This window comes from Hyaena hyaena, unplaced genomic scaffold, assembly GCF_003009895.1.
Source record: "Hyaena hyaena isolate Hyena2069 unplaced genomic scaffold, ASM300989v1 scaffold_194, whole genome shotgun sequence".
Taxonomy (NCBI): Eukaryota; Metazoa; Chordata; class Mammalia; order Carnivora; family Hyaenidae; genus Hyaena; species Hyaena hyaena.
In genome coordinates, this window is record NW_024080826.1 from 2190376 (window position 1) to 2251323 (window position 60948).

Genomic DNA, 60948 nt, shown 5'->3' on the forward strand with positions numbered 1-60948 from the left:
TGGTGGAATCTTAGGATTTTCTCTGTATAATATCATGTCATCTGCAAATAGTGACAGTTTAACTTCTTCATGAATATGGATGCCTCTTATTTCTTTTTCTTGTCTCATTGCTGTGGCTGATTTCCAGTACTATGTTGAGTAAAAGTAGTGAGAGTAGACATCCTTGTCTTGTTCCTGACCTTAGATGAAGAACTCTGTTTTTCTCCACGGAGTATGATGTTAGCTGTGGGTTTTTCATACAGCCTTTACCTGTTGAGGTATGTTTGCGCTAGCCCTATTTTGTTGAAGACTTTTATCATGAATGGATGATGAATTTTGTCAAGTGCTTTTTCTGCATGTATTGAGATGATCATATGATTTTTGTCCTTTGTTTTGTTGATGTGATGGATCATGCTGATTGATTCGTGAATGTTGAACCACTCTTGCAACTCAGGGATAAATCCCACCTGATTGTGGTGAATGATCTTCTTGATGTATTGTTGTATATGATTTGCTAGTATTTTTTGGAGATTTTTGTATCTACGTTCACAGATATTGGCTTATAGTTCTGGGGGGTGGGATTTGTGGTGTCTTATTTGTTTTGTTATCAGGGTAATTCTGGCCTCATAGAATAAATTTGGAATCTTTCCTTCCTCTTACGTTTTTTGGAATAGTTTGAGGAGAATAGTTATTCACTCTTCTGTAAATGTTTGGTAGAATTTAACTGTGAAGCCATCTGGTCCTGCACTTTTGTTTGTTGGTAGTTTTTTTATTGTCAATTCAACTTCGTTGCTTATAATTGGTCTGTTCAGATCTTCTATTTCTTCCCAATTCAGTTTTGGAAAATCACGTGTCTCTAGGAATTTATCTCTTTTCCTCCAGGCTGTCCAGTTTGTTGGCATATAATTTTTCATAATATTCTCTTGTAATCCTTTGCATCTCTGTGATGTTGGTTGTTATTTTTCCTCTCTTGTTTCTGATTTTACATATTTGGGTCCTTTCTCTTTTTCTTGATAAGTCTGGCTAAGGGTTGTCTGTGTATCTTCTCAAAGAACCAGCTCCTGGTTTCCTTGATTTTCTCTATTGTTGTTTTAGTCTTTATGTCATTTATTTCTCCTCTGAACTTTATTATTTACTTTCTTCTACTCACCTTGGGCTTTATTTGTTCTTTTTCTAGCTCTTTTAGTGTAAGATTAGGTTGTTTATTTAAAATTTTTCTTGCATTTTAAGGTAGGCCTATATTGCTTTAAACTTCCCTCCTAGGAATGAACACTTTTGTTGCATCTCAAAGATTTGGACCATTGTGTTATCAGCTCTGATTGATTCTTTTTAATATTTTCTATCTCTTTATTTGAAGATCTCCAACCTGGTGAGTATCTTTATGATCATTACTTTAAATTCCTTATCAGGCATATTGCTCATCTCGGTTTCATTTAGTTCTTTTTCTGTTTTTTTTTTTCTTTTTCTCTCTTTTGGAGGATATTCCTCTGTCCCCCCGTTTTCCTTGACTGTTTGTGCTTGTTTCTATGGATAGAGTGACACGGCTGCTTCTCCTGAGGCTAAAGGTATCTCCTGTGTGGAGTCCCTGTGTAGACCGTGTGCACTTGCTGACTCTGCTGGCTGGAAGTGTGGACATATGTGCTTGCTACTCTTTTTTTTTTTAATAGTTTATTGTCAAGTTGGTTTCCATAAAATACCCAGTGCTCATCCCCACAAGTGCCCTCCTCCATGCCCATCACCTCCCTTCCTCTCCCCCCCACCCCCATCAGTCCTCAGTTTGTTCTCGGCATTCAAGAGTCTCTCATGGTTTGCCTCCTTCCCTCTTCCCCACTATTTCCCCCCTTCTTCTCCCCCATGGTCCTCTGTTAAGTTCCTCCTAACCTCCTATACGTGCAAACATATAGTATCTGTCCTTCTCAGCCTGACTTATTTCACTCAGCATAACACCCTCAAGTTCCATCGATGTTGCTACACATGGCCAGATTTCATTCTTTCTCATTGCCATGTAATATTCCATCGTATAGATAAACCACATCTTCTTGATCCATTCATCCGTTGATGGACACTTAGGCTCTTTCCATGCTTTGGCTATTGTTGAGAGTGCTGCTATGAACACTGGGGTACATGTGCCCCTAAGCATCAGCACTCCTGTGTCCCTTGGGTAATGTGCTTGCTACTCCTAAACTATAGCTTTTACAGAGAGAACAAAGGGGGAAAATAATAAGAAAAGAAAAAGGAAAAGAAAAAATAATTAGAGACTCCATCTGGAGGAAAAAGAAGAAAAGAAAGGATGGAAGGTGGGGTGGGAACGTAAAGCACATCCTTCTCCAACCCCTGACCTAGACAGCATTCCTACAGCTTCTCTGTCACTTGGCAGAGTTGAAGTGTTGTCTCATTTATGCACCAGCTGCTCTCTTGACCTGCAGCTTTCTTTCTGTGCACACGACAGAGGGACCTGTCCCCGGCCCCTCAGTAGTGTCCCCACTGCTGTTGGCACTGTTGGGTGGGGGTTCCTTTTGATGGAGATATCTTCATCTCTCTTGCCATTCTCTCTGTTTCTGGTTGTCTGCTGGCTGTTCAGTGGGCCCTCTGTTCCTCTTCAGGAGGCACTATTCTATGAACAGATGTTACTTAGGGGGGCTCCATGAAGGAGGGGAGTTCAGAGTCTTCCTACATCACCATCCTGGACCGGAAATCTCCTCTGCAATGACTTCAGAAGACATCGTGGATCAGCCATAGAGTGGGCATCCGATGCCCAGGGTAACAGAAACGGCAGAGGTGATGAATGCCCACTGAACACTGAGCCTTGTCCTGGGTCCTGACATGGTGCCTGGGAACCAGACCTTTGTGGTCCAGAGAGCTGGGCCATCCTCAAAGTGCGCCTGGTGGAAGTAAGTACAAACTGGTATAGAGTCTCCAGAGGATAATGAAACACCTGTCAGAAAGGGTCACATCACTGTCCCAGCAGCTGGTCTTGAAAGAGCACACTCTGTCTCTCACCAGGGCTGGGGAGGGGGTAGCGAGCTCGGTGAGCTCTCTCATGTGAGCCAGCAGGGCCTTGATCTCATGACGTTGGGGACATGACAGTGGACAAATAAATGAAAGAGATAACTGGATGTAAACACTTGGATATCAAATCCTTACATTGTACAACTTAAATGTACACGGTGTTATATGTCAATTATATCTCAATACAGCTGGGAAAAAGATCTTTTTAAATTAAAGATAACTAGAGACGGTGGCAAGATCTGTCTAGAAGACAAAGAGGCTGTGCCTTGGAGAACAGGAGGGGTAGGTACTCCATGGAGGAAAGTCTCTGCGGGCAAAGCTCACCGGCGCTAGAACTGCAGGCAGGAGCCGGGCCCTCAGGGGTCTGGGGCTCAGGGGAGACTGACATCGCGTCTGAGGGACAAGAATCAGGCCCGTGGCCAGAGCACAGGAGAGAGAAGCAGGAACCACACTTGAGCGAGGGGGTGGGGGGTGGGTTTACTGTGAGCGCGTGGAGAGCCGCAAACAGGGGAGTGGTCGCTTCCAAGTGCTTGACCCCACTGACCCCCACTGCTGAGGTGAGTCAGCCCCAACCATGGAGACCCATTTTGTCATCCTTTTAGTTTTATAACTTTATTTTTTTACCATGAACACATTTTCATTAATTAAAAACTTAAATAAATAGAAGCTATAAAACAAAAACATCACAGCCCAAATTGCCCCTGAGGATTTTTGGTTGTCAGGAAACAGAGGCAGATGGAGTCTGAGTGGGGCTGAGGCTGCCAGGTGCCCACAGAGGGAGATGCTGTCACCAGGTGGCCAGGAGTCCAAGGGCCACAGCCCGGCTGCCCGCGGGCCCCCTGGCCCCCATCCCGAGGCCTGTGTCCCCAGGCCCTGCGGGGGAGGCGGCTGTGGGAAAGGCCAGGGAGCGCTGGGCTTTGAAAGGCTCCGGGGGTCGCTCCCTGCACTGCTGATGTCGTTTGCGTGGGCTTCCGTAACCTCTCCTTTGAGCTCGGATATGTCAAGAGGGAAGCATTCAGGCAAACAGTCCCTTGTGGCCGTCACCGGGGAAACCCTCGTCCCCAGCACGGGGGGCAGGGCGGGGGGGGGGGGGGGAGCTGCCTGCACAGGAATGCTGCACGCCCACGTGTCCCGCAGACACAGCCCTGCTCCACCAGCTCTGTCATGCGATTTGGAAGGATTTGGTGGCATTTGCCTCCCTGTCCTCAAAGACTGTGCAGCTGGGGTGACACACATGTCTGTAGGAACCACGCATCTGGGGTGTTTTAGAGCCTCTGAGAGCGGACTTTGGATTGTCCTCAGCCAGCCAGGTGGCAGGTCCTTCCCCCAACAAAGACCCACGAAATCCCCCAAGTTTATTCTGGCCGCTTTGCAGGGCCCGCGCCTCACCTGTCAGGAGGCAGCTGTGGTGGCCTCGCTGCAGAGGGACGGTGAGGGGCAACAGCCAAGCTGCAGGGGAGGACGTGCGGGGTGAGACCCTCATGCCTGGCAGGCGGTCCCCAGGGGCCGGGGCCGGGCCGGGTCCTGCACGGGCCTTGGGGATGACTTGTTCCTGATATGCCTGCAAAGTGACCTTGAATAACTCACATTTCTGCACTGATTTCTGTGATAAAATCAGAAATCTTTTCCCACAGAAAAACAGTGTTAGCCGCGACCTGTAATAAAACATCATACTGTGAAATGAGTTAGGTTAAAATGAAAATTACAACTCTCCCAGGAAACCGACTAAAAATAAATCACAAAGCACATAGTCTGTATTAACGGGTCGGGCACGTCAGAAGTCTTGTTTGCTCGGGCAGAGCCCGCAGGACGATACACAATAGTCTCTATTTTGATGTGTTAAACTTTTAGCTACTTGTCTTGTGAATGTGGTCTTTTCAGTGTTTCCCAAGCATATATTAAGTCCGTTGTTTGCCACCCTCTAAGTTTTTTCATGCTGGTGGTCTCTTTTTTTTATTATTAGGATAATTATTTTGCTTTTTTTCCCCCTAAGTGTAGGTATTTGCACAGAATCAAGGGTTAAAATCTGAGTCAAAGGGGCGTTTAAGAGAATTTTGTTTTCTTTCACCTTTAGAAGGAATTCCTGGGGCGCCTGAATGGCTCAGTGGGTTGAGCGTCTGACTTCGGCTCAGGTCATGATCTCAAGGTTCATGGGTTCAAGCCCTGCATCAGGCTCTGTGATGACAATGTAGAGCATGCTTGGGATTCTCTCTCTCAAAAATAATAAACATTTAAAAAAATTTTTTTAAAGAAAGAAGAAGGATTTCCCTTAGCAACACTCCCAGCTGACAGACAGCACCGACCCCAGCTGCACGTGGTCTAAACTACACACGTGTTTGAGGCAACTCACTGGCTGCATCAGGGAGGAAGAGCCAGCCCGAGGCCTCATGCTAAGTGGAGCAGGTGACTGTGTCGGGGTCTCCCTTGGTGGTCTCTTGGACCACAAGGCACCGGAGAGCCCCAAGTCACTTGTCCGGAATCAGCAGGCTGCCCGCGTGAGGCACAGAGAGGACACGGCTCAAAATGAACATTCTTTCTGTGTGCACACTCCTGAACTGCGATCTGACCTTGCCCGTCCCCCCAAGCCGCCCTCGCCCCATTCAGCAGGCTGGGACCCATCCCTGCAGCTCCAGGGATGGTAGAGGGGCAGAGCGCATGGGGACATGGCTCATCCCACCGGGGAAAGAAATGGCTGGTGTTGGTGGACAGACTGGAGGCCGCGCAAGATGCCGTCCCCGACACACCGACACCCTTGGCCCTGGCTCTGCCAAGTTCCAGGAAGAAAGCAAGGCCGTCTTCTCACTAGGCTGTCTCGGCTGTGCCAGGAAATGAAAATGGCACATTATTCAGACCAAGGCGGGGTTTGGAGACAGAAGTCCAAACGAGCCTTCTGTCCTGTGGAGCCAGGACTTTCCCGGCCCGTGCAGGGCGTGGCTGACTCCACCATCTCTGCCTCCTCCAGCGAGTGTGGTGAGGCCCCTGTGTCCAGCTGTTCGGGCCCCTCTCTGCTCTGTGATGGCGGAACTGGCTGTGGGCATGCAGCCAGCTTCTCCCCGTCACAGGCAACTCTGGGCACTGATGACACCTTGCTCTCCAGAAATAGACCCTCAGCCAGGGGTCAGTCTCGTGTTGGGTGAAGAGAACCGTCGTTACTGGGCCCACCCACCTGCCAAGGTCCAGAGGCTGGAGGCACACGAGGGGGAGGGTGTGTGTGTGCTGTGTGGGAGAACACCAGCCCACCTTCCCTGCTGAGTGGAAGCCCCAGCGGGGAGCCCAGGTCTGTGCTGTAACCAGCCCTCCAGGGTTCTCCCAGGTGTGAGGTTTGAGAACCGTGCCCCCGTGAGATGTCTTCTAGCTGGTGGTCCACCTGCTGCGGACACAGGTAACTGTCACAAGTCAAGTCAGAGTTGACAGCCTCACTGTTTCTGTCAGGTGAGCCCCGAAGGTTTTGCGGAGGCTCCCACATCGGGCATTCTGGAACTTTCTCTGCTCCCCAGGAACACCAGCAACCTCGCCACCACCTGAGCCCTCCCAGGGTGTGCTGGTCTATATGCTCCCTACACATTTATCACATATTTTCACTTCCTGGACTTCTTTCAGGAAAGCTTGTTTCTGATTCTTTACACACGTCAACAGAATAGTTGGCCAAGTGTTGCTGAAAAAGATTCACCAAGTGATCTTAAAAAAAAAGAAAAAAACCTGGTTCTTTAAGCCAAATTTTAAAATAAGGACCCACCAAAAAAGTGCTATGAGACAGGCACAGGTAAAGGAATTGGGGAGATGGGGAAAGATGGACGGAGCAGGTGCGCAGGATGAAGTTCAAGGGCCTCGAGCGCCCATGGTCACTGACGTGGGCACAGATTTCAAGCTGGGTACTGACCAGGGAAAACCAACAAACCAACTCTAAACCTGTCCATCTGTTACAGGAAGCACAGCTTTGCCAAGAGCCACCGCCAGCCGAGTGTCAACCCCAATCTGCGGGTCCCTACCTCCACACTATTGCCCCTGGACACTTGGAGCATGTGACTTTTCTTTTTGGTATACTGCCTTTTCACCCTAAAATGTAATCGATACATGAAAAGAAGTGCCGTCATAACACTGTAGTTTCAACCGAAGACACAACACATCCGGCAGTTTCGTCCCCACCTGCTTTGGTTGCCGGGCAAAGAACGTAACGCAGAACGAGCTGGCCAGGGAGCCATGCTGGATGAACCCAAAAGCTCTGCCTCGTGTGAGCGCCAGGGAAGGGGACCAGAGACAAAGCTCCTGGCTGCCCTCCTGTGTTGGGTGCTTTGGGCCGTGCCTTTTAAGGGCTCTGGTGTAAACCCTTTACTTTGCCTGTAACTGTTTTTCTGTACAGAACCTTATTTTTTAGGAACAGTTTGAGTGAAAAGTAACCATGAGACAAAACCTTGGAAGATCACTGAAGAATCTCCCTGACAAGGAGGGCATCCAGCCGACTCTCCTGCACCTCCGCCACCCCCCCACCTCAGATCCTTGTGTGGTCCTTTGCCCGGACAATAAAGCTCCATTAGACGCTATTTTATGTACAGATGCCATTTACTTGCTTCAATTGATTATTTATTACTCATACAAACTTGTTTCCGTTGTCTAACTGATACATTTTTCTATCTGAGGAACTTGATCACTTGGCTCAGGATAGAGTGTCGCATATATTTACCACTAAAATTAATGGAAATATTTCTCCCCGAACGGCTTTCTCTCAGTGAATGGGTTTTCAGGAGTGACTTGTGCGGTTATGGAAGAGCCAGGTGTAAAGCGACTGTTCTCACGTGCCCACTCTCCACGTGAGCCTTCACCAGCACCCTCCCTCTCGATGGGTGCCCAGCAGTCAGTCTCAGAGGACCCCCATTCTACCCTTCCCCTTCTGCTGACCGATGGGTTCAGGGTAGCCAATAACACACTTCCCGGGTGCCATGGCCGCCCCACCCAGGATCCCATAGAGATGCCCACCTGCCTTCCTCACTTGACCTGATTTTCCTCCAGCCAAGCTCACCTGGCTTTCACCAACAAGTGTGGCGCTCTGGAACCTGCCAGTGTAATAAACCCCCAAAGGCCCCAGCTAAGGGGCTTAACACCATTCACACAACAATTGGCGTGCCTTTCTGCTCTGGATTTTTCTATGATTTTGCCTTTACCTAAAAACAGACCTTGGACAGCCAGAGGCCCAGCAAGGCAGTAAAAGGCATCCACATGCTATTTTTATTATTTCAAACAGCGCAAAAGGAATCAGATCTTTGCCATCAATATTACACCCCCGTTTTGAAATCCTATCAGCCTTGAGTAGCAAAATTAATATTGTCAAGGCTGCTGCTCCAAGACCCAGAGTCTAGTCACAAAAATGAAGAACCCGTTACCAGCTAACAAATCATATGGCGCACAATCATGTAAAAGAGAATAATTAAAAGGACCCATTGCTGGCAGGCTGGGTGATATCCACAGGCAGCTCAGTGGGAGCGGGTTCTTGGGATCTGGGTCCCCTGCTTCACAGAGAAGGCAGAACCCTGGCTCAAGGAAATGCATCTGCAGGACAGTGTGTTGGTTTGGACAGTGTATCAGTCAGCGAGAGCTGTCATAACAAGCACCACACACAGGGTGCCTGACATCAGAGACTGCTCTGTCCCAGTCCTGGAGGCGGGAAGTCTAGGATGCAGGCACAGGCAAGGCCGGTGTCCCCTGAGGACTCCTTCCTGCCGTGTAGATGCCGTCTTCCCCCTGCATCCTCACGTGGTCATCCCTCCCTGCGTGTCTATGTTCTGGTCTCTTTATAAAGACACCGGTCGTGTGGGATTAGGGCCCACACACAGGACCACACTTACTCTTAATCCCCTCTGCAAAGACCTTATCTCGGACACAGCCACTCTTGTTTGCCCATCTTCCTGCGAAGAGTGGGTGAGGCCCTTGCACCTGCTGGGATGGGGCACCCCAGGCCCCTGGCGCCCTGTGCACCCACGGGACCTCAGCAACGCTGGTCCCCACCATGGCCTTTGTCCCCAGGCAGCTCCCAGATCCCCCAGACGCCTGTGGTGACGCCAGCTTTGCCTTTATCATGACCCTCCTTGATGCCTTCCTGCAGCGCTGTGGCTCGTGATGACGACGTGTGAACAAGGGCTCGTAAATCAGCAGCCGAGCAAACACACAGCCCTCATTCAGCTGTCCTCCTCCGGCAGCAGCGCGAAGAGAGGCCCCTGTCACCAGGCGCCGATGCACGTGATGCCCAGAGCCGGTGAGGAATGCCCTGAAGTTCGCAGGTGCAGCGAGCCACCCACCACACACGGCCCCCTCTGACAGGGTGCCAGCCCTCCCCCAGGGCGGCGGCCTCAGCGAGGCCTCCAAGTACACACTTCAGAAGCTGACCCCCCAGCACCACAGCCGACCCAGCCCCTGGGGATAAGGCCCTGGCCTCAGTTTCCTCAACTGTGAGGTGGAGATCGCTTCCCCTCCCTCTTCCTGCCTGGTTTCTGGTGGAAATGGGGTGGGATGAGCATCTGGCCTGTTCCTGGGGCTCACAGCTCACTGCGGGCAGGCCCCCGCAGGCACCACGTGAGCCCGGCCCCTGCATTCTCACCTCTCCCACCAAGTGAAGGAAAGTCTGGACAAGTGTAGAAAACCTGCCTTTCCCTGAAAGCAATGCCCAGCTGTGCTGACAGAGACAGAAAGCTGTGGTATTTGACCCTCGGCACTCAGGGCCTTGAAAGCTACCCTGGGTGCCGACTCCAGTCTTTTTCTGCGTCTTTTATGGACACTTGCCCACTACGGGCATGATTTCTCTTGTCTAATGAAAGCCTGTTTCTTTCCAAGGAAACCTTCCTCCCGTATTTCATCACTCCAGCCCACGATCTGAAGCCCTGGGTTTACCCATTAAGAGCAGAACAGTGGTAAAGGGGCGGGCGCGAGCCCAGGGTGTCTGCTGATGGTGTGCGTGGGAGTCCGTGCTGGCGGCGGGGCGGGCGGGATGGAAGGGGACAGGCCTGCTGCTGGGGCGGGGGGAGCGTGGCCAGCAGGCGGGCGTACTTTCCCCTGGAGCAGGTCCATAAATGTAATGTCATTTCATAAAGTCTGGGATTTGCTCTAAAATCGTACAGAAAGAAGGGAAGAGATGAACCACGTGTGGTAGAACCTTGCTAATTTCTGAGTCTAGACTGTGGGTATCTTGGTTGGGTTCCCCAAAGCTGACTCCAGTACAAGGATCCAGGAGGGAGCCCAGGGCAGGGGTGGCAGGCAGGAAGTGAGGAGCCAAATACGGGGATGGAGTCCCTGGGTGGCACCTGGGGCCATCCGAGAGACAGGTGCATCCCCTGAGGGCCCTAAGCTGGAGACCTGGCTCCCAGCTCCTGGCCCTGGGGGACTGGCCTGCCTCGGATTCAGCCCCTCCCATCAGGCAGGGCCACTGGCATCTGCAGGAGCTCCGGCCTCTGCGACCGAGGGGCTGCACGGCCTGTGGCCTCTCTGCTGCAGCGGGAACTCCCAGCCCCTCATATACCCTCTCTACTTGTGTATGTGACTGAGGCATCCCCACATAGACAGACAGGCGGACGGACCAGTGGAGCGAGAGCTGCAGGCATCCTTCACGTCCTCTGACAGACAGACAGACAGACAGGCAGACAGACAGGCGGATGGACCAGTGGAGTGAGAGCTGCAGGCGTCCTTCACATCCTCAGACAGACAGACAGACAGGCGGACAGACAGGAGGATGGACCAGTGGAGTGAGAGCTGCAGGCGTCATTTCACATTTTTGCAGGAAATCTGGCAGCAAAGGAGGAGGCAGAGCTCTGAACTCACACCCCCTCCCCCGCCCGCGTGCCCAGGTGGCCCCCTCAGTCAGGTCTGTTCTCACCTGCTGGCCTCCCTTTCCCGTCTGCCGTTGACTTTTATTTATTTTTTTTAAATGTTTTATTTATTTCTAGGAGAGAGAGAGAGAGAGCCAGCGTGAGCAGGGGAGGGTCAGAGAGAGAGGGAGTCACAGACTGAAACAGGCTCCAGGCTCTGAGCTGGCAGTCAGCACAGAGCCCGACGCGGGGCTCGAACCCACGAACCGCGAGATCATGACCCGAGCGAAAGTCGGACGCTTAACCAACTACGCCACCCGGGCGCCCCTGACTTTTAAACAGAAGCTACACACATGACGCCACCCACATCCCGGGAGCTGGAATGACAAGCCGTGATGGGTCTCAATCCAGTAAAAGTGCCAGTGACAAACGTCCTTGATCAAGGCTGTAAAACGATGCGGGGACCTCGAGGTGCGTAGAGCCATCGACCTTGCCCGGATGGGGGACACACTAGTTGAGGACGCAGGAGTGTGCGAGGGAGGCCCCAGGGCGACGGCGCAAGGACGCGGCACGTCGGAGCACGCGTCCCGGAGACGGTCTCATCCAGCCCCCGCCCGCCTGGGGAAGCACAGGCTGGCTGCAGGGGACGCCCGGCCGGGGTCGCCTCTGGCCCCCCTCCCCCGGAGCGGGCTCTGGTGCGGTGACGGGTGTGGGACACACAGCCAGCCACCGAGGGGGACGCCGCTGCGGTGGCTCCTTGTGTCCACTCGTCTCATCCTGACCTGACAGGCCTCCCACCCAGGCGTCGTGGGAGGGGGCCTGGCGGGGGCAGCAGCTCCAGGTGGGGGCAGGCCCGCTGATGCCCCCCCGGCCCAGCTGTGCCATGCCCTCCTCCCACCCGCGCCGGGTGTTTTGGGGTGCCCTGAGAAGCCAGCCGAGCGGATCTGGGAGACTCGGAGGATTAGCTGGGGGCGCCTGCAGAGACTGCGGCCCTGCCTTCCCAGCTGCACAGCCCAGCACGGCCTCCCTGCCCGCCAGTCGGTCGGCCAGGCCCTGCGATGGCTCTTTTTCAGTGGGGACCAGACTGGGGTGCTGGACATGTGGCCCAACAGGATTGCAGGTGTGTCTGGGAGGTGCTTCCGCAGGAGATCAGTGTTTGAATCTGTAGACTATGTGGGGCTGACTGTCCTCAGTGTGGGTGGGCCTCAGCCGATCAGCTGAGGGTCTGAATGGGACACAAGGTGGACTGAAGGAGATCGTGCTCTCTGCCTTTGAGCTGGGACGTGCCCACCTCCTGCCTTCTAACTGGGACTCGGATGGGAGGCATGCCACCCGCCCGCGTGGGTCTCCAGCTTGCTGACCGCAGGTCTTGGACTTCTCAGCCTCCGTGACCGTGGAGGCCAGTTCCTGACAACTCCTCTCTTGTAATCGGTCACCCCAGTGGGTCCGGAGGGCAGCATGTCAAACCACAGAGGATCACTCGCCAGCCTTACGATATAGCAGAACCTGCCTTGTTTTGTTTTGTGCTTCCTTCATTCCAGGCACTCCCTCTCTGGAATGGGAATGGCCATCCTCGGCCGTCTCCTGCAACTTGCCTGGTGCCACTGGTCCACAGCTGGAGGGGACTTTGCTTCGGGATGAGCCACACCTCAAGTATACCCTGCACCTGACTTACACAGGGTTTCAGAGTCAGAGCTGAGAGCTGGTGCTGGAATGAATTCAGACTCTGGGGGCGGGTGGTATGGAACGAAGTATGTTGCAGGAGAGGATTACAAACATTTGGGGGGCAGAATACTATACAATGAATCATGTCCTCTCAAAATCCATATGTTAGGATGATGGTATTTGGAGGGGGGGTTAGGGAGGTAACTGGGTTTAGATGAGGTAATGGGGGTGGGGCCCATGATGGGATTACTGTCTTTACAAGAAGAGACCAGGGAATTCTCTCTCTCTCCCTGCTGTGCAGGAATGCAGTGGGGGAGGGGCTAGCAGCAAGCCAGGAACCAGACTCGGGGACACCGGATCTGGGGCTGCCAGCCTCCAGAACTGAGAGAAATAAGCTCATGCTGTTTAAAGCACGCAGTCTGGGATGTGGGTTAGGGCCACCTGAGCTGGCTGAGAGGGTCATTTACACCCTCACAAAGTCCCTCGGTCCCTTCAGGGTAGCCATTGCTAGTCAGAAGGACCCCAGATGCCCCATCCTCACTCAGGCCGCCATGACAGCATCATCGCAGCGGCCTCACCAGCAGACATGTTTTCCCTGCAGTTCTGGGTGGAAAGTCAAGATCAAGATGGGGCCCACTCCCTGTCTGGTGCGAACCCACCTCCCCATACGCGGAGGCCGTCTTCCCTCTGGGTCTCACACAATGGAAGGCTCCAGAGCCTCTGATGAGAAAGCTAACCCCGTCTTGGGTCTGCACCCCCCAGACCTCTTCACCTCCCAAGGCCTCACCTCCTAACCCCATCATGCTGAGGGTCAGTCAGACTTCAACCCGTGAATCTTAGGGGAACGCAAGCCTCCAGTCCACTTCGTCCCCACGTGACCTTGCCCGCCACGCGGGACCAGCACCGGCGCCCCCAGCTTGCTTGCTGGCTTACGATATTGCGACTCCGGGGGAGGAAGGCCCTGTTCCCGCTGAGTCTGTGTCTGCCTGGTGCCCACCTGGTGGACTGAGTCACCTGACCAATTGCTGGACTCGGGGGAGGACTTGAAATTGGAATGAAGAGTCTAGTGAACCTCCTCTTACAAAATCCGTTTAAAATACACAAATCATCCCTCATTGGGTAACTTTTGTAAAAGCCCAGCTTGGCACAGCCTGCTTTTCTGGGAGCAGGGGGCTTTGGTCCTCTGCAGGCAGAGGACCTAGAGTTGTTAGCAAGTCCTCCGTGCAAGCATTCGCTCAGCCTGAAGCTCTGCTTCGGGGACCGTTGACCATCGAGCCTCGGTCTTCCTGAGTGACGGTCACGTTTATTTAAGTTAAAGCCTTGGCTCAGTCACAGTTGTCAATAACGGCAGAGTGACAGATACGGGAGAAGCTATGCATCAACATCTGAAGACCGCCATCACTGTTCACCCCAACCCCGGGAGTCACTTCACGAGAAGCTGGGATCTTAAAAAATCAGAATGGGGGAGTGTCTACAATAAGTATGACAGGAAAAGGTTCAATATTTTTCTTACATGAATATCACATATTAATCCATAAGAAAAAATCTATTGCCATAATTGGATAAACATCCCTGGGTAGTCAGTCCAGCCCAAACATCCCTGTATAGCCCACTGCTGACACACAGAAGTGGATGAAAGACCCAGGAATCTCAGGACCAATGACCTTGTTAGTCCCTATCATCCTCACTGCACCCATGGTCCGCACTGGCCATGATCCCATTGATCCCACTGGCTCCGTGATTCTATTGCCCCCTCATGATCTCAATGGTCCCCAAGATCCCATTGGCTCCCTTGTCCTACTGGCTCATGATTCTATTGCACCCCATGACCTCAATGGCCCCCATGATCACGTTGGCCCCATGGTCCTGCTGGCCCCCTTACTCATCTTCCTCTCATCCAACTGTAGACCTGGTCTCTTGCCCTTTAAGGATGCCACTTCTGCTGGGTACCTGGAATTTGTGTCTCTCTGACTCCAGATTCCCCACTGGAGTCAAGAATCCCACCTAGGCTTCATGAAGACACTGCTTAAACAGAATTTCAGAATGTGACTGGACTAGCTCTCCAGGATGCCCCAACAAAGCTGGGGTGGATTCAGGGGTTTGTATGCACATGATCAAGAGACAGTGTTACCATGAAAAGGGGCTCATCATCATTAGTCATCAGGGAAGTATCAACTAAAGCCCAAAAGGGCTATTGCTACACACTCACCAGAATGGCTAAACATGAGAGACTGACCATTTGAATGTGGGTGAGGATACAGCACAGTCAGAATGCCCAGCACTGCTGGTGGAACTGTAAATCTACCCTGAGAAAGTTCTGGCAGCTTCACAGAAAACTCAACATAAACCTACCAGATGACACAGAATGTTCAATCCTAGATATTAACAAGAGATGAAAATCCTATACTCACAGAAAGACCCATCCAGGAACATTCACAGCAGCTTTATTTGTAATGGCCAAAGACAACCTGGCCGTCCATCAACAGAACGTACACACAGCAATATGGTCACACAACGAAATGCTTCTTTCTCAACTGCAACATGGAACAAGCAATGGGTACACTCAACAACATGGATGAATCTCAAAAATATTACGGTGCGTGGAAGCCAGACCTAGAGGTGCACAAATTTTATGATTCCATATTCATTAGTTTCTTGAACAAGGAAACTTAATCTGGAGGAAAAGGGAATCAGCCCAGTGGTTGCTTCTCAGGTGAGTCAAGGACTGACTGGTAAGGAACGTGGAACACTTTGGGGTGATGTAAATGTCCTATTGATGCAGTTTGGGTCACACAAGTGAATGCACTTGTTAAAACTCACTGAGGGGCACCTGAGTGGCTCAGTGGGTTAAACTGTGGACTTCAGCTCAGGTCATGATCTCGAGGTTAGTGAGTTTGAACCTCGAGTAGGGCTCTGTGCTGACAGCTCAGAGCCTGGAGCTGTTTCAGATTCTGTGTCTCCCTCTCTCTCTGTCCCTCTCCTGCTCACATTCTGTCTCTCACTCTCAAAAATAAACATTAAAAAAATTTTTTTAAAAACTCCTTGAAAGGTACACTTAACATTTATGCATTTTATTCTATAAAATGTTCCTCAAAAGAGTTCCATGCAAATATTAAATTCTAATTAATTATGTACAGCCTTAAGCACTGAGAAAGAGAGGCATTAATGTCAGCAAATTGCTTTGAAATGCATCAAGATAAGATCGATGGACAAGTAGAGGAATACATGGGTGAATGTGTAACAGATAAAAGTGTAATAAAATGTTAGTGGTAGAATCCAGGTTGAAGAAGTGTTAACTACAAACTTTTCACACCTTCTGTAGTTAGAAAATTGTCATAATGACATGTTGTATGGGAGAGAGACAGGAAGAAAAGTGTAAGATGCCTCTGGTTTATGGTTGCTTACGGTAACCGACCTTTCCCTCTGCCGTCTCTGCCCACGCAGCTCCAGGGAAACTAGAGGGTGGATGTGGGGAGAGTGCTTTCCCAGTGGAGGTCGGGGGAGGCAGGTTGCAAGGGTGCAGGGGGTATGTCAGCGGGGACTCAACCACAGACCCAGAGCCCCTAGGAGGTACACATTAAGTGGGCTGTCACAAGGAATTGATTCACAGGAATCTGGAGTCTGACCAGGCAAGTGTGAACTCTGTTTGACAGGCTGTGTGCAAGGGCAGAAAGTCATGGGCTTGGGCTGAGGCTGCTGTCTGTCCATGGCAGAATTTCTTCTTCCTCAGGGAAGCCTCTGCTCTGCTTGTGAGGCCCTTCTACTGATTGGATCAGGCCCACCCAGGTCATCCAGGCTAATCCCCCTTACTTAATGTCAGCTGCTGAGGGGCTTTAATCACACCTGCAACACAGCTTCATGGTAGCACCTAGGAGGTGTTTAACTGAGTAACTGGAGACTGTAGTTCAGCCAAGTTGATACTGAAAACTGACCATCTGGAGGAAGCTGAGTCAGGGTGCTTTGTCTCTGTTCTCACTACGGCTGCAGAAGGTGACACCACATACTCAGACACCAGCAGTCTCATCCAGGCGTCCTTTTGGAACCGACTTTACAAATCCCAACTTTTTCAACAGCCTTCTAAACAGCTTCGTTAGTTGGATTGTCTTCCTGCTGGTTAGTGTTAACCAGTTAAAAATGAGTCTCAAAACACACCGCAGGGGTGCCTGGGGGGCTCAGTTGGTTAAGCGTCCAACTTTGGCTCAGGTCACGATCTCATAGCTTATGGGAACAAGCCTCGCGTCAGGCTCTGTGCTGACAGCTTGGAGCCTGGAGCTGCTTCAGATCCTGTGTCTCCCTCTCTCTCTGCCCCTCCCCTGCTCGTTGTCTGTCTCTCTCTCGCCCTCTTTCTCAAAAATAAATAAACATTAAAAAATAAATTAAAGTACACTGCACTTAACCCCCTACTTTTGCATAGGAATTTGGTTTCTTAGATGACCCAGGGTAGCCCCAGGAGCCCCCAGCCTCCGTGGACAGCAGCAGAGGAGAGTGGGCACGGGGGCAGCTGGAAGCATCCCGGGAAGGGGCTGTTCTAAAATGCAGGTGCCATTCATTGAAAATCTTAGGTTTCCTTTCCCATCGTGTGAGAAGACAAGATCAGCTCTAGGGAAACGGGCTTCTGTGTCTTCCTTGTGCATCAGACAGAAGTGATTGAAAGTGCAGGCTGGTTGCCACTGCAGTGGATTCACAACACCAGCCAAACAGCTGGTTAATGAGCACGTGGGAAAGTGTTCAAAATCATCAATGATCATAAAGTATAAATTAGAACAACCATACACTCTTTTGCCAACCGATGCGGAAAGTAAGGAGAGTGGCCAGCTCTAGGGGGCTGCTAGTGGCCCGCTGAGGGCAGATGGCCCAGACCCTCAGATGGCTGTAGGTTTGAGGCAGCATGGAACCTGGCATGGCCGCCATTATTTCCAGCAACACCAAGTCGACAGCACCCAAGGGACCCACCACGGGGAATAGTTATGGAGACAAGGGTCTGCATTTGATGGACAGGTGGTGGAATGCCACACGCCGTGTTCGAGAGGCGGTCTTTATTGCTTCTACAATACGGAAAAGAAATTAGGAGTCTGGCCAGCTCGTTACAGCCCATGGGATCCCTGAAACCAAACTTCAGCGGAGGCCCATGAATTCCAAATTGCTGTTTAAATTAACTGGCAGGAAACCTTGAATGAGTATTTTGTCTCCCTTTCAGTTAATAGGAACCAGATGCAAAGTTTCAATCAAACCCTCATTGTCTAGCGGTCTGGTACCCATTTATCCATGTGCTCACCACGCTAAAAATATTGTGTTCATTTGCATCTTTTGTTGATTAATGCCTTGGATGCATAGTAACTGCCTAAGACATATTCTTTCTGTGTAGTAAAAATGAACTTGCAACCAGTAACGTGGGAATGCCAGAAATGTCTCATTTCCCCCCAAATCAGATGAAATCGGAGTGGAAATCTCCATCCCACTCGGCTGGTGGAAAATTCAGTCTGTCCTGTGGGAACCTGCCCCGGCTCTCCACGGGGCCACATGGCTGTCCTGAGGGCCTAACACTGAGAAGAATATTCTGGAAGGCCTCCGACTCTTCCGTCCACATGGCCCACGGGGGTGGGGGAGAAGTGGCCCATCTCCCTGCGGGTTTGTGAGGACGGCCCCTCCCAGCAGCTTCGCACCTGGCTTTCCGGCGCTGGGACATGTCTCCCTGCAGGGCCACCACCCCCTCCCTGGTCCCTCCGTGCCTGCAGCCTCCTCCCTGGGGAAGCCCCTGGCAGTGTCCCAAACAGTGTGGTGTAACACACACAAATGCACACAGTACTCACACACACATCACACCAGGGAGAAGAAGTAGTTGTGCAGGTCACTTCCATCCTGGGAGTGGGCGTGGGCAAGGCTTTCTTGAGGAAAGAAGAGGAAAAATGTAAGCTCCAAGCTTTTGGGTTTTTTACGTGTTGGTAAGTTATCCAGCCAGAGCCTCTCCTTCCTCATTAACACGTAGACTCCTCACGCAGCACGGGCACCTTTGGTTAATACTAATAAGCCCAGCGGTTAATACCACTGGTATATTAACCTTGGAAATGTGAGTTCACCCCTGTCGGTCCCAGATTCTCATGAACGGCAGCTAAATCGTAGTATTACATAAGAATTTCGTAAGAATTCCGGTGTCCTGCCTGTTGCAGCATGTGTTCAGGTACCTGAAAAAGATCCACTCAGTCCAACGCGTGCTGGCAAGTCCCCCGCGGTCCCGAAGGCTTAGTCTCACCGAGAAAGGTCTGCGAGGTGGGCCTTGTCAGAACCCCCCTGAAGAGCTCACGGCAGTTCATGGAAGAAACTCGAAGGGACGGTGGACGTGTGGAAGGAGGAAGGTGAGTCAAAGCCATAGGGCCGCTTCTCCCGGGTAGGTTGGGGAGAACACAGCATGCGGCAGTGCCCGGTGCTAACAAGGGTAAGAGGGGCGAGGAGCGCAGCAGACCCTCACAGGGCCATCTTGCAGAAATCTGACCCCGGGAATCCGCAGGTCGGAAACACCTGCACGTCTTCTCCAGGCGGCCCTGAGGCTGTTCAACGCTGGCAACAAGGCAGAGGTGTGGGGGTGGCCTGGATGTCCACCCAGCGGGACCCGAGCAAATCGTCTCAGCCCCTCGCTGCAGTGTCACGCACCTCTACAAAGAACGACAGGAACATACGGAAAGATGTGGGAGAACACCCGCATCCGTTTTCTCTGTGAAAAGAAAAAAAAGCAATGGGCCACCTGAGTGGCTGTCGGTTAAGCGTCCGACTTCAGCCCGGGTCACGATCTCACTGTGAGTTCGAGCCCCACGTGGGGCTCTGTGTTGACAGGTCGGAGTCTGGAGCCTGCTTTGGATTCTGTGTCTCCCCCTCTCTCTGCTCCTCCCCTGCTTGTGCTCTGTCTCTGTCTCTCAAAAATAAACAAACATTAAAACATTTTTTTAACATGTGTGTGTTTACGTGTAAAGGGGAAACTACCTTCGCACACTGCCCTTTGCCTTGTCTCTCACGTGGGGCTTCCGAGACAGCAGCCGGTTCCCAGTCATGCTGATTCCTGGGAAACCACCCTCTCTCCACAGAGCGGGCAGGGATTGTCTGGATATCAGGTCAGAACTGGACTTCCAGGGACAGTTCTGCCTAAGAAGACACTTCTACCGTGAAGTCCCCAAACGCCACTGCGGTCTCGTCTTTCTAGCAGGCGCTTCTCTGTGGAGAAACGACTCTGTAAATGTTTAAAGCCGGCCCGGCTTTGCATGCTGGTAAAACAGGGCTGCGCAGAAAACCGGCGCCGGGAAATTAAAAGTCACTGCGCTCTGAGAATTTAACAGGATGGAAAAGCAGCTTCGCCCATGTCGAGATGCCCGGACAACGCAGCATAGAGGGACCCGCACCGGAAAGGGTGAATCACCAGGGAGAGCGCTGGTCAGACGCGCACAGAAGCGCCGTGGAGCGAACGGGAACCGCCAGGCTTGCATGCGTGTTGTTCAAATGGCCACAGATGCAGCTCGTTGCTAAATGCCTCCTTTGAAAGCGCCCTTGGTGACAAGGCGTTCAGGATCACGCCAGCCTGGGGACATACTTTGCTAATCCAGATCTTCACTGAACGTTCCGACTTCTACCTCATTTCAAAGTTACTTTAGTTTTGAAGCTGGACTGCAGATCTTCACCTGCATCCTGAAGTGTTTAAATACGCTTAATGTTTCTGGTATTAACTCTCCAAAGCTGGGGGAGTTTAAAACAGCAGCTGATGATAATGATGATGGTTTTACAAAACTTGAAGAGAATGGCTGCTTCCTTCTGGCTCCCACTTTCCATGGAGGACAGGCTAGGCTTTGAGGGAGGGTCTGCCTGCCCCCCCACCAGGGCCGGCCCTGGGATCGGGTTCTGGGGTTGGGGAGCTGGTTGTTGAGGGCTGGGGCAGGGGTGGGACACAGGGCTCCTGCACCCCTTTCTGGGGCCCTCTGGCGTCCCCCTGTATCAGGACAGGCATCACTCTTGGCCTCTGCTCTTGGCAAAATGCCGTGGTGGCCGTATGGACCTGCACCCCCGGGGAGGAGCGTGGGCTAGGCTGGGGGGAGGCTGCCCCCTGGTGGTGGGTCCAGCTCATTCCCTTCTTGGCACGGGGAACAAGGTGCCGACATACGATACCTCTTCTTGCGTTTATTGTAACTACCTGATTCCCCGTCGGAGGGTAGGCGTCCTGTGCGCCTAGACACTTCTGGCTCATAGTGGGTGCTCGGTGAGTGTTTGCTGGTTGAATGGCCCACTGGGACACAAGTGAACTGTGGCCTGAGGACCGGCCGAGGCACTGCACCCAAGGCCAGGCATCAAGGTCCAGGGTGCCCGTGCCCGCATGTAGCCCACAGGTGCTCATACTGCTGTCCTGTGCTCCCAGGCAGATGCTGGGTCAGTCCTGCCCCAGAAGGCCCAGTCTGTCGGTCCATCAGTGACCATGAACCCCATTTATCCGTGCACACAAGACACATTTATTTCCCGGGCTGAGGCGCCACCCAGGGCGGCTCCATACACGAAGACATGGACAAGCAAGACGTGACTTCCCAGGGGCTTCCCTTCTAGGCTTGCAGGGAAGCCCTGCCGCATGCACATCACCTGAAACGCTACAGAGCAGGCTAGACATGCTCAGGTCTTTGCCTTGGTTCAAACCAACGGGTGCTTTGGCTATATTTGGGGCACAACAGGATTCTGACCATTCAGATAACTGACCTCACCCCAAATGCACCCTTTGTTGGCCTGGCCACACACAGGTAAAATTAGATCCTGGGAAGCAGAGTGCAGGGAGTGTCTGGTGAGGCCTCGCCGGCCAGTTCTCACAATGTCCAGGCCCTCCTGCCGGCCTCCGGCCCCGACAGAAGCAAGGGCCCAGAAGACTCCAATTCTGTGACCTCACATCCCCAGACACAAGACCCACAACTCCTCCAGCTTAACCTTAGGGTCAAGGAGGACCTTCTGGTCTTCAAACTCGACTTTCTTTCTGCGGCCACGGCTCGGGCTGCACTGTTCCTCCGGGCCTGGACGGAGTCTGCCCTGCCTCCCTGGCCTCCCTGCCTCCCCAGCCTCCACCAGCACCTGCAGGCTGACCCCGTGTGGTTTGGGCAGAAGCTGACTCACCTTTGTCCTCTCCACCCCCACCCCTGAGGGTACTTTGGGAAACTACAAGGTTTTTGTGTGTGAGCGCCAGGTAAAGAGCACTCGCGCGTTTTCTGTGGAAATTTCAGAAGTGGAATGTGTGAATGAGCCATGCATTGCTTATTACTGAGGAATCTAGGGGGACACAACACTCGGATCACGGGGTCTCTGATGGTCAACCCCTCCCCATGCCGCCTCCTGACACACCGAGACTGTCTGCGAGGTCAGCCAACAGCCAGCAGATGCGGACCCTCCATCTGGAAATCCCACACCTGGTGCAGCCTGGGGAAGTCCCAGAGCGGTCAGCAGTGCAGTGGGAGTGTCAGCACCTGCCGCCCAGTCTGGGGACAGGCATGGTGCCAGGGTCGTGGGGAAGGAGGGGGGGAAGGGAGAGGTGGACAGCCCCCCAATGCATGGTCCCACTAGGAATCTACCAGAGCTGGGGAAGTGGAGAAGGAGCAGAGCTGGGGGTCCCTCCCGGGCTCCAACAGAAGATCTCCACTGTGTATGTGACTAGCATCTTCCAAGAAAGAACAGGATGGGCTATCTGGCCCACTTCAAGAGTCGTGGCGTACTCCAGGAACGTAAACTTCATTTCTTTTTCATAAAAACGTATTTACATTCATAGTGTGTCTGTCCTGGTGCTTCGTAAACGGTCCCCATTCTGATGCTCCCCAAGGCCCAAGAGATTAAAATCGTCAAGCTCTCCCTGCACTGGCTGAGCCAGAAACCCTGGGGGCAGGGCCCAGGAATGTTCGTCCGCTGATTCTGAGGCTCGTTGAGCAGAGCCTTGGAGTGAGGTTTATCATTCCTGCGTGTTTTATGGGAATTCATGGGCAGAAGAGAGTGGCTGATGTCCTTGCCAGGAATAAGTTAACAAACAGCTTCTCTGTCTAGGGCACTGCGTGCGATGTCCAGCCCTCTAGGGAGAAACGATATTTATGAACATATTCACCCTGTGAAAATAATACTCCCCTTACAAAGGGGTTTACATGAACTCAGTAGTCAGTCTTCTGGGTGCAAACTCTGTCTACACCTACTGTCTCAGGTCAGCTGCCTCTTCCCGACCCTCTCCAGCCCAGGTTCATCTCTCACTGAGAAATGTACCCTGCTTTCCTGACTCACCCTCCTCTCCCCTCTGGAAGCCCCACCAAGCTTCTGGAACCTAGAGTGATTTTCCTGAAACTCAGGTGCTTAAAACAATGCTTGCTTTAAAGATTACTATTTCTCACAGCACAAGGATCAAAATGCCTACTAATTATATGGAAGTACAAAAGACCCGAAACAGCCACCGAAATCTTGAAGAAAAAGAGCAAAGCTGGAGACATCACACTTCCCGATTCCAAACTATATTACAAAGATGTGGAAGTCAAAAGAGTTTGGTACTGGCATAAATACAGACACACAGACCTATGGAATGGAATCAAGAATCCAGAAATACACCCATGCTTACATGGCCAGTCAATCTATGACAAAGGAGCAAAAATATACGAGGAGGGACAATCCCTTCAGGACATGATGTTGGGGAAACTGGCCATCCACATGCATACAAATGAAACCAGACCCCTATTTATATCATAATTACAAAAATCACCTAAAATGACTTAAATATTTGAAGTTAAGACCTAAAACCATAAAACTCCTAGAAGAAAATGTAGGAAGTAAGCTAAGCCTCTTGATAATGATTTTTTGGATTCAACAATAAATACAGAAGCAACAAAAACAAAAATAAGCACTAGGGACCACATCAAACTCAAAAAGCTTCTGCACACTAAAGGAAACCATCAACAAAATTAAAAGGCCAACTACAGAATGGGAGAGGGTATTTGCAAACCACATATCTGAGAATGGGTTAATATCCAAAATATATAAAGAACTCATATAACTCAAGAGCAAAAAAAAAATCTGATTTAAAACAGGTACTGTACAGTCACTTTTTTCCAAAGAAGACATCCAGATGGCCAACCAACACATGAAAAGATGACATCACTCATCATCAGGGAAACACAAATCAAAACCACAAGGAGACACCACCTCACGCCTGTCAGGATGGCTAAAATCAACAACTCGGGAAACAGCAGGTGTTGGCGAGGACGTGGAGAAAAAGGGACCCTCATGTGCTGTTGGTGGGAATGCAAACTGGTGCGGCCGCTGTGGGAGAACAGTATGGAAATTCCTCAGAAAGTTAAAAATAGAGCTGCCTCACATCCAGTAATCCCGTTCTGGGCACACCCCACAGGAAGGGCCTGTGGAGGGTGCCTGTGCCCCACGTACCCACAGCACCACCGTCCCAGACGCATAAACAGCCTACGTTGTTTGTCCACCGACAAATGAAAAGACAAAGGAGCTGGGGTGGGGGTAGCTGCCAGGTGGGGAGAGCCCCGGGAAGGAGTCTGGATTTGATCCGGAGGGCGCAGGGAGCTTCGCGGATGGTCCAGCTGGGACTGTCCTCAGCCGTGGTCTCCACTCCAGGAACAGGCCCGGGACAGGGGGCTCTTCCTACCCCCGCGTGGGCTCAGGCTCCCGTGACGTCAGTTCTAGACCAGGACAGGGGTCCACAGGAGCAGCAGACCAGGACAGGCTCTGGGCGCTGTGCTGGGGGTGGGGTCTGTGGCACTCCCGGGGGATGATGGCGCATCTTATGTGTCAACTGGGCTGGACCCCAGGTGCCCAGGTACGTGGTTAAACACGATGCCAGCTGGTTCACACCTGAATCTGCACTGAGTAAAGCAGTGAGGGTGGGCCTCGTGCAGTGCACTGAGGCCTGAATACGGGAGAAAGAAGAGTAACCCCTCTCCACCTGGCTGCTGAGCAGGACCGGGTCTTCTCTGCCCCTGGACCAGAATGTGCACCTGGTGTGCTCACGCTCTTGGGCCTCCTGGCTCAGGCTCTGACCCACACCACCAGCTCCTGGCCCACGCAGGTTAGGGGGGTCCCAGTCTCCACAGCCACACAAGCCATTGCTTATAGTGCACACACAGGTACACACACACACCACATATATACACATGCACATTCCCAGTTGCTCGCTTGCTCACTTTCCCTCTCTCCCCACTGTCCCATCTGCCTTTCTAAAGGGGAGCACCTACAGAGGAGGGCATGCCAGGCCCCCTCTGCCCAGCCCTCCCTCCTGGCTACTTCTGCTCCCGAGACCCACCCCTTCTCTGAGGCTGGGCTCCCGGCCCTGACATGCTGCCAGCCAACAGCTGACGTGGGCACAGGTCTCTCCTCCCCACGCTGGGAGTCCAAGATGTCTGATGTCCCCACCCCACCTCACCCCATTGCCCATTCCCCCTATCGGGACTCAAAGCTATTCTGTGTCCAGGGACCTTGTGCTCCCTCCTGGGGAGACCTGATGAGCAAGGAAAAACCTCAGCTCTCCAAGAATGGATGCCTGTGGTTCCTCATGGCGCTAAATTCACACTCCACTTGGTTTCAGAGTCATACAAATGTAAACACGTGCCTGATACTATGCATATATATGCCCGTGCATACCCAGGCTCAGCAAATGTGATTGGAGGACATTCGCCACGAGGTTTGGGTCATACATTTGCAGGTGACTTCTTAATATCCTGCATCACCCAGTTTGGGTACAAGCAATAGACAGCAGTTTTAGAACATGAAAAGACAGGATACAGAAAGTGCTTATAACTTTAATTTTTATTTAAAGAAAATCATGTTGTATTTCGAAGCTTGACCTTACGGAAAAGTCTGTCCGCGCCATTATCTTCATTCCATAAAGGTTCAGTGACAGGGCAATGACCATAAAAATGTGCCCATGTCCAAATAGTCTGGGCAGTTGGTATCACACACTGGTACTTTTCCAAAACATTTCTCAAAACTGCTGAGGACCACAGTGAAAACAAAATGTGGATCTTGTAGAAAACTCTTTTTCCAAATAAAGGCTTTGATTTACAAAAAGGATATTATAAGAATTTACATTATCATTTTGAGCAGCATTCGGCTTCTTGATAAATATACTCATATCTCCCGGGAGAACAGTTTTGCCTTATAATCAACCCAAAAAGAAACAGCACGTGAAAAAGACGGAGCAACATGGCAGCCACAGTGATAGATAGGCAAATGGTGTGGGAACACGGTTTCAGGGGTGGGGAGCACGCACGTGGCCACAAGGGACTCTTCTGAGGTGGTGGAGATGTTTAAAACCGGGTAATAGTGGTGACAGTTGCACAATTCTCTAAATATACTAAATATCGGGGCGCCTGGATGGCTCAGTCGGTTGAGCACCGACTTCAATTCAGGTCATGATCTCGCAGTTCATGAGTTCGAGCCCCGCATCAGGCTCTGTGCTGACAGCTCAGAGCTTGGAGCCTGCTTCTGATTCTGTGTCTCCCTCTCTCTCTGATCCTCCCCCACTCATGCTCTGTCTCTCTCTCTCTCTCTCTCCCAAAAATAAATAAAAACTTTAAAAATAAATAAATATACTAAAGATCACTGGAGCATACACTTACAACAAGTGAAACGTTAAGGTATGTGAATCCTATCTTTAAAAAGCATTGTAGGGGCGCCTGGGTGGCTTAGTCGGTTAAGCGTCTGACTTTCCCTTAGGTCATGATCTCACGGTTCGTGGGTTCGGGCCCTGCGTCGGGCTCTGTGCTGACTGCCAGCTCAGAGCCTGGAGCCTGTTTCAGTCTGTGACTCCCTCTCTCTCTGACCCTCCCCTGCTCACGCTGTCTCTCTCCCTCCTAGAAATAAATAAAACATTTAAAAAAAACAAAAACAAAAAACAAAAAAATAAAAAGCATTGTAAAAAAGAATCTATTTACTCATAAATATCTACTGGAGGGACACTAAGCAAACAGATGTGAAAGGAAAGAGCTCAGGATGAAGTGAACCACAGGCTGAGTCACACCATTGCCGAGAACAAGGATGGTGAACACAGCCACGTAGTAGGAAAGAGAGCTTCTTTTTAATGTCCCCTCTTCAGTGGTTTCCTTCCCACAGCCTATAAACACGTTCAACTAAAAAAGAAAAAAAAAACTCTCTCAAAACTACTCACCCTCCGAGGCTCCACATACCTACTTCCAGTCACGGCCAAGCTTCTCAACGTCTCTGTTTTAATTCCTAGTGATCCACAAGTTCATTTATGCAACAAGTATGTGGCAAACGTCTATCCTGTGACCAAATGTTTGCTCGGCACATAAATTAATAAAATACAGAACATATTCTCTCTTAAACTCATTCCTGAGTGATGAAAGCAAAAACTGTCAGGGTAAGGAACTCCACAAATCCACATCTGCGTAAAAATCAATGAAACAAAAAAGAGGCAGGATAAACTCCTTTAGAACTCTGGAATCTACCCAAAACCTTGTGGTAGCCTGGGGGGCACTCATTCCAGAAGAGTGCCTGAACCTCAGTAAGCAGCGTTTCAACTAACCCCAGCCCATCCCACAGGATGCAAATGAGCGTTAGCCTCTATAATAACAGTCTGCATCCTGGGGACGGGCACCAGAGCAGGCAGAATGGACCTTACTTGAGAAGAATTGCCATTATTTGATCTGTTTGGAGGTTCCCTGGAAGACATGCTCAAAGGGCTTGCATTTCTGGCCTAATGATAAAGCTGCTCTCTGGGAACTATCTGTTGAAAACCTTTCCAGGCATATGTTTTAGTCACTGATGCACGAGGCAGTGGCTGACAGATCACAATAGACTGGCCGAAACGGTGGGGTAAAAGACTAGGGAATAAGGAGCTGTGGGGAATAAGGTCTTTGAAAAGCTCCCACATAACTCTGGGAGTCTAGAAGGCCACATGCGTGCCTGGGGCTAGTCCAGGCTTGGGAGAGGCCATGAGCTCTCACCTGTGGCTGGCCCTGAGGCTCTGGGAAGGCTAAGTAAGCGAAGGTAAAGTTGCAAGTGGCCTAGTTGAGTGTTGAAGCTATGCCCCAACATCAGCCCCTCAGCAAAGACTGGGAGTTGTTTTTTATTGGTTTTTTTTGGTGTTTTGGGGTTTTTTTGTTTTGTCCCAGTCATTTAAAGAATCTCCGCTGAATCATTAGCTGACCACTAAGCTATTGCAGCAGAGAGTTCAGTGGTCATACACGGCAAAGAACACAGATTTACAAAATCTGTTCAGAAAAGTCACAAAACAAACAACTACTTCTACAATGAGAAGCAAAAACAGCAAACCCTGGGAAGGGGAAAGTGCAAAGCTGTCACACTCTAATATATAAAATGTAAAGTTTTCAACAAAAAATTATGAGGCATGCCGAGAAACAAGAAAGTATGGCCCATATACAGAGGAACAGGAATCAATCAGTAAGAACTCACTGAAAAAGTCCAGATGTTGGACTTACTATTAATAGCATAAAATCAACTATTTTAAATATGCTCCAAGAGATAAAGGAAACACTGTATGAAAAAACTAGAGCATGGGAATGATGGCCCATCAAATAGAGACTATCAATAAAAAGAAAGAAATTATGATAAGAAGCAAACCAGAAATTCTGGAGCTAAAAAGTACAATAACTGAAATGAGAGATTCAGTAAAAGAATAACATACAAAAGATAACAAAGGAATACCATGAACAACTCTGTGGCCCTAAATTTAATCTCCCATATAAACGCACCAAATTCCTTAAAAGACAATTTATAAAACTCACACAAGAAACAGACAGGGACCGTAGCCTCCACACTAGCTGCCCGTATGCAGAAGATGGCCATGCCTCCCTCAGATGCGCATTTTGGAAAATCTGCCAGGATCGTCTTCACCAAGGACAATGGATTTGCCTTTAAAAAAATAGATTTTGGGGCGCCTGGGTGGCTTAGTCGGTTGAGCGTCCGACTTTCGCTTAGGTCATGATCTCGCAGTTGTGGGTTCGAGCCCCGCGTCGGGCTCTGTGCTGACTGCCAGCTCAGAGCCTGGAGCCTCTTTCGGTCTGTGACTCCCTCTCTCTCTGACCCTCCCCTGCTCACGCTGTCTCTCTCTCTCCTAGAAAAAAATAAAAAACATAAAAAAAAAATTAAAAAAAAAATAGATTTGAAGGCAAAATCTGAGAATGCCCTAGAATTTACCAGCTCAGGCTCAGCCAACCCTGAAGCCACCAAAGTGACGGGCAATCTGGAAACCAAGCATAGATGGACTGAATATGGTCTGACATTTACGGAGAAATGGACCCTGACCACATGCTAGGCACCAACATTACCAAGGGAGATCACCTTGCACGTGGACTGAAGCGGACCTTTGACTCATCTGGCTCATCTAACCCGGGGGAGAAGGGGTGGAGATGATAAATCTGAGGCAGGATACAGGCAGGAGCACATCAGCCTGGATTTCGACATCACCAGGCCTTCAATCCAGGGTGCTGTGTGCTGAGTTACCAGGGCTGGCTGGCTGGCCATCAGAAGACTCTTGAGACCATGAAGTCCCATGGGACCCAGAGCAACTTTACAGTTGGCTACAGGACTGAAGAATGCCAGCCTTGCATCAAGATCAACGAGGACAGTTTGGCGGCTCCATTTCTAGGTGAACAAGAAACTGGAAAACACTGTCAGTGACAGCGGGAACAGTGACACTCACTTGGGAATACCAACCAAGTATCAGATCGACACCAAAACCTGCTTCTTGGCCAAAGGGAATGACTCCAGCCTGATGGGTCCAGAGCATGTCCAGATCCTAAGCGGGTATCAAACCAATGCCGTCAGCGCTGCCAGACAGCGAGAACATCAATGCTGTTGGTCACCAGCTTGGTCTGGGACTGGAATTTCAAGCATAAATGAATACCATTCAGTTGTTTGATCTAAAATTATTTTGCAGCATAGCTAAATTTAGAACTTAACGTGTCTTTTAATATTGCATGTCTGGATGCGACTTTGCTGAACATCATATTATACCTCCACGTTAAAGATGATTCAGCTTAACAGTGATCTCAAAGGTGCATAAAAATCTGATTCCAAAAACATCCTTTCACCTTTAGCCTTGGAGGGAACTTGATGGCTGCTCTAAAGAGATCTGGTTTCTTTTTGATGCAGAAATGGCTATCAGTGGAAGCTGATCATAGTACGAGGCACTTTGTAAATCCATACTGAGTACAGGAATAAAATTGTGACTTTCTGAGACTCAGACCTGGGTTTCCTACACTGAGTGAGGAGAGGCTCGTTGTTTGTGGCTGTGTACAAACTCCTCTGTGTACAACCCTAAATCTGACTTCTGCTGTAGGGTCACCACTCAGCTGGCGTTTTAGAAGTTTATTGGTTTTGTTTTCGTCTTCCCTTTTATTTGGAGTTAGACTCCCCTTCAAATGCTTTAATTATCATCACTAAAAATAAAGCTTGAATAAAATATTGCAATGGAAGGAGAGCCTCAGGATGATCGCTGTCACCACTCCCATTCAACATGGTACTGGAAGCCCCATCTAGAGCAAACAGGCAAGACAAAGAAGTAAAAGGCATTCCAACTGGAAAGGAAGAAGTAAAAATGTCACCACTTGCAAATGATATGATCTTATATATTGAAAATCCCAAAGACTCAACTAAAAACCTTTTGGACCTAATCAATGAATTCAGTGAAGCTGCAGGATGTAAAATCAATACACAGAAACAAGTTGCATTTCTATACACTGACAATGAAATAGCTGAAAAAAAATAAAGAAAACTATCCTATTTATAATCACATTAAAAATAATGAAATACCTAGGAGGTGAAAGATCTCTACAAGAAAACTACAAGGCTTGGTTGAAAGAAATCAAAGAAGACATAAACAAATGGTTCATGGATTGGAAGAATGAATATAATTAAAGTCCATGCTATCCAAAGCCAGCTGTAAGTTCAATGCCATCCCTATCAAATTGCTAAGTCATTTTTCACAGGAACAGAATGAACAATCTTAAAATTGGTATTGAACCACAAAAGACCGCAAATAGCCAAAGCCATCATGAGAAAAACAAAGATGAAATCACACTCCCTGATTTCACACTACACTACAAAGCTATAATAATTAAAGCAGTATGGTACTGGCACAAAAACAGACACATAGATACACAGAGCAGAACAGAGAAGCCAGAATTAAACCGTGTGTATGGATAGTTAGTATTTGATAAGAGCCAAGAACATCAAACGAGAAAAAAGTCTCTTCAACAAATGGTGTTGGGAAAACTGTTTAACTACATGGAGAAAAATGAAATTGGATCCCTATCTTATAATACTCACAAAAATTAACTCAAAATGGACCAGAAACTTACACGGAATACCTAATACTATAAAATTCCTAGAAGAAAACATACACAAGCCCTTCGACATTGGTCGTGGAACTGAATTTTTGGACACGACTCTAAAAGGACAAACAACTAAGGACTAAATCAACAAGTGAGGCTACATCAAACCTAAAAGCCTCTGCACTTCAAAAACAACAAAATAAAAAGGTAAACCTAAACAACGGAGAGAAATATTTGCAAACCATGTATCAGATAAGAGGTTAAGATTCAAATTTTGCAAAGAACTCATATAACTCAGTAACAAGAAAAGCCAACAATTTGATTCAACAATGGGCAGACGAGTTAAATGGGCATTTTTCCAAAGAAGACGCCCAGATGGCCAACAAGTACATGCAAAGATGCTCAACAGCACTCACTATTAGGAAAATGCAAATCAAAACCAAAATGAGATGTCACCTCACACCTGCCAGAATGGCTATCAAGAAAACGAGAGATAAAAAGTGTTGGTGAGGACGCAGAGAAAAGGGAACACTTGTTCACTGCTGCTTGGATTGTAAACTGGTCCAGCCTCTATAGAGAACACTATGGAGATTCCTCAAGAAGTTAACAATAGAATTACCACACAGCTCAGCAGTCCCACTTGCGGGAATGTACCCAAAGGAAAGGACAACAGGTTATGAAAGCTGTATCTGCACTCCCATGTTGATGGCAGCATTATTCACAATAGCCAAGATACAGAAACAACATAAGTTCCAAGAGTGGGTGAATGGATAAAGAAGACACACACACACACACACACACACACACACATACACACACAATGGAATACTACTTAGCCATAAGAAAATAATCATATCCTGCCACTTTGCAACAACATGGATGGATCCTGAGACATTATGCTAAGTGAGATAAGTCATGCAGAGAAAAACAAATACTATATGATATTCCTTAAATGTGGGATCTGAAAACAACAACTGAACTTGAAAAGACAGAAGTGGATGAGTGGTTCCTGGTTACGAAGGCTGCGGGTGGGAAATGGCAGAAGTGTTGTTTGAAGGGTGTTCAAGGGTGCATACTTGTAGCCTGTAGATAAATCAGCCCTGAAGATGTAATTAGTACACAGTATAGGGATTACAGACTCCCTCCCCACCAAAAAAATGATTATAAAAATTAAACTTGCTAAGAAATTAGATGTTCAGTGTTCCCATCACGAGAAGAAATGGAAATTACGTGAGGCAGTAGAGGTGTTAACTCGGGCTCCAGTGGCAATCATATTGCCGTCTGACTGCATCACATCAGTATGCTGTAATCTTAAACTTATATAATGTTATAGGTCACTTATATCTCAATTTTAAAAAGTAGGAAGAGAGATTGTCCATTCTCTTTCCCTCCTCCCCCTCCTTACCCACCTCTCCCTCTCCCCCTTCCTCTCCCCCTTCCTCTCTTCCTTCTCCATCTCCCTAGCTCCCTCCCCTTCCTCTCCCCCTTTCCCCCTCTCCCTCCTCCTGTCCCCCTCCTCCAGTCCTCCTTCACCCCTCCTTTTCCCCCTCCCTCTTCTTCTCTCTGCCCCCTTCCCCCTCTCCCCCTCCCTCCGCCTTCCCTCCCTTCCTCTCCCCCTCCCTCTCCTTCACACGTGCACCAAGGAAAGGCGGGGTGAGCACAGAGAATTTGACCATGTGCATTCAAGCCAGGAATAGACTTCTCACCGGACGGAACGTGAGCACACGCGTGCTCTGGCTCTCCCCCCACCTGTCCAGGCAGTTCTACTCCGTGTCCTCCATGAGTCCCCTTTGCCTGCCCTTGGAGAAGTGTCCTGTCACCCCCTACTATCTCCTTGGACCCAACTGTGCGCTCCTTGGCTGCACTCCACCTCTCGTACTTCCCTCCCTTGCTCTCCAGAGCCGTGTGTCCCTCTGCCCACAGGACAGTGCACACGGGACACTCCCAGGCTGTTCACGTTCCACACGGCTGGCGTCAGATTCCTTGCCTTCCACTGCACACCTCCTGCTCTGCCCACACCCCCGATACATGTAACAGGATAACTGCAAACCTGGTATTAAGCAGGCCAGCCCCAGCATCCAAAGCACAACACCGGACGCCTCTGCGGCCCTCATCCTCTGCCTCAACACTCAGTATCCACGGGGCCACTAAATCCTGTGGATTACCCTCCTGATGCAGCCCTTTCCTAGTCCGGATCTTCATCGTCTCTTTCCAGGACTTTTACTGTCGCCCCTAAATGGATTTTCCTCTTTCTTCTCTCTTCAAGTCACCCTCCACATTGCAACTGAAGTGACCTTTCCAAAACTGACGTGGTCTTGTTAGTCCAAATACTCAAGACAAGCACATACACACGCACACATATGCACATAAGTAATGGCAAACATATTACTTTGGTGCTTAAACTTTGCTGAAGACTGGAAGGCTAGAAGTGGATGCTCCCCTTACCTGCCAGACAGTGCCTTCCTCCAGAGTCAGTGAAAATACCTCACTTTTTGTAAAAAATTTTCTTTAAAATTTCTCTTAAAGCCCAACCTGCCCCCCCCACACACTACTTCTTCCCTTGATCAACCCCCAAGCTATCAACATCTCCCTCAAACTCCAAGGCCCTCGAAGGATGGGCTATGGTGTTAGTTCCTGTGTCCTCGGTGCATTCATCACTGACATGTAGTGGAGAAGAAATCAAGAGATATTTTCACTGTATTTCCCTCCCTCCCTCCCTCCCTCCCTCCCTCCCTCCCTCCCTCTCTCTCTCTCTCTCTCTCTCTCTCTCTTTCTTTCTTTCTTTCTTTCTTTCTTTCTTTCACGTTTATTTCTTTTGAGAGAGACAGAGTGTGAGCATGGGAGGGGCAGAGAGAAGGAGAGAGAATCCCAAGAGGGCTCTGCCCTGTCATCACAGAGCCCTATGAGGGAGTCAAACTCACAAACTGAGATCATGACCTGAGCCAAAATTAAGAGGCAGACGCACAACTGACTGAGCTCCCAGGAGCTCCAGAAATACATTTTTACCACACACACACATGCAGATATGTTTGTACTACCAGGAAAAGTTTCACTTTAAAGCACAGATTCTTTTTTTATTTTTTGATGTTTATTTACTATTTTGGGGATGGGGGGAGAATAGAGGCAGAGAGAGAGGGAGACACAGAATCTGAAGCAGCTCCAGGCTCTGAGCTGTCAGCACAGAGCCTGACGCAGGACCCAAACCCACGAACCGTGAGATCATGACCTGAGCCGAAGTCGGACACTTAACTGACTGAGCCCCCCAGGCGCCCCCTTATTTTCACTTTAGAACTAAAAGAAAATAAGAAGAAAATATCTAAGTTTTGGGAAAGGCTAAAAGGTCATCTTCAACTTGAAAATGGAAGCTGGGGAGGAATTTAAATGCACCTCCAAGTGAATTCCACATGTTGAAAAGAAATGCCCTCTGGGCCCAGGAGACTAGGCCTCTTGCTCCCAACCAGCTGTGGGGACTGTGCCTCACTGGGTCCCTGTTTCTTCTCCTATTACGTCACAAAGCTGGTCCTCTGTGACCCTCCATCCACACACTGAGAACAGTAAATACATACGAATATTGAATATTGCATTGTACACCTGCAAGTAATTTGATGCTGTGTCAATTATACCTCAACTTAATGAAACAGAATAAAGAAAAATACACAAACGTCAGCAGAAGGGACTCTGTCAGATTTGAGAAAACCTTTCCCCAGAGCAGAACCGGTTTAGGCTGGAGCAACCTGACAGGGTTGTGGGGAGTTGTTTCCTGAGGGCCTGGTCAGTAGGGCGTTTGTGGCCTTCCTGAAGGATTCGTGTTGTGTTCTCCCTGGTGGTGGTGGTGAGGCTGGCAGGGTAGGCCTGGGGTGCCGAGCCAGATTCCCCAATCCTGAACCTTTCTGGGATTATGATAAACACTTCAGGTCTGAGAACGACCGGTAAGATGAGTCATTAGGAATGCTCTTACCATCAAATAATCATGGCTGATAACCCACAAAGGGTGCCATGTTGTGGCATAAGGGATGGGGGTACTTTCTGTATAAAAAAAAGTAGAATTTTTGTCCTAAGATTCTATAAATCTAGATACACTTGGGGATGTATTTTCATAGCATTTGAGTTTTCCCTCCAGAAATCAGCAAGGACTCTGCTTTGTCTTGAGGGAGCTGTGTGCCAGGACAAATTTACCACTTTCTGAAAAAGACACAAAAACCCAAGAGCAGCTGTGGCCTCTGTCGATGTTCTACCGTGACTCCTCTCTGAGTCGATATTTGACACAATCTGATGGAGTGAGATCACATGCCCGGAGTAAACTCAGCCCAGAAAGTCAGCCTTGATTTACTTCCCAGAAGCAGTAAGAACCGCGCCTCCCCTCCCTGCCCCCCACCGCTGCTGGCCAGGTTCCTTGTCCATTTGCAGTATGTATGCCTCAAAGCTATGGAAATATAAAAGGAAAATGGAATAGAGAGATCTATACCAACACACCGATGTGCTCGCGGATTGCATCCTGTAGAAAAAGATCAATCCCTTCAAATATTAACTGTGGCCATTTGTCCAAGGATCCAAAGGGAAAATAACAGCTTCCAGGAAATATCTACCTCACTGTGCTGTTCCCCGCTGAGAGAAATAAATTCTGAATTTCTCGCAGCTGTTGAAAATGGCAAATTCCACCACAGCAACAGCAAAATAACCCAAGTAGGTAATGATATCTGAGCCAAGTTAGACTTTGGGAACTCAGTGCCCTGGTCTTGGATGAGGCCAGGGAAAATGAGCTCCGTGCCCATTTATGGCAACTGGGTTAGAGCTGGGGGGGGGGGGGGCCCACATGCTGGCCATGACAAGGTTGACATGTGCATCCAGTGACCACAACCTGACCTACCCCAGGACGAAGACGTGCGGCTGCCCCTTCCCAGATGACGCCGGACGCTCTGCCTGCCAGGATGAACATCCTTGCCCCATGGCGCCGGGAGGGCAGGACAGAGGAAGGACGCATCAATGGGTCCGGGCAAGGCCAAGCTGCTTCATTTGGCTCCTGGGGTTTGCACCCATTCAGATGCAGCTCGTCGTTCCTTCCCAGGCAGAGCTGAGACCCTCATCCACCCTGCGGGGTCCCACCTCAAGCCAAGTTAGCTGGGAAACCTCAGTGGGCCCAGCCCTTCTCAACAAGGATACCTGCTAAGTTAAAGCCCATTTCCCCAAGGCAACCCACATATGTCACAAATTACCTTCCCTCCTCTCCTTCCACAGTGGTACTGGCTATGGAGCATTCTTGGGGAAACTGAGAAAAGAGTCCTTCAGATGACCCCCTGTGGCCTGAGTCTCCCGTGGAATTCGGCTGAAAACGGCTGTAATTAGAAAGCCTCAGGAATGGGGTCAGGCCTTTAGAACTTCTGAACCAGACCCCAGTCTAGAACGCAGCTGGGGATTGGGGCTGTTTTCTTGGTCTCATCCAGGCGTGGAAAGGAGATGATGCCTGGTGCCTGCTGAGATTTCACATCCCTGGTGGACCCTGCTGTCCCCCTGCAGACCCACCCCCCCTCGCTGCCTGGGGGAGCCACTCATGCCGACAAAACATGCTATTGCTTCATCCAGGTTCTGTCCCGTATGTGACAACTCAGGGTGAGCTCCATGCTGCCACATGTAGGCTGAGAATCCTGGTCAAGGGCAAGGATTTATACAGAGTGTGCTTATACCACTTCTCTTTTTTAAAATACCCTCACACTGGCCTTGTGGTATGGAGGTTACCAGTGTGGGCCCTGAAACAGACAGAACAGCCTGGCAATGCTCCTTATCGTATAAGCTCTGTGTTCTCAGAGAGGCCGCTCAGCTTCTATACCTTGGACATGAGGCGATGAAGAACAGCATAGCTGAGAAGTGGAAAACCAGCAGGTGAGTCCCCCAAAGACCGACCTGAGAGAGGTACACAAGGCAGGGAAGATGGTCCAGGAGGAGGAAGTTGGGGGGCTCCCCGAACTAGAAGCAGAGCCAGGAGTCCAGGGGAGAAGGGTGGCTACAGTTCACAAGACAGGGCACCGAAGAGAAGGGAGAGACAGGCAGTTCCAGAGACCTGCGGAGGGCTGCCCTGAGCATCTCTCATGCGCGCAGGAGGACACTCCCCGAGGCTGGTCCCAGGATTGAAGGAAAGCGAGAACCGGGCCCTGTGCTCACCCAGGGCCAGGGCCGCGGTGTGATTCCACCAGCCAGGCCCGAAGCGTCTGCAGATCACAGGTTCACAGGTAGGACACTCAGATAATGCTCACCACAGGGCTAGACAACACTGCTGAGGTCACAAATCTAAAACCAAATCTTAAAAGGCTAGAATCAAACTGACTCCATGAAATAGACTGTCCCAGAACAAAGCTCAAGAATATTTATGAGAACACAAAAACATCCAGCACCCAACAAGGTAAAATTCACGATGCCTGACATTCAATCAGGTATGCAAAGAAGCTTGTAGATACAACCCAGAATGAGGAGAAAAGCCAATCAATTAAACCAATCCAGTATGAACACAGATGGGAGAATTTACAGAAAGGGATGCTAAAACAGTGATTATAAATGTTTTCCATATGTTTTAAGAGTTAAGTAGAGACATGGAAAACATATTTCTAAAGCCACCCAAATCAAAAGTTAGACATGAAAACTACAATGTCTCTGGGAAAAATAAACTAGATAAAACTAATGGCAGATTAGACATTTCAGAAGGAAAGATCAGTGACCGTGGAGGCATAATTTATCCACATTGGAAGTAGGGGAAAATAATTTTAAAAAATAATGAAATCAGACAGAATCAGTAAGTTGTGGGACAACTTCACAAGGTCTAATACACATTTTGTTGTAGTACCTAAAGTAGAAGGGAATGAGGAAGACGGAAAAAAATTTGAAGAAACCATGGACAAAATTTTCCAGATGTATACCCCCAGATGCATGAAACTCAACGATGTCTGAGCACAAGAAATAAGAAAATGACACCAATGCACATCATAATCAAATTGCTCAAAAACTAATGATGAAGATAAAATCTTAAAAAAAAATTTTTTTAGTGTTTACTCATTTTTTTGAGAGACAGAGAGAGACAGAATACGAGCAGGGAGAGAGAAGGAGACACAGAATTCCAAGCAGGCTCCAGGCTCCGAGCTGTGAGCACATAGCCTGACACAGGGCTCAAACCCATAAGCCATGAGATCATGACCTGAGCCAAAGCTGGATGCTTAATCCACTGAACCACCTAGGTGCCCTGAGGATAAAATATTTTTTTAACTCAGAAAAAAAAGAGAAAAAACATTAGGTACAGAGGAGAAAAGGTGCGTGTGATGGGAAATTTCTCGTCAAAAACTATGCAACTGAGAAGCAGTGGAGGAACACCATCAAAATATTGAAAGGAAAAAAAACCTGTTAATCTAGAACTCAATATCTATCCAAAAACACCTTTAACTTTAAAATGGCAAAATTAAACCTATTTCAAATGCATAAATGATGACAGAATTCTTCACTGGCAGGCCCACACTTCAATAAATAAGCCCATCACTCAGGCAGATGGATAATGACGCCTGATGGAAACAGGGATCTAGCGAAGAATAAAACACCAAAAATGGTAACTACATGAGTGAACGACATGAGTTTTTCATATTATTTCAATCTTTTAAAAAGACAACTGTTTCAATGAAAATAAGAGCTATAGATGTTGAGATTTCTAATGTGCATATTAGAAAACGTCTGCTGACAATCCCGTTAAGGGTGGGAGGAGAGATGAAAGCATGTGACTGTAGCACTCTTCTAGTACACAGACAGTGGTACATCATCACTTGAAAGTAAACTTTGAGAAGTCTACCCCTAACCTTAAACGAACTTCTAGAATAACAAAACAAGGACTAATCCCTAATTACTCAATGAAGAAAGAAGACACAAATCACTGATAATGAGAATTGGAAGTGGCATCACCACAGAACCCACATGTATTAAAAGGATAATATGGAGAAACGATTAACAACTTTATGCTAATAAATTTAATAACTTCGATGAAATCAAGAAAGAACCTGATACAAATAAAATAAATAAAAGTGATATATTAAAAACACATAAAACTCACCATTCTAAGTAGGTTCAGAGACTCAGAACCTTGGAGTTTGCCCAGAATGTCAGGATGTGATGACTGGCCTCTGCATTAGCTTGCTCTTTAATTTAAATCTTGAAAGCAAGCCCATTTCCATGAAGTTGGCCAAGGCACTCCCGCGTGCAGAGATTTAACTTGTGGTTAAAACTGTTCCCACAAAGAAAACTCTAGAAAATTAAAGAGGAAGGAAGACATCCCGACCTATTTTATGAGGCCAGGCACCCTGGTACCAAAACCAGATAAGGACGTTACAAGTGCAGCAAACTAAGGACCAATATTCCACATAAATATAGATGCAAAAACTCCAAACAAAATGTTAGCAAGTCAAAGCCAATAAGGTACAAAAATGAAAATGACACCAGGTTTGTGTAACACTTGAAAATCAATGCAATTGAACGTGGTAATAATAAGCTTTAAGATGTAAAAAAATTAAAAATAAGTAAATTATATAATTACTTGTTTAGATATAGAAAAAGCACTCAACAAAATCTCACATCTATTTCTAATTTTTTAAAACAACTCTGAAAATTAGGATCAGAAAGGAGCGTCCTCAGTGTGCTAAATAATAACTACAGAAAACCTTCAGTGACCACAATACTCAGTGGCAATATCTGGGTGCATTTCTTCCAAGATCAAGAACGAGAGACAGGGATTGCCCGTTGTCCACTGACATTGTGCTGGAGGTTGTATCTGATGTGAGCAGGCAAGAAAAAGAGATAAAACACATTCAGCCTGGAAAGGAAAACTAAAATTGTTTATCCACAGATGACACAATCATATATTTAAAATATGATGGAATCTATCAAAAAAAATCTGCTAGAACTACTTGCTTAGTAAATCTGCAAGGCTTGAGGTCAATATAAACAGTCGTTTCTATTTTTTAAAACATTTATTTATTTTGAGAGAGAGAGAGAAACGCATGTGCACGTGCACAGGTAGGGGAGGGCAGAGAGAGAGAACCCCAAGGACGTCATGCTGTCACTGTGGAGCCCGAGGAGAGGCTTGCGCTCACAGCCATGAGATCATGACTTCAGCCAAAATCAAGAGCTGGCCGCTTAACCAACTGAGCCACCCAGGCACCCCTACCATTTCTATTTTTACATGCTAGCAATGAACAGTCAGAAATGGAAATTATTAAGACAATACCATTTATAATAAAATAAAAAAATATAAAAAACTTAGGAATAGATCTGACAAAACTGTGTAAGACCGGTACACTAATACGACGAAACACTGATGAAAAAGCTAAGGAATACTTAAATAAATGGGGAGATATACCTTGTTCATGAATCAGAAGGTTCTGTGTTACTAAGATGTCAATTCTCTCCCAATTGGTCTATAAATTCGAAAAAAGTCCAGCTAAACTCCAAACAAGCTTTCTGTTGTTGAACTTGACAAGCTGATTCTAAAATGCATGTGTAAATGTGAAGTACCAAGGATGGCCAAAACCACTTTGAAAAAGGACAAAGTTGGAGGGGTCAAGACTACCTGGCGTCAAGTTTTCTATCATCTGTAGTAATCAAGACTGCGGAGTGGAGGCCAAGATAGAAAAACGGCCGAGTGAAGCACAATGGAGAAAACCCAGAGACATACCCACACAGAGAAGGGTAACCGAGTCTTTACAAAGACACAAGGCAATTCAGTGGAGAAAGGACCGTCTTTTTCAACAAACAGTGCTGTAATAATCAAATACCCATGTGTAAAAATACGAACTTTCATCCATATCCCCACACCATATGCAAAACTTAAGTCAATGGGTCACAGACTCTCACGGAAAAGGTGTGTTCTCGAGCAGCATGGGCGGGGGATGGGGGGAGGCAGATACCCAGAGAGGACTGGGTCAAGTCTGCTGGTGCTTCGCACACAAATATGTCATCCAGGGTCTTCCACACGGTCATCATCGTGGATTGAAAGACATCAGGCCATTTTCACAGTTACCAAAAGGCAGCCACTGTGGGTCCCATAAAGAATATTCTGCCCATCTCTCTGCAACTTGAAATTTTCCCAGTTCTGAGCCTTTTCCTTTAAACCTATTGCTCGGCCTTCCTCAAACTGGGAGGCAGGCACGTGGCTGGCTTCCACCTACCAGACGCACCACAACAGACTCGCCCACACCAGCTGGCAGCCAGTGTGACAGCTGGTGGCAGTGACAGTCTCAGCCCCCTGACGGCAGCAGGCGCCTGCCGCCCCGTGCGAGGAAAGAGCAGTGGACAGCGGGTGGAGCTCTGCCTAGGGACCCCTGGGTGTGAGTGGACACTGCGCCTGGCGGCCAGCCTTCTGGGGTGGGCTACCCGACATTCTGTGATGATGAGTGGAAAGTGCCTGTGAAGCAGTCCGAGGTGGCTCCTTCCACCCCAGGTCAGGACATGTGGGCAGCAGCTGTTGGCATTTTTTCTGGGGTTTCTGGGCATCTCAGGCTCTGGAAGGATGGCCTGTAAGGCACATGCCTGACCCAGAGCCCGTGGAGCAGCACCGTCCCACAGAAGTGCTGGGACTACAGGAATGTTCTACGTCTGTGCTGCCCACGGGAGCTCCAAGCCCAGCTGGGGAATCCGTTGTCTCTCGTGTTAATGAATTTCAGTTTAAATGGTAACATGTCTAATGACCAGTAGTTGAGACCTCTCTGGGTGAAAGAGTGCATCTTCCAGAACATACATGACTGACTCATTTACCGACTGACCGTTAGGCTCCTCAGGCTGCAGCGGTGCACAGAGGGACGGTCCCCAGCTGCCCCCTGGAACACGTGTACAGAACGCCAAGGCTGCTGGTCCAGACACACGCAGCACAAGTGTGCTGGGAGCTGGGAAGCCGCACCACGTTCCCCAGGGCAGGTGCGGTACACACACCCAGTGTCTACACTGCTCGGGGCGAGGCGTGCCAAGTCCGCAGCAACGGGCCCAACTTCCTAGGGCCGCCCCACAACAGGACGCGGGGCCCAGAGCACCTGCCCCACTGCCTCTTACTGCCTTGTGTTTCAGATCCTAAATACTGAATACGAGAGAGCAAAGGCTGTCAGAACAAGCCTGGTGTCTGCCCAGACCCTGGGTCCCCCTTAAACGGGGAGATGAAGCATTTCTACCCCCACCCCCAACCCCCACAGCAGACATTGGTTGGTGGAAACGGTGGCCAGAACATCACACTAAGGAGGCAGGCAGGTTTGGACTGTCCACCCCGCTGGGCCCCGGCTCCTGGTGTGGGGCAGCCCCGCAACAGCACCAGCCACGCACTCAGTCCCTAACGTTCGCAAGGACACTGCTGCTCCGTGACAGCTCGCAAAATGTTTAGCACGTGCCTGGCAGACAGTAGTGGTCGGCAATGTTGGTTGCTTAGTTGGTTAGTTTGCTATAATGGCAGTACTGTTGTGATAACATGTGTTAGTATAGCACTACTTTCCTTTCTGCCCAGTTTTATTGAGATATAACTGACACATAGCTTTGTGTAAGTTGAAGTGATGGGCCTCGGGGACACACACTCGGGGAGATGTAGGCCTTCCCTTGGCTCCTGACACCATGCGCCCACTTTCTTGGAGCACCTGCACCAACTGCTGGGTGGGGACCAGAGCGCCCACACACACCCAGGACCTGGGGAGCAGGGCCCCCTCCCCCCTGCATGCACACGTGCACACACACGCACACACACACACACGGGGACATGGAGGCCTGGGGCCCGACCCGCACACCAGGGCTGCGGACCAGGGCTGGCCACCCTCTGTGTGGAGTCCCCGGCTCCTCCCAAGAGGCTTCCTCAAGAGGCCAGTCTGTCTGGGACACGCAGAAGATGACAGAAATAGTGTCTTGGGGGAAAATAAACTTACAGTTTCTGTTAGCAACAGACAGGGCTATTCCGGGCCTGGGGGCAGTTTTAAATCCACTTGGGGAGCACATTTCTGAAGGTGGCTGTGTTTCAGGGATCAGAGCATGGGGGTGTCTTTGTTGAGAATTAGAATCACCGTCCATTCATATCAGATAAAGGATTAATATCAAGAATCTATAAGGAACTCACCAAACTACACGCCCGAAAAACAAACAACCCATTGAAGAAATGGGCAGAAGATATGAACAGACACTTTTCCAAAGAGGACATCCAGATGGCCAACAGACACATGAAACGATGCTCAGCATCCCTCCTCATCAGGGAAATACAAATCAAAACCACACTGAGATACCACCTCACGCCAGTCAGAGTGGCTAAAATGAGCAAATCAGAGAACTCTAGATGCTGGCGAGGATGTGGAGAAACGGGCACCCTCCTACACTGTTGGTGGGAATGTAAACTGGTACAGCCCCTCTGGAAAACAGTGTGGAGGTTCCTCAGGAAACTAACAATAGAACTCCCTTATGACCCAGCAATAGCACTGCTAGGAATTTACCCAAGGGATACAGAAATGCTGAGGCATAGGAGCACATGTACCCCAATGTTCATAGCAGCACTCTCCACAATAGCTAAAACATGGAAAGAGCCTAAGTGTCCATCAACAGATGAATGGATCAAGAAGATGTGGTTTATCTATACCATGGAATACTACATGGCAATGAGAAACAATGAAATCTGGCCATGTGTAGCAACATGGATGGACCTTGAGGGTGTTATGCTGAGCGAAATAAGTCAGGCAGAGAAGGACAAATATCATATGTTTGCACGTATAGGAGGATTAGGAGGAACTTGACGGAGGAACAAGGGGGAGAAGAAGGGCGGAAATGGTGGGGGAAAGGGAGAGAGGCAAACCATGAGAGACTCTTGAATGCTGACAAAAACTGAGGACTGATGGATGTGGGGGGGAGGGGGGATGGGCATGGAGGAGGGCACTTGTGGGGATGAGCACTGGGTGTTATGTGGAAACTAATTTGACAATAAACTATTTGTAAAAAAGAAAAAAAAAAAAAAAGAATCACCGTCCATTATTGTCACTGCGAGACTTCCAGTTATATTTAGCACTTTTGACTTCAAGCATGTTTTACATCAATATTTATTAACTTCAGCGATAAACACTCCCAGTGACGACCAAGCCGATGTCTGCCTGTGACGGGCAGGAAGAGGGGCCACCCTGGAGGCAAAGGTGTGACAGTGAGCTGCGGGCAGGGCCCTGGAGCGCGGGAAGCCAAGCCTCAGAGGCAGGCGCAAAATCCAGGAGGGGGGCAGGGGGCCCGTGCAGACCCCGGAGACACACAATGTCAGGCACGGTGTCTGGCTCAAACAGACATGTCTCCACTTCACCACTTCTGTTTCTCTTTTCTAATCCCTGCGGGACCCACTTCCTCCCGGGATCCCTGGGCAGGAATGTGCCGTACACGGGCCCACGAGCAGGATGCATTCAGGGGGCTACGTGCTTCAGGAGCCTGAGAAGTGCACTCCCAGTCATGAGAATAAACAGCTAGTGCAGGAAGCCGTGCTTGGGTTCAACACAGCGTTAACACAGGGGTGCCGGAGGGGGGCGGGGTTCAGTCAGCAGGTGTCTGACTCTTGGTTTTGGCTCAGGTCATGATCTCACGGCTTCACGCGCTGACGGTGCAGAGCCTGCTTGTTACTGACTCTCTCGCTCTTTTTCTCTCTGTCTCTCACCCACTCACACTCAGGCTGTCTCTGTCTCTCTTTTTTTTTAATTTTTTTTTTTTTAATTTATTTCTAGGAGAGAGAGAGAGAGACAGCATGAGCAGGGGAGGGCCAGAGAGAGAGGGAGTCACAGACTGAAACAGGCTCCAGGCTCTGAGCCGGCAGTCAGCACAGAGCCCGACACGGGGCTCGAACCCACGAACCGCGAGATCATGACCTAAGCGAAAGTCGGACGCTTAACCGACTGAGCCACCCAGGCGCCCCTGTCTCTATCTCTCTTAAAAATAAACTTAAAAACATCATGTAGGATAACGGCACAGAACTGACCATCTTCCAAGACAGTGGCAGATGCCGTTCATCTGAGCCGTACGTGGAGTGTCTGGCTGAGAAAGGCTTCTGGATCCAGCTTCCCAACAGGGCCGGGTCGGCGTGCTGGGAGGTGCCCCTCTTCCGATGTGCACACGTGTGACAGAAGACAGACGGCAACACACACATGACAGACGCGCAGGGACTGCTTTCTCCTCATTTTGTTAACAATCTGGTGCTTAGCGCCCTCTCCGCCGTGGCTTTCGCGGCTCACCTGCGGCTGACGGCTGGGAATCTGCGTCCTTGTCCTCCCAGCCCACACGGGACTTGGGGCAGAACCAAGGCAGCAAATGTGACACAAGCAGAGACCGGAACAGAGCTGCACCTGCTCGGAATCCTGCAAGTCCCTCGGGAAGCAGGCCCCGGGGAGCAAGCACCCAGCGGCCCGCAGGCCACAGCGCGTGGAAGAGCCCGGCACAGGCCACCAAGGGGGTGCCCCGCTCCGGGCTTGTAAGCTGAAGGAAACGGCGGTGTTCTCCGTCTCTGAACTCCGTGCTTTCTGTGCGGCTAGAACAGCGCAGACCCCACTTATTTTTTTTTTTTTTTAAATGTTTTATTTATTTCTAGGAGAGAGAGAGACAGCGTGAGCAGGGAAGGGTCACAGAGAGAGGGAGTCACAGAATCCGAAACAGGCTCCAGGCTCTGAGCTGGCAGTCAGCACAGAGCCTGACGTGGGGCTCGAACCCACGAACCGCGAGATCATGACCTAAGCGAAAGTCGGACGCTTAACCGACTAAGCCACCCAGGCGCCCCAGCGCAGACCCCACTTAAATGCCTCTCCTGACCACGCGCAGCTGCCCCTCCCCACACAACATTGTGCTTGTGTTTACAAAGCAGTGGCTTGGGGGGTAGCAGAGAGCAATGTCTTTCTGGAACCCAAGTGAGGGACAAAAACCAGTGAGCAAGCAGAGGGGGCTCAGGGAGTAGGGGGTAATGGGAGAAGCCGGGGCCTCCCGTAAAGACGCAGGCCAGTGTTCCCGGGCGCCAGCCACCGAGCCTGTCACCTTGTGCGCCGTGAGGGCTCGCCTCCCAACCACGGAGAGAGCGCCTCCGCCACCACGTGCTGCGCAGTGAGGCCCCCGTGGGAACGTGCCTCTGCTGACCTGCAGACAACACATCCACAAGTAAGTGGGCTAGTGAAACAGCTGCGTGTCCAAACCCCCTGACTCGCTCTTAAGACCAGAGTGCTACTATTCACGTTCTCTCTGATGCCCTCCGTTTGGGAGCTTGTTAACTGGGAACTCACCGCCAGCTTCGGCCCCTTCTCCCCTACCCCCCTCACCCTTCAGCCACAGCTGCCCCCTCCCTGCAGGGCCTGAGGATGCGGCCGAGGCAGGCAGGCCAGGGAGACCAGAGTTTCAGTCACAGGTTCCCACAGGACAGACGAGCCTGCAGACCCACCTGAGCGCAGCCCCGGGGACGTGCCCTCCCCACACGTGCATCGAGATGCAGAGCAGTGAGGGGGCCCGACAGCACTTGTACGACATTCTCGCTGAAAGGGCACGGCCTACAGGCAGGGGAGAGGAGACAGCAGAGAAACCCAAACTGGCCACTTCTCCAGCCGGCCGAGGAAGACTCGGAAGAGTGGAGGCTCCGTGACAAACAGTGAGACAGGCAGGTACCGGTGCAGCGCGGGTGGTGGGAGCGGCCCCTGCCCGGGAGCCGCTGTGGCTCGAACCCAAGACATGACCGTGACCCGAAGCGGAAGCGCTAGCACTGGGGGCGCACACAGGAATCGTCTGTACTGTTTTAAAACTTTAAGTTCAAAGACTTTCAAAATAAAAAGTTTTAAAGTATCTTCAATATTTAACGGGAAGAAAACAGGAGGAGGGGGAGTGAGGGGGAGGGAAGGGGCGAGAACAGCCTGCTCACTCCCCCTACCTGCTTCCCATCGTCATTCCGGAGCTGGAAGGGCGACTCGGTACCTACCACCATGTGGGGGGCTGCCTGCCCCTCCCGAAACACGGTCAAGAGGAGGCGGTTCATGGAGACGCTCTGGCGGGGGCCGCGGCGCTCAGGCTCTGATGCCTGCATGGCTCAGAGGGGCCCCACGGGGAACAGAGCTCTGCCCCTTCACCCATTTCTGGGGGAATCCCTCCCTTCCTCCAGAAGACATGAGTTGAATAGCCTCCTTCTGGGGGGACCCGGGCTCCTCCAGTGGGGATCTGACATGTGCCTCCAAAATGAGGAAGAAGCCAGCTGTTGAAGCAGGTGTAAGAGAAGATCCAGTTCCACATGGTGGCTCTGTCCATGGTGATAAATCAGACTCTGAGGCCCCGGCCTCCCGGCACAGGGGTGCACCCAAGGCTCTCCACGGGGGCAGCCGCTCCTCTGCAACTTCCCTGTCTCACTTCTCAAGAATAAAGGGGGAACTTAACATCAGATTGCTCAGCAATCTGCTTTTAACTGGAAAGTGTGGTTTGGAGATGAATTAACGAGTTCCACAAGAAGGAACGACTTAAAGAACCATCTGGCAGGGCGCCTGGGGGCTGGCTGCGCGTCTGACTCTTGATGTCGGCTCAAGTCCTGATCCCAGGGTCAGGAGATGGAGCCCCTCATTGGGCTCCACGCTGAGCATGGAGCCTGCTTGGGATTCTCTCTCTCTCTCTCTCTCTCTCTTTCTCTCTCTTCCCACCCCCCAAAAATAAAATTAAAAAAATGTTTAACATGTCATCTGGCCTGCATCACACTAGCATGGCAGGAATTCTCTGTCCTCAGTCCTGCTCTCAGGACGGCATCTGCAGACTCCTGCGCTCAGACCACCCAGCCCTGTTTCTTGGTTTCTGGGAGTCCGAGTTTCCAGAACACACGGGGCTCCCCACCAGCCTCATAGGAACTATTTCCTATCAGCCTGGCCCCTGCTCTGAATACGCAGTTTCAGGGAGCCCCCGCCCCCATCTCCATCTCACACCCTATTTCTTCCCGTTACAGCGCCCAACAGAACAGGCAACTTTCGGGCTTCTTTCTTACTCCTGAGTAACTACTGCTCCCCTGTGGGCCGTCGAGTCCTGGGAATGGACGGCTTGTCGGCCTGCTCCCCCTGCACCACCAGCATGACAGATGCGAAATAATGATTTCTCTCTCCTTTTCCTAGTTTATTTTTATTATATAACAGCTTTATTGAGACATAGTTCACATACTAGATGACTTAACCATTTAAGTATATAAATGATGGTTTCTGGGTCATTCACAGACCCCCCCACTCGCTACTTTAGCACATTTCATCACCCCCAAAGCGATCCATGAGCAACCAGCCCCCAGCTCCCCACAGCCCTCCCCCTGCCCCAGTCTCAGCACAGCCTTTTGTGTCTTCGGGTCCGATCCTGAACACATTCATGCAAGTTTCGTGGCGGCTGTTTCACGGAGCAGAACGTTTCCAAGGCTCATCCACGTGGTGTCGTGTGTCAGTGCATCAGTCCCTCTGCTGTTGAGGACAGTACGTGAGCGTGTGCCACGTTCTGTTCATCTGTTCCTCAGCTGATGGCAATGGGCTTGTTTCCACTGTCTGCAAACACTTATGAATATTTCTTTATGAGTAATGAGTATTTATGAATAATGCCGCTATGAACATTTGGGCACGCGTTTTTCCGTGGACGTATGTTTGCAGTTTCCCCCAGTATATACGTACGAGGGACACTACCGGAACACACAGTCCGTCTTTGTTAAATTTTAGCCATCAAAGTGTCCTCCCAGGAGGCTGTGCCCTCCAGCCTCCCGAGTCTCCTGCCTCCCACGCTGGCTTCTCACTGTGACTCACGACAGCCCCCTAGTGGCTGCGAAGTGGCGTCTCGCTCAAGTTCCATCTGTATTTCTCTCCTGGCTAATGAGGTCGAGTGTCTTTCCAGGTACAACTGACCACCTGTATACCCTCTCCGGGCAAATACCCATACGGATCTTTTGCTCTTTTAATTGTGGTGAAATACTCCGAACACAGGTTTTACCATCTCGATCACTTGTTAGTGGACAGCCAGGTACTGCTCCATCCGTTCCCATTGTACCACCAACACAGAAGCTTCTCACACCCGTTGAAGTCCCCAGCCTCTCAGTCGCCGCCTCACGATCGTCGCTGGGACAGGGCTGGGGACACCAACCCTCTGCACTCCCCCTGGCGCCGCTCCACTGCCCTGCCACACAGACAGGCCTGAGTTATTTAAGTGCAGCCCACTGCCCTAAGCCAGCAGGAGAAAGGCCACTCCCCTAAACAGCAACAGAACATCACACGGTTCAGAAACAGAGATGGCTCACTCCTTCACTCTGCCAACTCACTCACAAATTCACCATGTCCCAACAACAGCACTAGGAGTCACGCGCACAAGGGCGCTTGGTGCAGCAACAGTTAGAGACCGGCATCGAGTCCGCTGACACGGGGCCGGACAGAGTACTGTACAGTGTGCCACACGTGATCATGCTCAGAAGACATCAGAATTCAGTAAGTTAGCAAACAGTCACGGACTATCCAGTGCTCACTAGTGCTGGGAACCAGATAGGAGTGCAATTTCTGCGTTCAAGGTACTGACTTTGGTGGTTGGAGAGAAGGATGTAGAGACAGATGATAGATGATAGACAGACAGACAGAAAGAAGCTAGACAGGTAGTAGATGACATAGATACATGATAGCAGAGGGGTGAATGGATGGATGATGGATGGTAAATAGATGATAGATAGATAGATAGATAGATAGATAGATAGATAGATAGATAGATAATAGAAAGAAGCTAGATAGATAGTAGACGATATAGACAGACACATGATAGCAGATGGATGGATGATGGATGATAGACAGACAGACAAGACAGACAGATAGATGATAAACAGAAGGAAGCTAGATAGATAGTAGACGATATAGACAGACACGTGGTAGCACAGGGATGGATGATGGCTGATACGGATAGAGGATATGACACAGACACAACAGAACAGGCAGAGAGATGTGATAGGTGACAGATAAGATGAATGATTGACAGACAGCTAGAAAGACAGATGGGTAACACAGAGAAGGGTGTCCATGACAGTGACGTGGAATGAGGAGTGGGGTGCCATCTGGGCAGGAGGGTCAGGGACAAGGCCTCTGAGGAGGCATATGGCAGAGTGAGCACAGCGAGGAGGTGGCCAGGACACTGAGGGACAGGAAGGACAGGGAGGTGTGTCTGGGAGGAGCAAGCAGATGCAGAAAAAGGGGAGCACAGTCCCAGGAGGACTTGGCCGCGGTCTGAGGTGCTGGGAAACAGGGACACAACACGCCTCAATTGACACATGAAGGATGGGCCTAGTTGCCACACATCCCAGGAGGTGGGAGCAGAAACCCAGAACCCAGCCAGGGGCCGTGGCGGCCGTTCATGGGACACACACAGCCCCCACACGGAAGCAGTCTCTCTGTGTGTGTTCTATTTTATCAGTCCGCAGAAGGTGCTCTGTGAGAACAGGTCTGGTCCTTGCATGGCAGCCATGACTGCAGGGTAGACATCTGCTTGCGGCCCAGGAGCCCTGGGGTGGGGGGGAGGTTGCTCTGCAGCAGGCCTGATGGCACTTCTGCACATCCCCACGGTCCCTTCCCATGCCTGTGGGTGTAACGTGGATAACGTGGGCAGGAGCCCCTCTGTGCTTGGGTCCGATGTCATCTCTGTCACTTGTCTCCCAGTTTTGTAAACTCGAGTCCTAAAAGTTGTACTTATCACCTGGGCTCTGGGGTCTCTCCTGACAGGGACCCAGGGCCGCACCTTCCTCCCCGTGACCCACTCTTTCCAGCACTCAGTGCCCTGCAGTGATGCTCTGGGCCTTTTCAGCCAACAGCCCCCGGGAAGGCAGGCAGGCAGCCGCCAGGCATCCGGCAGACAGGGTGTGCAGGGTGTGCCTCGTTGTGCCTGAGTGCGGCAGGTTCACCTCGCAGGGAAGGCGGCCAAGGGGCGGGGACGCCAGAGCCCAGAGGTAGGTGCATCCGGCTGGTCCAGGAGGGGCTGTGGCACAGAAGGCGATTCAGCGTCTTTTAACCGCCTTTGCCGAGGCCAGAATTCCCCGGACACGGTTGAAACCACCAGGTGAAGATGCGTATTCGGGCTCCCTGATGATGAAGGAAAGGGGCCCTGCAACTATTTGTGAGAGGGCAGTAGGTCCCCCTTCTGCGCCGGGTTGATACAGACCAGCTCGCCTCTGGGGACAATGATCCAGAAGCAGGCAACCTCCCCACCGAGGCCTGAGGACAGGTGGTGGGGCTGCACCGCTCGGGGGTGGGGGGCCCACTGGCTCTGCTGAGTTAACCTGAGGAGTCAGACATTTCCCGGGCTCTCAGCCTCTGCACAGCTACATGTCCCTCTGCTCCTCGCAGGGAGTGCAGCCGCCAGGACGGCCAGCTGGGGAGCGGGCGCCACCTGGGAGGCCACCCCACCTGGGGACGCGGGGCTGCCGCAGGCAGTGACAGCCCAGGCCGTGGGCACCGCACAGGTGCCAGTCGTGGAGGACAGAGTGGAGTAGGTGGTAAAGCTGTGTCTCGGAGGAGGGTCTCCTGTGGGGCCAGCAACCCCTCTGGGGTCTCATTAGAGCACAGCCTCATATCAGCATCCAGTCTTGAGAGCTGCTGTCACCCCCGCTGGTGTCCACACACGTGACCTGCTGTGTCACCTGCCAGCCACAGCATCCGTGGGCTGGGAGCAGGTCTACCTGTTACCCCCACCGCCCTGAGCAAGGCCCGAGCCCCTGGTCCCACACCCCAGAGAACACCTTAGGGGGACGGGCTGGACCCTGTCCCTCTCCTCCCTCCTTCCTGTGCTGCTTGTGGGAATCTCGGCTGCAAGTGTCTGTCTGCACAGCACAGTGTGGTTTCGGAAGGCCCAGCGCTGGGTGCTGGGAGCCAAGCTGTGCCCCTACTAACCCCAGCACCTCAGAATGTGACTCTATTTGGATACAGAGACTTATACAGGTTATTAAGATAAAATGAGATCACTAGGGTGGCCCCAATCCGGCCTGTCTGGTGCCCTTCTAAGAGAGGAGGACACAGATATGCCTAGAGGGACAACCTCATGAGGACGCAGGACGCAGGGAGAAGACGGGCATCTGCCAACCCAGGAGAAAGGCCTCGGGACAAACCACCCTTCCCACACCTCCTTCTGGAATCCAGCCTCCAGGGTGGGGAGAGATGAGATCTGTGCTGTTGAAGCCGCCCTGTCTGTGGGCTTTGTTATGCAGCCTGAGCTGACTGATACAGATGCCAGGAGGTTCAAGGTGGGGCCAGGGAGACAAGGCACATCCCCACTCCCCCACCCCTGTCGAATGAGTCCTCGGGGCATCTTCTGAGGAAGCAAGGGTGAGCAAAGTACAAAGGGGGCTCCCTGAAATGTGAGGGGGGGAACCCCAGCTCAAATGTTTATTATGAAACAGGAAGATGAGCAGACCCCCTCCCATAGATCACGCCCTTCTCCTGAGGCAGGAGGGATGACCCTCCCACTAGGGCGAGGGTCAGAAATGCATCTGTAGCCACCAAGGATGGTCAGGGCCTATTTTCCTGCCAGGCCGCTGCTGCTGCACCCGCCCCAGGCTGAGGGTGGGCATCACCATGGAGGAAAGAGTCTGCTCGTTGGGATGAGCCTGGACAGCTTATGGTCTGTGTGTCCGTGTATTCAGTAGCAAGAGCATGCCCCAGAACCCTGAGGCAGTGGGCGCCCTGGCCCCAGACCACCTGGTAATGCAGGGAGCGTTACCACCGTGGACAATCCCCTGAGCCCCCGTTCTGTCCAGCTGTGGCTTTATTTCAGCCAAGTGGTTACAGTGACTTCTGGGAAAGCCCGCTTCATGGGACGTGTGGTGAGTGTGCTCTAAGCAACAGTCGTAGAGCAAAGCCTGCTGGTGGAGACGAGAGTGTGTGTGTGTGTGTGTGTGTGCGCGCGCGTGTGTGTCTTTGGTACAAAGAGGGTGTGTCTGGTGTGTCTGTGTGTCTATGTGTGTGCATATGTGCTGTGTGTGGTATGTGTATCTGTGTGGTATATGTGTATGGGATGCATGGTGTGCATGTAGCATGTGTGTACATAGCATGTACATGTGGCGTATGTGATGTATAGTGTGTGTGTGGTGTATGTATAGCATGTGTGTATGTGTAGTGCACGTAGTGTGTACGTGTGTTGTACATGGTGTATAGTGCGTGTGGTGTGTGTGTAGCATGCATGTATGTGTATTGTACATACTGTGTACATGTGTTGTACGTGGTGTATAGTGTGTGTGTGTGTGTGTGCAGCAGCATGTACTTGTAGTGTACATAGTGTGTACGTGTGTTGTACAGGGTGTAGTGTGTGTGTGGTGTGTGTGTAGCATGTGTGTACGTGTAGTGTACATAGTGTGCACATGTGTCGTACATGGTATAGTGTGTGTGTGTGTGTGTGTGTTGTGTGTGTACACAGTGCCAGGGCCGGCCGGCAGTGCAAGCGCAGTGGAGAGAGGTGGCAAGGGGAGCTGTGCGCAGAGGCTGTGCCTGGGCCCCGGCTCACCTGGACCCATCCACACCTGCAGATACAGGTTTGACAACATGAACATGCAGCCTCCAACAGCTGTGAGACTTTGGAAACGGGAACAGAGTGTGGAGGCCGGTGCCCGGGGGGCACCTCACTGTCCCTGTACGAGCGCCTGGTTTGCAGGGACAAGGAGGGAGATCAGAGGGCTGTGCCAGAAATCATTTATTAAAGCAGGCAGTTGTGCAAACTTCGGTAATACATGAGTCGTGAGAACTTAGCGTTCACAGAAGTAGATCTCCAGAAAACATACCCATAAATGTGTTCTTTCACGTGAGGAGCGGTGTAGAGACGTGTTTTCATGAATTTCCAAGAGCCCGATGTGAGCACACTCAGGCTCCTGTGAAGACAGCTCTGCTGAGAGTGATAAAAATAAGGACCGCGGGCTACGGGAGGCTCTCTCCCAGGCAGAGTGGCTCTGCTGGGACACAACCGTACTGGTGGGGGCAGGAAGGACATGGCCCTCCCTGCTCCCCTTCCCTGTGCTCAGGATGCAGCAGGAGGTGCTCCCGAGACCCCGGCGTCACCCGGAGAAATTCTGAAAGATGTCGGCCGCCTCCACCCAGCTCTGGAAGCAGGCCAGCCCCCGCTCCCGGATCTGCTTCCGCCCTTTGTTGGTGATGACCTCCCCGCTTGGTTTCACCACCACCAGCCTGGGGATGGCTGTGATGTTGTACCTGGTCCTCAGCTCCCTGCAGGAGAGAAGCGGGGGGGGGGGGGGGGCGGCATCAGCAGGGGAGTGGGCGACCACCACACACTCGTCCCCAGGGCCGGCTGACCCCGCAAAGCCTTAGCCCTCAGCCCACCCACACCTCCTCTCCCTGCTGCGGGCCTGTCCAGAGAAGTGTCCCAGGGAGGGGACAGGTGTGCTGTCCTGAGGGGTGTCCCAGAGAGGGGGCTGCTCTGAGCCTGTGCTGCTCATCCCAGAGCCACAGCTGTGTGGGGCCACAGAGCACCCGAGATGTGAGGAGCGCCAGAAGAACGGAATTTCTCATCTTCGTTCATTTAAATTCAAGTAGCCACCAGCGGCAGGTGGCTACCATATTGGATGGTAATATATTCATTCACCCCCAATAAATTCATACCCCTCCTCTATTTCAAGGGGCTGAAAAACACCAAGTACACACAACAGTCAGAGCTAAACCTCTGTGAGTTCCAGATAAACACAAAGCCGTGTGAGACTTTCTACCTCTCAAACCCGAGGAGAGGCTGATTTACATCATGGATGACACATTTCTTGGCTACTTTTTCCATCACATGTGACCCTGGAGTGACCTTCTTACAAAATTATTTGCGTTGATTTGGGCAAAGGAGAATCTACCTTGGTTTCTCCCCATAACCTTCTCCTGGATGACTGCCCTCAAGACAAGGCAGCTGATAAAGACCCCTCCCCATTCCCAAGGCCACCTTGCTAGTGCCTCATGCTCAGTGATCTGACTGCAGTCACCTGTCACCCTCGGGACTGTGGGTCTGTGTGGAAGGAAGGAAAAATGCACTTGAAACCCTCCTGTTACCACGTCTCCCGTCACATCTCCATCAAGGTGTTGCCACTGCCTCCTGGCGCCCAGGCCAAAGATTAAGGCATAAATCAAGCAGGAAAAATACCTCCCACCTCCACCCAAAGGAAGAGAGACAGCCTTGTTTTCAAACATCGAAGAGACCGTGACAAACCCAACATCTTAATAAAGGAATCTTAATAAAATTTCTAATAATCAAGAGCGTACAGACCACTTAATCAGACCATAATGTAATGAAACTGGAAACCAACGTGAAATGATGTTTGGAATGAGTTTAAAATACACTAAATATCCGTACACTACCACCACATGTGAAACAGCAATACACACTACAACATGATCAAAGAAAACAATATGGAATATACTTCTGATCCAAAGCCGTAGACACACTAGACATAGAAAGTTGTGGTCTTAAACACACTTTTCCAAACTATTTGTGGACAAGCTGTGTGCTTGACTCATGAAGCAAGAACAGGACTGGTGCAGCAGACACTTAGGAAAGGCAGACGGTGGCCGGAAGTCACAGCAGAGAAACAAAGGATCCAGTGAGCCTCAGAAGGAACCTGCCTGTGGGGAAGACCAAGCAGAGGCTGGCTCTCCCAGCACTACTCGGGGAAAGGAAGACACAGGAACACCAGGAACCAGGCAGCGGCCAGCTCCCGGCCCACGGCAGACTCCACCCTGCTTGCAGACACGGGCAGGCAGGCGGGCACGGTCGGTCACCCCTGCCCTGCCCCACCACTGCCAGGACCACCTGTTCCCGAAGGACACCTGCACACACTGCCACTCCAGCAGCTTCCAGAAGCCCTGACTCACGTGAGGACGACACAGCAAAGTAGGAGAAAAGAGTGTTATGTAAGAGTGATCATCATTCATGGGACTGATCAGGGCTGACAAGCGCACACCACAGGCACGGAGAGACGCCGGCCTCGGGACCATCCAAGGCCTTCGCTGACAAGCCAGCAGCTCTGGCAACTCAGGAGTGGGCTGTGGCCTTGAGGAGACCCCCCTGGTGTTTTAAGGGCCCTGAACAACACCAGAAATTTGAGGTGCCTACGAAACTAGCTTTCCCCCAAAGCAGAGACAACCACATGAAGAAAAGAGAAACAGCCAGACAGCTGTTGGCGTGAAGACTGCAGGGAGACGCCAGAGGCCGCCACCGGCTTTGCCCGGCAGCTCGGGCAGAGGGGTCACGGCAGGGCCTTCGCACTGGGCAGAAGGCGGGGAGTGCAGCGCCCGCCACATCACAATCGTCCCGCTGGGGTTCTGCCGCCCAGGGCCTGGGGCTTACCCTCAAGGCCAGCAGGCCCTACCCAACGTGTGCGGGGCATGCTAAGGGCATGGGGTCCCCAGACCCGCAGCAGCAGCAGCAGCAGCAGCAGCACCCGGGAGCTCATCAGAAGTGCAGTTTCCTGTCCCTGCTGGTAGGGGTGGAGCCTGCGGTCCTTCGGGGCCATGTCTGCCCAAGCGTGCAACCCCGCCAGTCTCCCAGGGCCGCCTGCTTCCCCCTCCATCCACCATCCATCCACCCCGGGGACGGGGGGGGAGAGCAGGCAGCAGGGGAAGCTGAGAACGGTGCCCTTGATGGCTTGGGCAGTAGAGGCATGTGGCTCCCTGCTCAGCATCCTGATCCTCCGCCTTCTGGCATTAACTAGCTGTGGGCCTTGGGCAAGCTAGCTAACGTCCTTGTACCCCAAATTCCCCATCTGCACCGTGCGAAATACTTCCCTGGGTTGTTGGGAGGTTTAGATGGTTAACACCCATACGGCATGGCTAAGGGACTGGCATGTAAATGCTCAGGAAACACTGAGGCTGTTATTGGTGGAGCCACGTCCGATCGCAGGTGGCAGCGGTTGACTGCTGGCCACGCTGACCAGCACCGGAACAGGTGACCAGCAGACTCAGAGCTAGCGCGACTCCTCGGAGTGCTTTCGTGTGATTTGCATGAGCTAGTAAAGAGGAAGGTGTGAGAACAGTGTGAGGAAGGTGTGAGGATGTGAGGAAGGTGTGAGGAATATGTGAGGAAGGTGTGAGGAAGGTGCAAGGATGTGTGAGGAAGGTGCGAGGATGTGTGAGGAAGGTGTGAGGAAGGTGTGAGGGTGTGTGAGGAAGGTGTGAGGATGTGTGAGGAAGGTGTGAGGGTGTGCGAGGAAGGTGCGAGGAAGGTGCGAGGAAGGTGCGAGGAAGGTGTGAGGAAGGTGTGAGGGTGTGCGAGGAAGGTGTGAGGAAGGTGTGAGGGTGTGCGAGGAAGGTGTGAGGAAGGTGTGAGGGTGTGCGAGGAAGGTGTGAGGAAGGTGTGAGGGTGTGCGAGGAAGGTGTGAGGATGTGTGAGGAAGGTGTGAGGGTGTGCGAGGAAGGTGTGAGGATGTACAGCCTGAGGCACAGCAGCTGCTCTGCCACCGTGAGGAGAGACTGCATTTGCCAGGTGGCCCCGGGCTGCAGCCTGGCACCCGGCCGGCATGGCAGAAAGCAGAGCCACGGAACTGTCCTCGGAGGCTTCCCACCGCCCTGGAGACCTGCTCTGGCTGCTGTGTGTTTAGGTGAAGCTGATCAGTAATGGTTACTGTTTAAGCTTTGAGCTGCTCTGCGGTTTACTCCCTTGCAAGGGTAAGTCAAGCTCTGACACGGCGGGCGGGCGGGGGGGGGGGCTCAGGCGCGCTGGGCTTTGAGGAGTGAGGAGTCTGGAAGAGACGTTTGCTCCACAGTATCCGCAGAGTCAGCCGCGTGGGCCCTGGAATCCCCAGCCTGGCAGCGCCTGCGGGGAAACGACTGTAACCCTGGAGCCGCAGGGAGAGGCTCGTAAGCGCCGTCTCCATGGCCTCCGGCGCCGTGTCCCTCGGGAACAGACCGCGCCTTGGAAGGAGAGCCCTGAGGCCGCAGAACGCAGGCGCGAGACCTCTGAGCGCTGTAAACCGTCCGCACCTGAGGGCCAGGCTCGGGCCGGGCGCTGCCGCCGCGGTGGCTGCCTCCCCTCGCCTAACACAGCCGTCCTCCCCCGGCTCCACCACTTCGGGCTTGTCCCCCACGCTGGCTCCAGGACACCCGTCCTTGGTGCGGCCACCACAACCAGGCCGCTCGCCCACCTGCACACAGGCACCGCTGCAGGGACTTCAGGAGACTTGTCTGTCCAGGGCTGTCAACGCCCTTCAGCCACGCGGCCTCCAGCCGTGCCCTGGGCGCCCCGTGGGGGTCCCTGGGGAATCCTCCTCCTCCCCCTGGCCTCAGGAGTCAGGAGGCCGCTGAGGGAAGACAGCCCCGGATCCTGACCACGACTGACCAGGTGGCCCAGGGCACTACTGTCCTGGTGGGGCAAGGGGCAGCGTGTATGCTCCGCACACAATAGGAAACTTCCCCCCAGGCCACCCCCACCCTCCACATTCTTCAGTTCCCCTTGCGGCAGCACGATCCCACACAGCCCGGCTGGAATCAGGGCTCAGCCGCAAACATCCCCACACAACAGCCCGGTTCCTACCATAGAAACTGCAAGGGCAGAGCCAGTGAGGAGCGACCTCCTTGCAGAAAACCTGAGGCTAGGGGCGCCTGGGTGGCTTAGTCGGTTAAGCGTCAGACTTTCGCTTAGGTCATGATCTCGCGGTTCGTGGGTTCGAGCCCCGCGTCGGGCTCTGTGCTGACTGCCAGCTCAGGGCCTGGAGCCTGTTGCAGAGTCTGTATCTCCCTCTCTCTCTGACCCTCCCCTGCTCACGCTGTCTCTCTCTCTCTCTCTCTCCTAGAAATAAATAAAAATATTAAAAAACAAAAAACCCGAGGCTGGGCCTTCCGGGGATCACACTGGCTGCCTGCTGCCTGCAGCGGACCCCAAGGGCTCTGACCTCAGCACAGGAGAGGGGCACAGGGCTCCGCAGGGCCCTCCCCCAGCCAGTGGGGGTACGGTAGCCCCGAGGAGAGGGAGGGAGAGGAAGCTCTGAACAGAGCCAGGTCCCAGAGCCGGGAGCACCAGCCTGGGAGCCTCAGCGACACATCTGTGAACAGGGATAACGTGCGGCACGTGACCACCAACGGCTGCAAACTCCCGGACCAGGGCCGCCCTCATGCATGACAGGAGCCTCATCACACTCAGCAGTGAGCCAACAGCCCAGGAGGTCATCCCCGACCCGAAGCGCTGCCCAATTACCCACACGGACCCCCTGCATGCTGGTTCCAAGGCCGTGCATGACTCGGTGCTAAGCACATCAGAGGCATTTTGCAAAGTCCCCCGGAGGAAAGGCTACCGTGAATCCTTCTACCAGGTATCTCACTGGGACTCACCCTCTCTAAACTGCACTTGGGTTTGTTTTCACCGTCGTGTAGACTAGCCATCCATATGACGTCCCTGGAACAGGGCCGCTAGCAAACAGGTGCCCACCTGGAAGGCCTGAGCCTCACTCCCCCTCAGCGTCACCCACGGTATGTGTTTGCAGGAAGAAGTCTTCTACAGGCCCTTCCAAAGCCACCTGCCATTTCTAACTGTCCACAAGGCAATTCATCAGGATGGCTCGGGGAGGTGGGGGGGGGGGGGGTCCTGCCACAACTGAATAACAGCACCCCCAGAAATGAGAAACATGCCCTGTAAAACACACCCAGAAACTCACATCCATTACAGGGATGGTGGGGTAACACGTGTGCAGAGTCTGGGTGCTTTCACAACGGAGACCCCAAGGTGCTATTGATCAGATCCCAGCCACACTCCAGCTCATCACCCTCCTGAGAGCATCATCCTCCCTCCCAGGGGGGCGCCCTCCTCCCTCCCACCTTTACCCTCCTCCCTCCCACCTTTTCCCTCCTCCCTTCTTCTCATCTCTCCCTCCTCTGTTCTCTCTCTCTTCCCTCTTATCTCCCTCTCCCACCTCTCCGCCCCCCTTCACTCGTCTCCATCCCACTTCCTCCCTCCCACCTCCTCTATCCCCCCTCCCCCCGTCACAGATCTCCCCCCTCCACCCACCTCCTTCCCACCTTCTCCCCTTCTCCTCCCTCCCTCCTCTGTCCCCCCTCCTCCCTCCCACCTTCTCCCTCCTCCCACTCAGGTCCCTCTCCGCTGGGGATTTTGGCGGCCTCTGACATTAACCCCATGAGCCCAGGGACCTGGTTCTCCCTACAGCTGTGGAAACGGTAAACACCTTCACATCTAGGCAATTCCAGGCATGGCAGTAATAACCAAGGCGCACCCCGGTCAGCAGAGAGGGGGTTCCTCGGGCCTTGGAGTTCCTGCCGCGACCCTGAGCACTGCCCCCAGCCGCCCGCGGCAGCCCATGCAGGGTCCCAGTTCTGACCCGAGGCCCCCGAGGCTCCCTCTCCTGCCTCCACACCCCTCCCCGAGCCCCAGGGCGGCTGGGCTCCGCCGATCGCAGCAGCCGCACCACGAGAGCGGCTCCTGGGGAACGCTCGGCCGGGCTCGCTGAGCCCCCAGGGACGCGGCAGCCCCGCTGGACCCCCCGGGGTGCTGGGGTGGGGCCCACGAGCGCGCCGGGGAGGCCCGCCCGAGGGGTGGGGACGAGCTCCGCGCGGCCGCCCAGCCCCGTCCCACTCACTGCCGGAAGGGGTCGTGGAAGGGCAGCGCCAGCCAGGCGCCATGCAGCTCGCGCATGAAGTCCAGCATCTCCTGCGCGCTGCCGTCGGCCGACACGAACACCACCGCGAAGGGGGCGGGCGGCCGCGCCTCGGCCACCAGCTGCGCGTGGAAGCGGCGGAGCAGCGGCGTGAAGTCGCGGCTGGGCGCGCACCACCCGGCGGCGAAGTACAGCGCCACCACCTTGTTCTGCAGCGCTTCCTCGGCGTCCACCCACGCGCCGTCGCGGGTCCGCAGGCGCCGGCCGCCCAGCACGTCCACCATGGCGCGGGCGCGGACACCTGCTCCTCCGGCCCGGCCTCGGCTGGGACCGGGGACGCGCGCACCTGACGGAGGAGGGACGCTCACAGACACCCGCGGCGACGCCTCCTGCCTCCAGGCCCGCCGCCGCGCCTCCGCCCGCCGCGCCCCCTCCCGAGCTCCGCCTGCCCTCCGCCCCGCCCCTCCTCCCAGCGCGCCCCCCCCCTCCGCCGTGTCCCGGCCCCCCACGCCCCGCGCGTTTCCATCAACCTCCCCCTCGGCCCCCTGCGCCCCCGGGCGCACTCCCCGCGCTCTCCCCACCCCGCGTCCCCGCCCCACGTGTCCCGAAGACCCGAGGAGTC

At 51.7% G+C, this 60948-nt stretch overlaps 1 protein-coding gene and 1 pseudogene across 1 annotated transcript; one reads left to right on the forward strand and one right to left on the reverse strand.

The window, feature by feature from the left end:
- The first annotated feature begins 23702 nt into the window (after positions 1-23702).
- On the forward strand, positions 23703-29320 carry LOC120237977 (annotated as a pseudogene).
- Positions 29321-53132: 23812 nt separating this feature from the next.
- NXNL2 (nucleoredoxin like 2) lies at positions 53133-60680 on the reverse strand. The gene is made up of 2 exons (XM_039241477.1): positions 60309-60680; positions 53133-53958 (listed from the first exon to the last, which is right to left on the reverse strand). Exons 1-2 carry the CDS (start codon positions 60608-60610, stop codon positions 53790-53792), a joined length of 471 nt encoding a protein of 156 aa, XP_039097408.1. The 5' UTR covers positions 60611-60680; the 3' UTR covers positions 53133-53789.
- Between the last annotated feature and the right edge of the window lie 268 nt (positions 60681-60948).

Excerpts from the sequence above, each read along its gene's own strand:
- NXNL2 (XM_039241477.1), bottom strand. The coding sequence starts at position 60,610 with ATGGTGGACGTGCTGGGCGGCCGGCGCCTGCGGACCCGCGACGGCGCG. Across the intron at positions 53,959-60,308 it reads TTCCACGACCCCTTCCGGCA|GGAGCTGAGGACCAGGTACA; the intron begins GTGAGTGGGACG and ends TCTCTCCTGCAG.